The 70,211-nt window shown below is 35.6% G+C and overlaps 6 protein-coding genes and 1 long non-coding RNA gene across 10 annotated transcripts in view; 5 read left to right on the top strand and 2 right to left on the bottom strand.

The window, feature by feature from the left end:
- The first annotated feature begins 248 nt into the window (after positions 1-248).
- LOC149394753 (uncharacterized) lies at positions 249-1,846 on the top strand. The gene is made up of 3 exons (XR_016297130.1): positions 249-442; positions 531-601; positions 1,484-1,846. It is a non-coding gene; the product is annotated as an uncharacterized LOC149394753 (long non-coding RNA).
- A 192-nt stretch (positions 1,847-2,038) lies between these two features.
- NMNAT (nicotinate/nicotinamide mononucleotide adenyltransferase) lies at positions 2,039-6,439 on the top strand. Of its 3 annotated transcripts, XM_089615547.1 has the most exons (11): positions 2,039-2,109; positions 3,652-3,713; positions 3,903-3,967; positions 4,228-4,301; positions 4,500-4,585; positions 4,667-4,750; positions 4,857-4,944; positions 5,076-5,155; positions 5,671-5,772; positions 5,986-6,044; positions 6,118-6,439. In XM_089615547.1, the coding sequence occupies exons 2-11, from the start codon at positions 3,672-3,674 to the stop codon at positions 6,215-6,217; spliced, it is 780 nt and encodes a 259-aa protein (XP_089471673.1). In that variant the 5' UTR covers positions 2,039-2,109; positions 3,652-3,671; the 3' UTR covers positions 6,218-6,439. The 3 variants fall into 3 exon arrangements, with proteins under 3 accessions (XP_089471673.1, XP_089471674.1, XP_089471672.1); XM_089615548.1 differs by lacking the exon at positions 2,039-2,109 and having other exon boundaries at positions 3,310-3,713; positions 4,234-4,301; XM_089615546.1 differs by lacking the exon at positions 2,039-2,109 and having other exon boundaries at positions 3,311-3,713.
- A 2,455-nt stretch (positions 6,440-8,894) lies between these two features.
- PLA2-ALPHA (Phospholipase A2 family protein) lies at positions 8,895-11,716 on the top strand. The gene is made up of 4 exons (XM_089615387.1): positions 8,895-9,203; positions 9,337-9,379; positions 9,513-9,638; positions 11,245-11,716. Exons 1-4 carry the CDS (start codon positions 9,060-9,062, stop codon positions 11,418-11,420), a joined length of 489 nt encoding a protein of 162 aa, XP_089471513.1. The 5' UTR covers positions 8,895-9,059; the 3' UTR covers positions 11,421-11,716.
- Positions 11,717-13,245: 1,529 nt separating this feature from the next.
- Positions 13,246-15,597, top strand: LOC149394756 (Glutaredoxin family protein). Its single transcript, XM_089615916.1, has 4 exons — positions 13,246-13,494; positions 13,932-14,005; positions 15,083-15,181; positions 15,276-15,597. The coding sequence occupies exons 1-4, from the start codon at positions 13,340-13,342 to the stop codon at positions 15,347-15,349; spliced, it is 402 nt and encodes a 133-aa protein (XP_089472042.1). The 5' UTR covers positions 13,246-13,339; the 3' UTR covers positions 15,350-15,597.
- A 2,843-nt stretch (positions 15,598-18,440) lies between these two features.
- Positions 18,441-25,362, top strand: GFA2 (gametophytic factor 2). 2 transcript variants are annotated; one of them, XR_016297229.1, is made up of 19 exons: positions 18,441-18,615; positions 18,699-18,807; positions 18,908-18,982; positions 19,259-19,344; positions 19,770-19,853; positions 19,945-19,983; positions 20,747-20,830; positions 21,136-21,180; positions 21,273-21,360; positions 21,994-22,058; positions 22,150-22,224; positions 22,383-22,455; positions 23,289-23,380; positions 23,520-23,591; positions 24,088-24,144; positions 24,516-24,564; positions 24,789-24,855; positions 24,938-25,150; positions 25,197-25,362. XR_016297229.1 is itself a non-coding variant. In XM_089615828.1 (18 exons), exons 1-18 carry the CDS (start codon positions 18,565-18,567, stop codon positions 25,035-25,037), a joined length of 1,311 nt encoding a protein of 436 aa, XP_089471954.1. In that variant the 5' UTR covers positions 18,441-18,564; the 3' UTR covers positions 25,038-25,362. The 2 variants fall into 2 exon arrangements, 1 of the variants encoding a protein (XP_089471954.1); XM_089615828.1 differs by having other exon boundaries at positions 24,938-25,362.
- Positions 25,363-33,564: 8,202 nt separating this feature from the next.
- On the bottom strand, positions 33,565-46,006 carry NOXY38 (tetratricopeptide repeat (TPR)-containing protein). Its single transcript, XM_089614751.1, has 29 exons — positions 45,840-46,006; positions 44,967-45,288; positions 44,472-44,533; positions 44,142-44,331; positions 43,862-43,999; positions 43,604-43,766; positions 43,325-43,518; positions 43,132-43,233; positions 42,714-42,849; positions 42,490-42,618; positions 41,739-42,033; positions 41,359-41,463; positions 41,123-41,241; positions 40,803-40,911; positions 40,648-40,728; positions 40,000-40,134; positions 39,741-39,911; positions 39,530-39,616; positions 38,815-38,943; positions 38,157-38,300; positions 37,992-38,060; positions 37,518-37,676; positions 37,323-37,379; positions 37,002-37,042; positions 36,783-36,902; positions 35,910-36,219; positions 35,394-35,501; positions 35,202-35,273; positions 33,565-34,351 (listed from the first exon to the last, which is right to left on the bottom strand). Exons 2-29 carry the CDS (start codon positions 45,271-45,273, stop codon positions 33,923-33,925), a joined length of 4,161 nt encoding a protein of 1,386 aa, XP_089470877.1. The 5' UTR covers positions 45,274-45,288; positions 45,840-46,006; the 3' UTR covers positions 33,565-33,922.
- A 21,974-nt stretch (positions 46,007-67,980) lies between these two features.
- Positions 67,981-70,211, bottom strand: part of CHX15 (cation/hydrogen exchanger 15) — a 4,820-nt gene continuing 2,589 nt past the window's right edge. Inside the window, exons 4-5 of the mRNA XM_089615012.1 lie at positions 69,674-70,029; positions 67,981-68,731 (exon numbers count right to left, since the gene is read on the bottom strand). Of these exons, the coding sequence (XP_089471138.1) occupies positions 68,177-68,731; positions 69,674-70,029 (911 nt within the window). The 3' untranslated portion in view covers positions 67,981-68,176. The remainder of the gene's footprint in view (positions 68,732-69,673; positions 70,030-70,211) is intronic.

The raw sequence follows: 70,211 nt of genomic DNA on the forward strand, positions 1-70,211 counted from the left end.
AAAACACCTTGAATATATTTTAATTAATCTAAAACGAATGAGAAAATTCTCGGTTTAAATCATATAATTATAATCCATTCGAGTATGGATTTAAATAAGTAATTATATGAGTAGGACCTATTTGCAACAGTTTTTAAGGACCTATTTGAAAGAGAAAAAATATTTAAGCCAGACATGAGAACCCTTCTAAAATTGGAGGACTTGAATGAGAAATAAGACAAGTCTTGCTCGGAGCTCATATAAAACCTCACGCCTCTTCTTCCTCGTCATTTTTGTTCTCTCTACCGATTGGACCTACGAACAGAGCAAGCCAAAATCACGAACCAGAGAGAAGAAAAGACGCGAGAAAGGAAAAGGAAAGAGAGAAGAAAGAAGAGAGAGAGTGAGGCCGAGAGTCGTCGCCGGAAAAGAGAAGAGCAAGGCGGAGGATTTCATCGCGGAGGTAAGTTTGATTTTTCTCTCCGACCCGCCTTCTTCTTCGCGAATCTCCGACTAAGACCAAGATGGCTTCGATTTTTTGTGAGTTTCAGTTCGTCACCGTGAATCCGTGGAGGGAGAAAGAAAGAAATTTTGGCGTTCGGGTTCGTCGATTCACAGCCAGGTAGAGGAACCTTAAAATCCCAAAATTTGTTTACCGAAATTAGAGATTTAATTTCTGGATTTGGGGCTTTTTGTGTTCTTTGGATTATTTCGTGATCTCTATGTGTGTTTGCCTAGGATTTATCTTGAATTTCTGGAATTAATGATGGATTTGTGTCGAGTTCTTGAGATTTTTGGTTTTGGTTTTGGTTTTAAAAACTGATCTGGACAGTTTGGTAAAACGGACGTGGACAGTCCAATGTGTTCTGAGATTATTTTGGTTAGTATTTTTCCTGGATTGTATACTGAATGAGCTTTCTAAAACGTCCAAGAACATGTAAATCCGTTAAGAATTCAGTGAGTTATGATTTTTCGAAAATGGTGTTTCAGAGCAGTAAAAACTGGAATTCCGAATCTGTGTGCCTGTATTACGAGCTGTTTTTTAGATAGTTTTTCTGGTTCAAATTAAGCCTGTAATATCTCGTTAGAAAGGTATGGAAGTTAGCTTTGTTATGAAACTGGAATCGATGTGTTTCGATTTGTGTAGCTAAAGTTATGATGTGTTCTTTAGCTAGTGTCGGATCTGAGAAAATTGAAATCAAATCTAAAATAAATGTTTTGCTGCTTGGTTTGATATTGATTATTAGCTGAGATTTTTGTGATCTTGTGTGGCTGAATTTCGCTTGTGACTTTAACGGGTAGCTCGTGTGACTCTCGGGATTTTGTTTGGCCGAGTCTTTGCCGTTTGTTTGGCTAAGAATAAACTTTGAATTGTTGTTTGTGTTGGTTTTGTTTGGCTGATTATCGTTCGAGTCTCGACGAGAGACCGAGTAGTTGGATTTTAAATTCGGGACTAAGTTTGGTACTGGTGAGTTGACTTGGTATTTATGTTTGAAACTCGCAGCGTTTACAGACGAGCCGAAACTTAACGACGAGAATCGACGCGTTCGAACTCGACGAAGCCGGTGATAGAAGAAAAAGAAGAAATCGACGTTAGACCGTGAGTTACATTCGCTCGTCAGCGTCTAGTTACTCTCGAGATTTTCGTAGATATCTTGATTGTTTCGGATTAATTAATATGAAATGTGGTTCAATTACGCTCGGGAATTTAGTTTTCGATAAAAGGTTATCTGGAAATCTTGTATTGTAGAATTTCTAGATTTAATTATTAAAGACCTGTATTTAAATGGATAATTGGAGTTTACAAATCGTTAAGTATTCGATTCGAGTCTATTATGAAGTAAAATGCGAGAATCTGTTGGGTACCGTGGTTGGTACGGATAATTCAGGTCTTAAATAAGAACTAAATTCCCAAGGTTCGAGAAGTTAGCGACTTAGATTCTCGAACACAATCCGAAACTCGTTGTCCCCGGCAGTTAACATTAGTCTCTTCGATTCTTCTGAGTTGGTGATTAGCGTGATTCCGATTAGGAGTCCTAATTCACTCGATGTGCTATAGGGTCTATCAAGAATCTTAGGAATCACGCAAGGCCAAGCGTCGAAATCAGAGGCTATAAGCGAGGATTCCGAGTAAGTGTAGAGACATGTCAATTACTTACTAAGGAAATAATCCTATTTTACGTGCATCTTATGTGCTAGTAAACAAGACTAGGTGAAAGCCTTAAAACCAACACACTAATAAGATTAAGGCTTCGGCCATCTTTCTCGAAAATGTAGATTCGCGTCTTGCCCGTTAGGTTCAAACGCTAACTTGAACCAGCCACGATGTTACTTTGTTCTAGCTAGACCCCTCTGCTAATTGTAGTGGATAAGTTAGATAAGGGGTAACGGGAGAGCATAATCAACTCTTGGACTCGAACCAAGAGTAGAAGCACCGGGAGTCACGTCCCGAGTCTTCTTCCTAAAATACTTAATGAGCATGAAAGAGAAACATTGATTCTTTTGGGATTTATCGCGAGACGCTCTCATGTAGTAGTATATGTGTGTATTCTGCGTGTCACAGAGTACACAAACCCTATTTCTAAATTTTATACAATCGTCGATGGATGATTACTGACCAAAAACTTCTGAAACGGTGACTATTTCTAAATTTTATACTTTTAATTGGGCTACTAAACTACATTGGCAAATATTAAATATAAAATTTTATGATACAAAAAAATTCAAAAGCAAAAAAAGCTTTCTCCTCGTTAGTATATAAAATACATTAATTTTTTTTTCTTATAAGTATATAAAATACATTATATTATTTTATAATTCAAAAGAAATTATAAGAAAAAAAATCTCTCCTCATTGATAAAAAAAAATTATTATAATTAATGTTTAGTTATCTTTAAGACAAATTAGTTATAAATTTTTTTGTTTTATATAAGGATGTATAGTTAATGTTTAATTCTTTTTTTTTAATTACTATTTAATTTGTTCGTATTATAAAATGATATAGTTAAATGTTTAATTAGTTTTAAGAAAATTACTAAAAAATTGTATTATAAAATGATATAATGAATATTTAAGAAAAAAATTAATAACTTTTGTATATTAATGACGAGAGATATTTTTTTTTGTTTGAATTTTTTTGTATTATAAAATTATATAATTAATACTTAATTAATTTTAAAAATAATATTAGTTTTTCGTTAAATATGAAGTTATCACGTGTCTTTTACATTTGGTTTAACGGTTAGGTATCTATGATGCGACTAAAACGTAATATTAGATATTTGTGTAGCAAAAAAAAAAAAAAAAAAAAAGGTATATAAGTATGATTTTTGAAAAATATTATGTATTTTTACCGCTTTAACTTTTTTCGAATTTACATTCATGCCAATGATTAAATTACAGAAATGCCACTAATTGTAAAACAAAAGTGCCATCGAGATAGGAAGAGACGAGACTCTTGAGAATTTTGAGGATAGACCATTCAACTGTGACTTTTGATATGTCAATTCAATTGTAATTAGCGGAAAAGACCCAAACTTTGAAAAGGAAAAAAAAATCTTGAACTTTCCCAGATTTCTCAATCTTGAAAGAGCTTCGCACGAAGCAAATTCTCGCCGGTTCTCTTGTCGCTAATTAATTAAATATATCTATTCTTTCTATCTATATATATAGCTAGGATTAGCGAACGAGCCATGGCCGCGGCGGCGTCGGACAATCATCTGATCGACAAACTCGTGAGTCCTCTTTCTACTTCGCAATCGATTTCTCTGTTTTGAAGTTTTTGGCTTTGTTTGATTGTGAGCGTGAATGAAGTGGAAACCAATCATGGAATTGGAAAGATATCAAAACGCGCTTCGTATTGAAAAGCTTACCGGTTTTTATATATTCGCTCACAGTCGAATCTCCATGGTTGTCTATTGCAGGACTTCACGGAGATTCCATTAACGACTAATAAACTGGCTTTAAATTTGATTGATTCCGATGCCAAGTAAGTAAGGTGTTTTTTATTTTTTTATTTTTATCAGTAATCTACAGCGAGTTTTGGACGTTGGATAAAGATTTTTATTTTGACATTGAATATGGTGTGAAGTCTAGTATTAAGAAATTTTCATTCGATTAGTGATGAGTTATGGGATTTTTCTTTGATGTTCAATTCATTTCTAAGTTAAGTTTCAAGATTTTTTTTTTTTTTTTTTTTTTTTTTTTTTTGGGAAATAAGATTCTAAATTTTAGTGACAATTTTTTTAGTGACAGAGTGTATGTGGTTCTAGTCTCGACCGGAAGTTTCAATCCTCCAACATTCATGCATTTACGCTTGTTTGGTAAGCTTTATACGTAATGTGGTTCTTTATATTCTTAGTTCTTTGTTGGTTTGTATTTTTAAGCTTTCTAGGTTCTGTTTATTCTTTTGCGTAATTGTATCAGAAAAACAAGACCAGTTTGGGTTTAATTACATGAACAAGACTTTGATACGTGATCATATGACATTAGTACAATTTTAATTTTGATCTTATTTATAGAATTGGCAAGAGATACGCTGAATTCGGAAGGTTTTTGCGTTATAGGAGGTTATATGTCACCCGTTAATGATGCTTACAAAAAACAAGTACGTGTTTTAATATTTTAAATATTTGTTCGAATTTTCATAGATGTTTACATGGTCTAACAAAATCCTCTCTCGGAATAGGGTCTTATATCTGCAGATCATCGTATAGAAATGTGTAGACTTGCCTGTGAAAGTTCTGATTTTGTTATGGTAGATCCGTGGGAGGTATTGCTTAAATAATTTGTATAAATATCTCATTTTTGTCATCTTAATAACGTGTTTTAAATTGGTTAAGCGTGTATTGATATAGAGCTTTTAATCTTCTATACAGGCAAGACAAAGTTCATACCAACGAACTTTAACAGTATTATCGAGAGTCAAAACTTCCTTGTGCGAAGGAGGGCTGAAAGTACCAAGAGGTTCGAAATTTTTATATATATATTTTTTTTTAATTTATGCAAGTCTGACTGTTATTTTGTATTACTTTTGCTGTTTCAAATACAATAATTTTTCCATGGTGACATTTTCTTTTTGTTTTACATCTGTTTAGAATCTTTGAAGGTCATGATTGTTTGTGGTTCTGATTTACTCCAATCTTTTTCAACTCCTGGAGTTTGGATACCCGAACAGGTTCTTATCTTAATAGCTATATATTTTAAATGGCTAAAAGTCATTCTTACACATTACACAGTAATAGGATTTTTTTTTGTCAGTTTAGCTTTACAATGTTTTAGGGAGGAAAAAGATAAAAATAAAAATAAAAATAAAAAATCGAACCAACTCACCCTTGAATCCTAATGCGAAGTTGGTAAAATATTTTTGGGTTATTAAGCTATATAGCCACACGGATATAGTGGATTGAGATATAGCCCACCTTTAGTTAATTTCTTGTAAATAGCCAATTAAACTTATTAAGAGATTAATAAAAGACTTATTTAACACAGTCAAACATATATTTTAGGTAGTTAATAGGCTGCCACATATGCAAGTTGGCTATTTACAAAGTATTTACGAAAGGTTGGCTAATTTACAATTCCTATAGTTTAAGTGGCTTATGTAGCCAATTTTTTTAATATTTTTTCTATATAATACGTAAAATATTAGCCGGTAGTTATATGTATTGGACATCGTTGTTTCTCTATCAGGTCAACGAGATATGCAGCGAGTATGGTGTCGTTTGCATTCGTAGGGAAGGACAAGATATCGAGAAAATTATCTCAAACGACCCCATTTTATCCGAGAACAAGGTAACAAGATAAGCTCTCTCTCTCTCTCTCTCTCTCTCTCTCTCTCTCTCTCTTTTCTTTTTCTATATTTATTTTTAGTAATGACGTATGGGTTTTGATATCTAACCAAAACTCTTTTCTCTGTATTTGAATAATTATAATGTTGGTAAATTTTTAAGTAAGGTCAAACTCTTTTCCTGGTTTTTCTCTGCTCAATCTTGCATTTGTTTGCAGGGAAATATACGAATTGTGGACGAACTCATACCGAACCAAATTAGCTCAACAAGAGTAAGGTAAGGAGTAAATAAATGCATTTGTAAACTGAAATATCAAGATTTACCAGAGTCAATTAACTTGTATTTTCAGGGATTGCATTTCGAGAGGGCTGTCGATAAAATACTTGACAGAAGATAAAGTGATTGATTACATCAAAGAAAATCGGCTCCACCTGAACTTGGACAAGTGACCGTTTTTGTCCCTAGCAATGTAAAATGTAAATCTAATATTTGTTTTAGGAAGATATGAATTTTAATATCAATAGTTCAAGAGCTTTACATGGTAATCACAGGAAGAAAGTAGCTTGTAACCATGTTTATAGGCAGAATTCTAGGCACCTTATAATTCATCTTAATTGTGCATTCAATTTTTCTTGAAAGAAAAATAAACATTTAAAATAAATGGCAATGTAGCAAAATAGTCAAAATGAAACTATGAAATTTGTTTTTAGCTTACTTTTCACAACTTTTAATCAAATAGTCAACAAGTTTATATGTCAATAACTAAGGTCTGATTTTCCATTATTTATTAACAAATTCGTTATTTTCTCTCTTTTATTTTTTTCCTACATTTTTTTTACATAAAAGCTTCAAAAAAACCATATCTATCTCATATGAACTCGAAATTGAGTAATTTCAAATTCTACGGATTCGTGACGCCGAGATCTTCGAAAATAGATCCATTGTGTTTGATGAAAAAGAGATATATGAACTTGAAATTGAATAATTTCAAATCCTACAGATTCGTGACGTCGAGATCTTTAAAAATAGATCAATTGTGTTTGATGAAAAATCATGTTTAATGGATCTATTTTTGAAGATCTCGACGTCACGAATTTGTACGATTTGAAATCACTCAATTTCGAGTTCGTATGAGAAAGATACGAATTTTTGAAGTTTTGATGCAAAAAAAATTATTTGAAAAAAAATAAGAGAGATAAAGTGACGAATTTGTTAATAAATAAGGGTAAATCAGATCTTAATTATTGCCACATAAGTCATTTGGCTATATCTCTAAAAATTGTCAAACATAGGCTAGATCCAAAATCACATGTTTAAAGTGACATAATTAGTTACAAATCTCTTTTTTAAATATATAAATAATAAAACTTAAGTGAGATTCATTAAGTGAAACCCGATAGAAGTACACATTGCTTAAATTGGCAACTCAAAATCAAACCTAAAAGGACCTGCCTAAATCTTATTTATTGGGCTATCAAAGTTGTCTTCCAAGCTTAAGCACCTCAAATTTATCAATTTAATCTAGTAAGTTAAACGACATGTGTCTAATCTATGTACAATTGTTGATCAATGAACATACATATTTAGTTGAAAAAATCACTCGATCATCTATACCTATTACTAGCCATTTTTAAATCATGAAAAATTTCGCGAAGGATAAGTAAAATAGAAGATTAGAAAAATAGTCAACTTAAATGTTTGACATTACTAAACAGTCAGTGTTTGACAAATCTTAGGTAAATAGTCACTTTCAAACGTAAATCTTAAATAAATAGCCAACTTTTAGTATATGAAAGTGGCTATTTACCTAAGATATACGTCTGAAATTGACTATTTACTTAATATTTATTAAACGTTGTCTATCTAGGAATGTCAAACGTTTAAATTTGCTATTTTACTAATAGACCCTAAGTAAAAAGGAAATAGAGGCATAAACATCAAATATTTTAGTGTTTATACACTCATGTAACTATTCCTTTTTTTTTGGCAGCATAACCACCTTTTAATTTCACCTTTAATATTAAGGTGCTAAAGGGAAACATGCATGGATGGCTCCCATTCTTCACGAACATGAAAATTTTACAATTTTCATTAGTATCTTTGAATATCTCCAAATAAGACGTTCATATTTACTTAATGAGCTCAATGAACATGCCATTTTTTATTGGAATTTGATTTTATATTTGCCCGCGAGCAATATATAAGGGTTCTTCTTCTCTCCGACTATATCTTCTACGAGGTTAGCCTTCTCCTCACTTTTTTTTTTTTTGGGAATCTACACTCGAATTCCTAATGACTTGATGTGTGATTTTGGAAATAATGAGAAATGAGGTATTATAAAACAATATTATTGAAAACGAAGTCACCCAAATAATTTCCATGAAAAAAAAAACAAAACAACTGCTGTAGGAAAAAAAGGGCCTAGCCTACGTATTCATAGTTATTACAAAACTAAAATATACGAAATTTCTCAAAATTCAAATTATATTCAGCAATAGATATTTTTTAAATTATTTCAATTTACTAAAAAATATCCTTAGATTTTATTAAAAAAGAAAAAGAAAAAGAAAATGGTTGGGCACTTTGGCCATGGCCCATATATTAATATCTTACACAAGTAGTGACGGAGCCAGGATTTCAATCAAGGGGGGCAAATTTGAGAAATATTTTTTAGGAGGGGCATTATTGAAAAAAAACTTACAAATTTGAGTCAAAAACATAATTATTAGTAAAATTTAGGGGTAAAATTATAAAAAAGTATAAAAATTTGGGGTTAAAAAAATAATTTTAAAAAATTGAGGGGAGGCATTGGCCCACCCTGGCCCCCACCTAGATCCGTCACTGTACACAAGTACGTATCAAAGATCCAAAAGTCTCATTCATGAGTTCACGAGATGAAAATAGACAAATTACCAACACAACTAGAATGCCATTTTCTTTACCCCCCCATAGTTAACATAAAAAAAAAAAAAAAAAAAACCCCATATATATATATATAGAGAGAGAGAGAGAGAGAGAGAGAGAGAGAGAGAGAGAGAGAGAGAGAGAGAGAGAGAGAGAGAGAGAGAGAGAGAGAGAGAGAGAGAGCAAGTGTGAAGAACGCAACAAAAAACAAAGTCACGAGGCATTACAAGACAACCCAAAAACAATTATACCTCCTTTTGCCATATTATATATATTTCATATTTTTATTCTCTCTCTCTCGCCATATAATTTAGAGCCCAGCTATACAAAAGATCTCTCTCATTCAACCCTCGGAGTTGTTCTTCTAACCTCCTCCAAAACAAGAAAATGGTTCATCAACAACACTCCCTGAAGTTGTTCCAAAACTACCTTTCTTTTATATTCATTCCCTTATTTTGCTTCTTCTTCTTCTTCTCTTCTTGTTATGCCCTAAACATTGGAGTCCAAGCCACTGGTACCGCCGTCACTGTGGTATATATATCATCCCAATCCATAATTTTTTTTTAATAATTATATTATATATTTATTCAACAAACCCTAGTGACGATGATAATATATGTACGTTTTTTTTTTTTTTTTTTTTTTTTTATATGTCCAAATATAGAGTAAAACTTGCAGCAGAAAATGTGAATCGGATTTCTGTTCAGGTATATATATATTTATTAATTAATTAATTTTTTTCTTAATTTGTGCTATGTGTGTTTCCGTGGTGAGAGTGAATGAGTGAATTAATTCAATTTTTTTTTTTTTTTTTTTTTTTTTGTATTTTTGTAAAAATAGTGCCACCATTTCTGAGGTATGGGAAGTACTGTGGGCTGTTATACAGTGGATGCCCAGGAGAGAGACCTTGTGATGGTCTTGATGCTTGTTGTATGAGACATGACAACTGTGTTCAATCCAAGAACAGTGAGTTTTACCTAATTTAATTCATTAATTATTATTTACTTTATTTTTTAGAGATATTTGAATTAGTATTCAGAGGTTTCTGCCTGTAAAATAGTATGTACTGTGGACCAAAGTAACGTTTCAACGATTTCACTCCCTATTTATTTGAATAATCTCACTCCCTATAATTAGGTACCATACTAGTGTTTTCTTTTTCTTTTTCTTTTTCTAGTAGGGTAGTTGCATTTTTTTTTTAAGAGAAGAGATATTACAAATGTAATTAACTAATATGCGAAAATTCTTGATTACATTTAGAAAACTTGCCCACTCTTATGAGCTGATTGGGTTTTTTATCACACGTGTTTGAAAGTTCGAGAAACAAAGTTTCAGGAGAAATTTTTAATCAATTAATTTTAGTTAATACAAGTAATCTCAAGATTGTATACACAGAAACATAATACTTGAAATTAATTATCATCGAAATATTTATTTTACAGCATTTAAACATTCTTATAAAGTCACAATTTTTTATTAAGATATTGAACGTTTAATAGCATTCTTACGCCTACAATCCAAAGTTTCTTCTTTTGTTCACTGCTTTTAGAATTATTAGATAACAGAATTAATTCGTGTTCCATTATATAAATTACTAAGTTTTTTTAGTAGGAAATGTGTTTTAAATTCCTTTAGGTGACGATCAGATTTCATTAAAAAGTTAATTTTTTTTAAGTGGGGTAGAGTACCAAAAGTTTAATAATAATTTTTTCCAACAAAAAAAAAAATAATAATCATCAATATTATCGTTTACTTAATAGTTAATGGATTATTAACGCTAAAAAAATGTTAAAAGAGTTAAGTCATACAGCTAGATTTGGACCACATTGCATATAATTTGAGAGGGGATAAGATACAAGAATTTTAGACCCCGTGACGCTTTGAAAGATGTAGCCAAAAAGGTTAAATAAAAATATCGCGATAATATGATACATACGTATATATATATATATACATACATATATATATATACATACATATATATATATACATACATATATATATATATATATATATATATATATATATATATATATATATATAACACGTATACATGATCATGACTGATAGTGTAAAAGACTTGAATTAGTAACAAGATATTTGGAACCCTACTAATTGGTCCTTCGTTGTCATTGTCACTATATATTTTGGTCCGAGCATTATTAGCTAGTAAGAAAATAAATTAAAATAACAACATTATATTATCATGACATTTTTGTTAGTTTTGCTTTTCGGCTTCATATGCATGTCTCGCCACTTCCGTATATGATTTTGGTATAATCTACGTTGAAATTACGTGCAAATAATCGTTGTTGTCAATTTTTTCGTGTATATAGCAAATTCATGGATAACAAACTACCATCATTTTGTATATGTATTTTGTTGAAAGATAAGGAGTATTTTTAGAAAGACTTGTAACCAAACTAACGATGATAACGGTTTTTTTTTCTTGTTTTAGTGTATTCCAATTTCTTCACGTAATTTTTTCTTTCAAATGAAAATCACTTTTTTTTTTTATAAAAAATATATACAGTAATATTTTTCTTTTTACCAATTTATAATCTTGGTGCAGATGACTATCTGAGTCAAGAGTGTAGCCAGAAGTTAATAAATTGCATGACAAATTTCAAGAAGTCAGGTGCCACGTCATTCAAAGGCAACACATGCGACACGGACGAGGTCATCGACGTCATTACACTCGTAATGGAGGCCGCTTTGCTCGCCGGCCGAGTTTTTCACAAGCCTTGACATCTTCGATCATCATCGTGACTACAAACCCTAATCTATGTTTATGCGGTGTTGGTAATTAAAACGTTAGAAATCATGTTTTATTTTCTTTTCTTTTCATGAATTTGGTATTTGCAGTTTCGTTTTTTTTTTTTTATGTATTATTTTAGAACCTGGCTTTAAATACTTTAAATGAAAAAAAAAATGTGTATGTATGACATTTAAAAAAGCAGTCGGCTCAAAAAATAAAATAAAAAATTGACCTATATCGCAATTATAGCGGTGATAACAAGTATTATTTTGGCATTTGGACAAAATTGTTTTTTTTAGCGATAGGCATCTATATCCAATTTCAAGTTTGCGTACACTATCATTATAAAAGTATGGACACAAATACACTTTTACCATTACTATTTTTGTGCACATGTGTGTTGTTCATAATTCTCATTAGCTAACTTGTAAGTGTGAAAACTTACATATCAAGTTAATTAATAGCCTTTATCTAATCTTGCTGGCGTGTAATACAGATAGACTACAACTAAGTAAAATACATACAAACCTACATAGCTTACAATATGCAACCATAGAAATCCAGCTTAAGGTGGACAATAGATATCTTTAACGGTCATCTTGGACACAAACCCCTAAAGGCTTAGTTTGGGTGGCAAAACCTCCTGCCTGTGAGGAGAGTCATGAGACTTCTATGTAATATTGACGTTTAAAGATATATTTTGTGCTTAAATTTTTAATGTAATTGATGATATGATGTATTATGTGAAAATTGAATTATAAAAAAAAAAAACGGTCATCATGGACATGTCAAAAACTAAGCCTTGCATTGTTACTGAATTAACATACTTAATTATAGAACAAGTACATGTCATGAAAGATGCAACATTGATTTCACATGTGGTGACGAATTTGTAGAGGTTGTTAGATGACTTAACTTGCTGCTTATACTATCGATTTTATCCCAAACACACTATCACTTAAAGTGCGGTAAAAAAAAAGATAACATATCTAACATTAATCTAACAAAACAACCTAGAATTCAAGTTCGTAGAGTCTTCGCGAAATCCAGATCCCGAAGTTAATACTGTACATCATATGAGCTGTTACAATCGATATGATATTGAAAGCTAGAAACGAAGCTCTCGTTTGAGTGAGACGCAAAATCTTTTGAAGATGGATATGAACATGCTTAGCATGAAATTGCAAATGGAAAAACAATGGTACGAAAGTTCTGAAGAAGAGCTTGGATTTCGAGTTGGGATGAGTATTTTAGATTCAAGGACGGAAATTTCAACGAGGAATTGCTTGTCTTAGTTTTGGACGAAAACAAGTACTTCTACGATGACTTTGTCCGATTAAATGAGTCTGTTCATTTTTTTCCTTAGATTTGTTCGTTCATAGTCATTTATTTTTATATTTGTATTAATTTCTTTTATAAAATGAAAAATAATGGATGAAATTTTTAAGGGTATTATGGGCATTTCAGATGTTTAAGATACAAAAAATTAACAAAAATTTAGATTAAGAGATAAATTTGATACATCGATAAGTTTTTAGGTAGACTTAAATAATAAGTATTGCAACAAAGATTTCAATATAACCTATGAGATACGTACCATATTTTCTTGTAATCTAATATATATTAGCACATATCAATGTTAAATCAGGTGAATATGTATTTTGTAGATAGAAAATGAATCTTGAATGCAATTAAAAAAAAATAGTGTCATTTTGAAGCTAAATAAATAACAACTAAAAAGAGTGTTAGTTTACCGGAGAAAGATAATGCTCTTTCAATGTTGACCATACTTTAAAATAAAATAAGAAAACGATTTTGAGTATAACTTTACAAATCTCTGTCGAAATTGCAAGCTAGAGAAATAAGAGAGAGAGAGAGAGAGAGAGTTGAGCGAAGAGCTTCAATTTCAATGGCAGCGATGAGAAGGGCGATATTTTCACTCTCGGCACTCGCCGCCATGGTTGCTATGACAGCCTCTCTCAGCTCGGCTTCATCGCAGACTGATTTCATCGAAAAGACCATTAAGTCCCACGACATTGTTATCTTCTCCAAGTCATATTGCCCGTACTCTCTCTCTCTCCGATAACCTATGTCCGAAATTTAGGGCTTTTTTTATACAGATGTTGTAGATGTTGCATATGAGATCTAGCGATTGCTTTGTTGGTGTTTCATGACGAAATTCTTCAACAGATCTGAAGAATCACTTGATTTGTTTTTCGATTTTTGATATATATAATGTTTATCTCGTATTAAGCTATATTAATTGATTGTCTGAGACAATTGGGAGATCTTGCTTGTCTGCTTTTAAAAAAAAATAATGAAAACTTAGTATCTGGATTGAGAATTCGCTGAGATATAACCTGCGATGCTTTATCTGTAGAGAAGCTTAGGAAAAAAAAAAAAATCAAAGTTCATATAGGGGAGATATTCATAATTCATAACTTAAAAATAGCAGTATCAATCAAAGTTCTGATCTTTTTATTATTGGTTGTAATTTGCAGGTATTGTAGAAGGGCAAAAACAGTTTTTAAGGAGCTAAAGCAAGTACCGTTTGTCATCGAGCTCGACGAAAGAGGTTCGTTGTGTTCTATCTCAAAGTTTTTATTTTAGGACCTAAAATTATTGTTTCATGTATCAGATTTGTTTGTACAGTGTCTGTATATTGTCACTCTTGTTTCGTTGTTTTCGTAGTAGTTTGCTTCCTATAGTTGATTCATGAAGAGATATCTTTGAATCTGAAATTATAACTTTGTGCATTGCCAAAAAAAAGAGAAAAAAAGAAAGAAAAAGGGAAATGATATAACAATTTGTAAATCCCATTTCAATACTCGAATGATGATTATTGGATACAATTTGTAAATCCCTCAATATAGTTGGCTCTTATTATATCATCTTATTATCTTTAGACTTGTGTTGGTTTGAAGTTTGTGGGCTCTGATACCATACTAAGTATCACGAGGTGCTGAAAAACCAATTAACAATTATGAGTGGTAACTCATACTCTCATAGTCTTATAAAGTTGTTAAGTTCCTTTATTTTTATGTGTAATTTTTAACAAACTCAATCTGAGTTCACTTAGACTGACATTGGTAACAAAACTTCCTTTGATTGATTACAATACTGTATGTATTTTACAGCCTCACCTTATCATAGCCCAGCAGACCCTTCTTTATTCTGTACCTTTTTTTTTTTTTGGTATAGAAATGAGTAGGGTGTGCAAAAAAATCGGAAAACCGTGAATCGGACCGAACCACCGGTTTTTCAAACCCCTGGTCTGGTTTTTTAGTCCCGTCTAAACTGGTCCGGTCCAGTTTCAAAAATTGAAATGGAAACCGCGATTTAGACAAGTCATAAAGTCTTATATTTTATTTTTTATAATTCTAAGACATTTAAACCTATTTGGATTTAAAATCTTAATTAATATAATGTTTATGTTATCTCTTATTAAATTTGTAAAAATAATAAATTATTTTTTTCAAAATGGTTCAACCGGTCTAAAACGGTTTGTTCCGGTTTGGCGTATTTTCTTAAATAGTATGGTCGGGTCTCAATATTTTCAAACCGTTTAAAACAGTCCAGTCAGTTTGGAGACTGGTTTTCGACCGGACCGTGCAGCTAATAACCCTTGAAATTTGGTGGTTTGTTTGAACAGAGGACGGTCAAGAGATTCAAGATGCCTTAAGCAAGACTACTGGAAGACGAACTGTACCCCAAGTGTTTATACACACAAAGTTTATCGGAGGATCGGACGGTACGTAAATCCCCTGTAAGAAATTCTTTATTGACGATATCGTTTTCAATGGGATTTTATTGCCGAGCGTGATGTCATTGTGTTCTTATCACAGACACGGTCGAAGCATATGAAAGTGGAGAGCTGGCTAAGCTCTTTGGACTTACCGAGGACCATGATGATCTCTAAACTATGTATTTTATATTTCAGCTATTTCAAAGTTTTGAGAATAATCTTGTTGTAGTTTTGAGCTATTTCAAAGTTTTTTTGTGTCTAAGATTTTCATTTGAGCCGTTCCTCAGTACCAAGTTAGTACTAACATGTGAAGAGAACAGAAAATTAGTTGTGATATGAATTACTAAGGGAAAACAGAGTAAATTTCAGTGGTAAAGATTTGGTTCTGAATCTAAATAAGATAAGATAAAGTATTTGCTTTATGGGAAGGATTTCTTACTTTTATTCTGGCATTGAAGGTAGGTTATATAAGCGAAAAGGAAGGTAGGTTTATTTAAACTTCACCTACACGCCTCTTCATATTTTGTAAGCTCAACCTATCCCGTGAGAATTTTATTTTGTAGCTTTTTGCGAATAATTTTAGGTTTAAGAAAAGGATTTAAATATGGTTTTTCATGCTGTTTCGAGGCTGCAATTTTTATAAAACAATAGACAGGCGGATGAAAAATTGAATGGAAAAAGTGTAAAAAATTACCAAAAAAAAAAGTTCATGCAGATGATTTTCTCCGATTTTCGTTGGCATTTAGAACTTTAAGTTTAATATAAAGAGCTTGTTTTTTTAGCATTAATTTTCTGTTCAGCTTAGTTTTTGACAAATCAGTGACTGGTTTATACTTCACGCAAAAACAAAAAAAAAAAGACAAAAAAAAAGGTTTATACATCTAGTGACCCTTAATAAAAAAAATATAATTCAATTAGACCCCATTGTTTCAACACGACGTCGCACTTAAACTTTTTGACAAATTTGTAATAGATGAATGTTATGATAACAAATGATATGAAATGCTTTTTTGTATGTGTGAAAGAACATAGCATATTTTTCAAGCTCCTTAGTTTCATTCCTGTGAGGGTATAAAAAATCATTTTTATGTTATTTATTGGGTCTGGTCGACCAGAGGCCCAATAAATGATTCTGTTCGGCATAAAGAGAAAACTCAAGCCTAGTCCGCAAAGAAGTGATCCAACTTGCCTATTTTGACCCATTCAAGGAGCGAAGTCGTGGTCAACTGCAATGTCGCCGAGAAGACCGGATCTGAGACTTGACCAATCCGCGACGTGGCAAGGACGAGCTGATCAACACATGTCTTAGAGACGATCCTTTCTTCGCCTATAAATAATAACCGTTGTAAATATTTTTCGCACACAAGCTTTCATATTAACATTCTACATTATTCAAATTCTCTCATTCTGTTGTTGAGCTCGCCTACTTGAGTTCGGCACCTCGTCCTTTTGTATCATCTGACATCAATAAAGATTATTTTTTTCACATTTCATATTATATTTCTTTCAATTAAATATTGTTTGTTTCTTATACGAAGTCATTTTTTAGACCTACTATATAATAAAATAAATACCTCCTAAATAAGTATTTGTGATTGTTGAGATCCCGAAATCGACATCAACAATTTGGCGTCATCTACGGAAAAATTCTGAAAGACAAACACCGAAATAAGTAAGCTTTCTAAAAAATAAAGAAATACCATGTCTTCCACTCCGACTCATTACGAATCAGGAAAGGAAATCTCTGCGAGGATCAGGGCAATCTTGGATATGCTTAACAAAAAATTCGAAAAACAAGAGGAGACCAATCAGGCTCTCAATGCTCGGCTGGACTCTCTCACGACCCTTTGAACACCCCGGATCCACAGGCTGGGTCCGGCGAAATGGCCAACTCTAAGTCGGCTCGGAATGTGGCGTCAACCGCACAGACGAGCCGAGCTCTTCTACAGGTACCCGGCTGGACTTTACCGAGATTTAGGTCTCCCAGGGAGCAGACCAAGGCCCCTACCTGAACTTTCAGTTCGATAGAACCTCCGCCGAGCCTGCCCATGAAGCTTGAAATGATCCTGTTGGGTTACCCCCACCTCCGCCGGCGGGAGTTCCCTTTGGATCCTTTCCAGCAAACTCTGGACCTTGCCCCCCGTTGACCTCGCCAGCATTCATCGCCCAGATTCCACGGGAACTGAATCAGACCGCTACAGAACTGGTCGAAGTCACGACCATCACGCCAGTGCGCATAGGATACCACTATTTCCAGAATCGACATCGACAATTCTTACATCACATCGACATATATGTGTGTATGCAAATGATTACGTTATAAATTTAAACACAAATTCTAAAGTAAATCTTTTGAACTTTACTATCGAAGACATTTCAAAAAAGCCGAGGAGGGATTACTCTTAAGGGTGAGGTCATCTTGGGCATCGGAACTGGAAGTTATAGGAAGTTCCAGTTTCGATGCATTAATTTAGTCTAGCGAAAGTATTGCTTTTGTGGCTAACAGTAACGGAAGAAACTCTTCCAATAATATTTTGGAAGTGAAAGAAGGCTAACAGAAGGCATGTATTCCGCTAATTTCCATTAGTCATCGGTATTGTTATTTTTTTAATAAAGAAAATTATGAACCATTCATCTAAGGGCGGATATTATTTTCATCTAAGGGCGGATATTATTTTCATTTTTTTAAATTATATGATTGGAAGCACGGAATCCCAATAACCTTAGCGAAAATACCACTTCTGTTAACCTCTAGAAGACAAATAATTGCTTAACGGAATTGCGACTTTCATTAAACAATAGAAGACATTCTAACGGAAGTGATATTTCCACTTCCTTCCAATGCCCAGGAACCATCGTTCGGAGGGTTCAATAAAAATCTTCCATACTCGAAGGTTATTAATTTTTATTTTTATTTTTACTTAAATGTTCAATGCAATCGGCTCATATTAGAAAAGAGAAAAAAGCTCAAAAAATAACATCTTGGAAATGTTCTAATTTTCGATGTAGTTATGACTAGTGTATAATCTAAGATTGGAATTTTTTAAAAATTTATAAAATTCTCAAATAACATAGTATAATTTTTCTATTTTAATTACCGTCTTTATAGTTAATATTATATGGTCATATTTTCTTATAAAAAAAAAAAGAAAAAGAAAAAGAAAAAGAAAAAAAGCAAATAAAAAAAAGTGAAGTTTATGCTGTAACTCAGCAAGGTATTTATCTGCTTTGTCAAATGTCAACGAGAAGTAACTAGAACTTTCTTTCTTTTTCTAACTTAATTAGGGTTTTAGGATTAGGGTTTATTACATTATTCATTCATTCTCCACCATTCCCAATTCGATACCTCAAATCCCTAAAACCCCAAATCACCGGTTCGGACGACGATAATGGTTCGCTCCAATGGCGTCAAGCTCCTTCGATGCCTCGCTCATCGCACCGTGCGTACCTTTCCACGACACAAAGTCTTCGCTCTTTTCATTTCATTTCAGTTGTTTGATTTTCTCAATCGAATCAATTGTAGATTTACGATTCGACGACGGTGTCTCGAGACTGTTCTAGAAGATTCCACTCTGGCTTTCGCAACGACCCGTGCAGAGTTTCGTCGAAGGATTCAAACACTTCCGATCATGGTTCGGCTTAATCTCTTGTGAAATTATACATCTTTTTCTGTTATCTATACTATCATTTCATTATCTTATCAATTTGAAGTCGCTGAATTGTCTTTTGCAGTGCATAGAAAGAATTTGTTTTCTCTGGGAGCTCTCAATTCCAAATTGGGAACATTGAGGTCGATTCATGGCACTGGTACTTTCTTATTTGATATAAATATTTTTTTTATCCCTCCATAAGCTGATAAAGTTTAAGCATGAAAAATAACAGAGATTACTATGAGAGAAGCTTATTTGTGGTTGTTGTTGAATTAAATAATTTCAACTCAATTCAATCGAGGACGTTTTTCCATGGAGATTCTGTTATTCCTGTTCATTACATGAAGTGGAAAAAATATAGATGGAAATAATGCTTACAATGCTCATGCTTGATTTTTTTTTTCTTCTTTGTTTTCCATTTTGCTCTTGGTAGCTTCATTGGCTTCAAAAGATTTTTATGAAGTACTTGGAGTTGGCAGGAACGCAAATGCATCAGAGATAAAGAAAGCTTATTATGGGGTATGTTATTAGCTAATTTTTGCTTATCAAGTCTGTGTGTTGCATTCTGGTTTTGGGTACTGAAAATGTAATATCTGATTTGGTTGGTTTCCAATGGACAAAGAGATGTTCACAAGGTTTTCTTTTAAACATTCTTTAGTTGATTTATTTCTATTTTTTTATAAAGAGAAACGCAAATTTATTTTAAAAAAAAGAGTAAGAAAGCTTCATCTAGAACAAAGCAAAGTACAAGCTAAATCGCACTAGGCCAATCTTGGGAAAGATCGGAACGGCTAAAACTGGAAAAATCCTAATTAAGGGTTGAGATCCAATAGCCAATGCTCCTAAATATATTGTCCTAGAGATCCTCAAGCGAGAAGGCTTTGTTGTCGAAAATACATCTATTTATTTTATTTTAATATATTATATTTAAATTGACGATACAGCTTGCAAAGAAACTCCACCCCGACACGAACAAAGATGATCCTGAGGCTGAAAAGAAGTTTCAAGAAGTTCAAAAGGCTTACGAGGTTATAATGGCTTTTCCGTGTCACGAATTTGGTATTTTCCTTCTGTTCATTTGCTGAGATTTGACCGTTTGAAATGACCTGATTTTTCTAGGTTTTGAAAGACGAGGAGAAGCGCCGGCAATACGATGAGGTATCACATATAATTCATTCTCTTCTCCACCCTCTTGTTATATCTGACAGTTTTGTGTTTATTTTTTTTTCTGAATTACTTTTTTTTTTTGCCGTTGAACTTAGTGGCAGATATAGATTCATATTTCTTTCTTCCAAGGCAGGTGTCTACTAGCCTTAAATTTTGTATTTCTCGCATGAAAATATCAACTGTTTTTTTTCCTCATGACATATTGTAATTGGTTGAAACTTTGATGTACTGAAAAAGTCGGGTTGAAGATGAATATTCCATTTGTACCCAGTGTAGAACTCCCTTTATATTATCCATCACCCTTGTGGAGCACCAAATATAGGATATAGCTATATATAGTATTTACAAACATGAGCTAGCTTTTTCTCAAGTTTTTTGTGAAAATGAATTTTTGGCTGCAGTTATGAACTGATTCTTTGCAACTCATTTTCTTTTCGTTGATCGTTTTTTTATTGTTTTTGTTTGGTCTGTTTGAATACTTACCTCTAAACCGTATTTAGGCTATGCGACCGTTTTACTCTATGTTGTCATGCACTTGAATACTTTGTTTACGTGATAGAATTTGCTAGTTGTAATTGATGATCGAAGATAAAACATATATGATGGGTGATTTTCTTGGGAAGGAGAATCATTACCATCGTAAAAAATTTAGCATTGTTGACGTGCTATTCTTTCCTTATATCTATTTTGTCTTCTTCCATGCTAACTTGGTTTATGGTTACAACTAATATTGCTGACGTGCTAAATGCTTCAGATTGGCCATGCTGCATTTGAGGAACACGCTTCGGGCTTCTCCAATGATTTCAAGAATCCTTTTACTGATATCTTCAACAATGATGTAATGACCACTTCATGTTGTATGTTGTATTTTTTTTTTTTTTTTTGAGACTTGCTCTCTAGTCTAGATTGTGGCTTCTGAGGTTAAGAATAGGGAATTATAAAAGTTAAAGTAGAAATTAATTACATATCACTACCTTTTTTCCTTCTTCTTTTTGTTTTTTGTTTTTTGTTTTTTTTGTTTTTTGTTTTTTTTTACCGAAAACAAATTCCATCTAATTTGTTGTGGATGTGATTATTGAAATATGGTATTTTATTCTCAAAATATTAGCCATTTAATTTGGTCTATTCTGCATGATGTGGCAGATTTTCAGCATGTTCCGTCAGAATTTTGGAGGTCAAGATGTCAAGGTTTGTACAAATCTATCAAAGCTTTTGGAGTTTGGTGTGCCTTGTCATGCTCTATAATCAGCTGTTTGATGTCACTTTCAATGCTCTTACAGGTTGCTCTTGAAATATCATTTATGGAAGCTGTACAGGGTTGCACTAAAACTGTGTCATTTCAAGCTGCTAAGCCCTGTGAAGCTTGTGGTACGCAAATTAACTTCATTAGCTTATTGTGGTTCTATGCGAATGTGTTGACCTGTTACTGAACCTTTCATCTGTTAACCATACCAAAGAAAGAAAGAATCCTAACAGCGGGCCGAGAGACGGGTTGCTTGTGTAGAATGGCCTAGGAAGGGGCATTAGTTTATTTAAATACATTAGGATATATTTCTATTGCAACATAATTAGGATTCATAGTAGGACTAGAATTTTGTGTTTGAGGCCCTATTAAGAAAAGCTCGGTTGCAAGTGGAAACCTACATATGAATTGGTCTTTCTAGTTAACGAAGATCATCTTTCAGTCAAATTAATATAATCTCTCTCAGACAAGTGGGTTTAGTGAAAGAAACAAGCTTTTGAATTCTAGTTCCATCGTAGAGGCTCTGGTAATGAGATCTAAATCCTGGGCCGTATCTGTCTCTAAAATCTTATTGCATACTTTTTGGGTGGTACTCCGGATTTAGAATAATAATAAAATATATCTTATCTTTATGTCTTTGGTTCTGAATTTTTTTTCTGACTCACCATGGGCTCTTCACTCACATATTTTCTGCTTCAGCGTATTTTTTTTAGTAAATTAATGCCTTAATTTATATGTTTTATTAACCCCCAATTTAGGTGGTAGCGGTGTGCCTCCTGGAACAAGACCAGAAACTTGCAAGCGCTGTAGAGGCTCTGGCACGGTTAGTTTTTGAGTTTTGAATTTCACCCTCTTGATTACAGTTCAAAGATCAATTCTGAATTAATTCTCTGCTTATGCTATTTCATATCCAGACTTTCATGCAAACTGGCCCGTTTCGGATGCAATCGACTTGTACGAGTTGCAGTGGGACCGGGAAGATGTTTGCGGTATGATTCACTTCCTTATCATGTTAATTGATTATAACTTATAGGGATAGAGTTGATTAGGCATTTGGTGCTTTACCTTTTTTTTTCTCTTGGGGTTTGTTTAGATGTGTAAATTGCACCAACGAGATAGATATGTTTATGATTTTTTATTCCTCCAGAACCTTTGCAAGTCGTGCAGCGGAGCTCGGGTGGTCAGTGGAAGTAAAACAGTTAAATTGAATATTGTGCCAGGTATGTTGTTTTAAGTTTTGATATTATAGCCTGCACAAACTAATCCGTGCTAGTCCGTATAGCTGTCATATTTTTAAACTAAAATGTTACTGTTGATTGAAATGTTTTAGCATCCGTCCTGATTTTCTTTTAGCTTTCTTTTATGTTTTCTTTATTATATTTACCTTCTCCACTCACATTGACTGGAACGCCAAATTAGAATTAAAAAACTGAAAAACAAAAGACAAGCTTTTGCATCTGGATTGGATGGAATACATGCACAAATACTAGTAGCGATTAAATTCCTCTGAGTAGAAGGCTACTTCCTGGATAATGTTGATTATTTCGAATATTATAAACACTTAAATTAGACTGGTAGGGGATGCTAACTAGCTGAAGTAACAGTTAATACACAAATAATGGGTCTGTGGGAGCAAAATTTTCGAAAGGACCAATGTTAACTCAGTCATATCAGTTATTGATTTGTGCACTAAATCAATAACTGAGAATTATTTGTGCACTATATCATATGATTTTAAATCTAGGAATACACTTCGTAGCAATTTTTTGTCACGTGGTACCTCTAGCTTTTATTCTGTTAGAACTTATGAGTAATGTTTTCAGGGGAAAAAAAAATGAGCCCAGTTTTCTCATTTTGAAAAACGTATTGCCCAGGCTATACTTTGTGTGTGTCTGTGCGTAGGCCAATATGTTCTTTATACTCCAGTTGAGCTTCTTTTAATGGGAAAAACTGAGATTTAGTACATCGAAATGTTCTGTGCTTACAAGACCTAGAAATGTTTTATTTTTATTTTTCAAAATTGTGCCCTAATTTAACTGTCTTGCTGGTACAGGAGTTGATAATAGTGAAACCATTAAAGTGATTGGTAGTGGAGGGGCAGATCCCGACGGGAATCAGCCCGGAGATCTCTATGTTACGCTTCGGGTATATTACTCTTGATTATTTATTTTGCTATGTATCTTAGTGATTTCTTCCTTGGTGTTTTAAATGATGACTGCTGTTTTTCCTGAATGTTTTTCAATTTTATTATTTTTCTTCTTTCTTTCCAATTTGGAATTTGCAGGTTAGAGAAGATCCTGTATTCCGTCGAGATGGTTCCGACATCCATGTTGATGCTCCTTTGAGTATTACTCAGGTAAAGCGCCTAGTGGAGTATTTTAGTGGGTGAAGCTATTGCCATTTTATCTTCTATATAAATCTTTTTTTTTTTTTTAGAAGTTCTTTATAAATCTAATTATAGCTAACTTTTTTGTTTTTCTTCTCTTTTTATTTTTTTATTTTTTTTTTGGTTGGCAAAATAGTGCCATTTGAAACCAAGTGATCAGCAAAATAGCAACAATTTCAAATTTTTTAAAAAGTAGCCAAAGTTATGTTTTCAAAAAAAATTTTGACACCAAGATTAAAATTTTTGACGATTATTATAAACAGTTTTTCACTTACAAAAAAATTAATCTTAGGTTCAATTTTTTTTTTTTTTTTTTTTTTTGAAACCTGATTATTGCACATTTTGCCTACTTCAATAACTTTAGACAAACCTTGGCCATTTTGCAAATCCATTATTTAAAATTGGCTATTAAGCTAAATCACCCCTTTTCAGGGTTTCTGAGCTTTTTATGATTTATATTTTGCAGGCAATCTTAGGGGGAACAATTCAAGTCCCAACCCTAACTGGAGACGTCGTTCTGAAGGTACGTCAACAAATCCAATATTATCCAGTTCATATATATATATTAAAGAGAAGAAACTGCTGTATTATCGAGAAAAACAAAACTAGGAGGTGATTACAATGGCTGTTCTCTGACAATCACAAAAAATTAGTAGGATGAAATTACTATATCTAGAGTGATTGGAAATTTCGCTTTGAAAATGTTTGATTCCCTTCCAACTTAATAGCTAGAATGACAATTAATAGTTTTACACATTAAACAAAAGCTGCGTCCCAAAGGCTCTTTGAGTTTGCATCAAAATGAGTTCACATCAGGTTTTTTTTTTTTTTGGTCATAATGATCCGTCCCATTGCAATCTCATTTTGTTTGTGTTTTTTTTTTTGTAACTGCAGGTTCGTGCTGGAACGCAGCCCGGTCAGAAAGTAGTTCTTAAGAAGAAAGGTGAGAAACTACATTCTCATTCTGATCATGTAAAAATGCAGAACTTTTCACTTGTCAGCAGTGTCTGATTTCTCGCTATTCTATCCCCTGATTCCGAGATTGCCTTCTTACTTTTTTCATCTGGAACTGATCCGCAACGATAGTGTTTTAGAAAGTAATCTAATACTGTTTATATAATCCTTGAATAACTCTAATTGGAATTCCTGGTCTATTTGTTTTGTTAGGGATCAAAACGAGGAGTTCATATACATTCGGCGACCAATTTGTACACTTCAATGTATCCATACCCACGTAAGCGTTGCTTGTCTTTGCTGAAAAAAGATTATATTTATTTGTTAGAGATTTAATTTATTCACTTTTTCGCTATATGCAGTAACCTCACGCAGAGACAGCGTGAACTAATCGAAGAATTTTCCAAAGAAGAGCAAGGAGAGAAGTCCGATAAACGCGCCGCTGCCGAAGCCTCGGGATAAAAACCCTAATCTTGACGATATCATGTATTTTCCTTCGCATAAAAGACGAAGGGAAGGAGGTTAGAATATTTTTTTCAGAAATTACGCTTCTGGCTCTATAAATTTTGTAGGGAGTTATTATGGGTTTTTTTTTTTCTTTTTTTTTTCCCAAGTATTATTGTTCTAAAAAAAATGACAATAATATTTATGTCACGTTTGTTGGATGGCATTGTACATAAAGCTCTCTTTGCTATGCAAATATTTGTGGCCTTATATTCCCATAAAAATCATGAAACCGCTCTCCTATCTGAGGTTTTGGTTGAAGAATGATGATTTTACCTTAGAACATTACGAAGCGCTTATACTTGTGAATCTAAGTTAGATATATTAATTGAGAATGAAACAGTAATTTCGCAATTTACCGCATTCAGATTTGTGGTAGAAAAATATTGTAACATACTGGAACATTGTATAAATCTAAATTTGCTATGGATATTCAATAATAGTCTGAGGAGTAGTCAATTTTTAAGGAAGAAAAATATTGTAATCATACTCGAACATCATCAAATGTTAACTCTTTAAATATTGCATGATTATTTTATCAAGTTTATATTGTATAATTTTATATCAATTAAAAGTTTATAGTTTGTGAAGTGCTTTTTTAAAAGTCAAATATATATATATATACACACATATATAAGTAGAATTATAAATGAAATTTTATAATGTAGACCTAAAATCTAGTAAATATAGTGATTAGACTTGCTTTCTGAAAAATATTTAAAACTAGAAATTTGTCTTATTTTTGTTCAACAATAACTTAAAAAAAATTCACCTCTCTCTCGCTAATTAAAACTTTTTGACATTACGATCGCACAAATTGAAGAATAGCGACTCTTTTTTCAACGACTACAAAAAAATAGTTTTTGCTATTAATTTCAATGAATTTCCGATTCTTAGTGATTACTTACAGTGGTTTGATAGTTTGCGATTACTTGCGATGAATATCACGGGTTTAAATGCTTTCATAGGCTTTTTTGTTTAAAAATATGGACAAAATTCCAATATAATATATTATTGGAACGAGTCCAATCATATGATATGTTACGAAGACGAAATGTACAGGCGCAACATAATCACACTCATTGTTGGGTGATGAAGATAACGCGTACAAAGGTGACAAAGACAAAGTGTACATGCGTGATTGGGATGATTACCACAAGTGACAACAATGATTAAGTATGCAGTAACGGATGTGATGAACACAACAGCGACGGAGATGATAGACACATCAGTGACAAAGGGGATAGACACAATTGTGACATAGGTGAAGAATTTGAAGAACGTGAACTCCAAAGAATATGAAGATTTTGTGGATAATTTTATAGTACCCTCGGGACACTGGCAACCGTCTCGCGAGCCTTCTACAATAGGAGTGCGTGCCTTATTCATGGAAAGCGCCTGAGTTCACAATTGATGATGTTGTCAAGGAAGAACCAAGTCAATATCCAAATTCCTCCACAATTAATATAAATCATATGTACTTAAATTCGCAAATGAAATATGTTATGTTATTAAAATTTTAACCATTGAATGTAACATATAGCTCAGAAGATATATATCTTGGGAAAGGGTTTGAGAGCAAGAAACAATTGAAGAAAGAGATCACCTATACGCTCTAAAAAATAATTTTGAATTTAGAGTGAAATCTTCTTCGAAAAGGAGATGGTACATCATATGCAAAAATGATATGTGCACGTGGAAGCTGAGGGGTATTGAGCAGTAGTCTGATATATGACAGATTACGTCTTACGAGAGTAAACACTCTTGTTCGTGTGTCGTAAAACAGAAAGCCATCGAGGAGCTCCATCATGGGTAATTGGAAATTCCCTCTAGATAAGTGTGATTTTGTAAGGAGAAGAGACATTGGAATGCTCAGTGTCCACTCTTGTTGAGCAGAGGCAAACCGCAGCAGCAACAACCACTTTAGCAACAACGTCCACCCCAGCCTCAGCAACAACGACCATCCCAGTCGTGGGCACCTCGTCCGACGGCTCCGTGGGCACCTCAGTTCACCAACGATGTTACTTCCCCATCTGTGGATCTGTACATGTTTGACAGTTACAGCAATCAGTGACAAATTTAGAACTTTAATCGAGCGGGGGCACCAAAAAAAAATTATAATGGGTTGATAAACAAAACTAGAAAAATGCAATAAAAAAGCTTCATTAAATAATAAAATATCAAAAACTACAATTGTATACGCCAACTTTTCATGTCTTGAAATCGTCGTATAATTGTCTCATTGTCAATCCTATCAAAAACATCTTTTTTCGATGTACACAATTAAATTATCACTCATCAGTTGATCTCCCATTCCATTGCGTAGCCGATTCTTAACAATATTTATGCTTGAAAATACTCTTTCGGCCGAAGCGGTAGCAACTGGAAGAACCAATGCCAGTGTGATGAGCAAATATATATTAGTGGATATACCTTATCTTTCTTTGTCTCGACCATCTTTTTTGCAAGATCCCTAAACCCATTAAGGTTAGCAAACTCCATATTAGAACGCATGTTAAAGATATAAGTTTCGAGTTGGTTATCGAGCTTTAAGCAATTTGCAATAGAAAAGACAACTTTATCAATATCACTATTATGATTCGCCAAAAACTTCAAAAGTTCAAGAAAATTACCTTGATTCTTTGAGTTTTCTGTTTCATCATCACCACAAAAAGCAAGACCTTGTCGTAGAAGAAATCGAACGCAATCAATTGTGGCAGTCAACCGTGATGCATAAGTGTTTTGCATTTGATTAGTTTGCCTGATGAAAGCATGTTAAATATGTTTCTTTTGTTTTCGTAGAGCTTCAAGCTTATTCCATGCCTGATTGTGAGCACTGTCATGGCCTCCTACATCTATATCCAATCTCTCCTTATTTTCCAGTTTCTGAAGCCTTCGCCAACAAAATAAACTCCACCTCCTTGATCCCCATTATTTTGGTTGAACAAATAACAACAAAGATAATAAGTTGCATTTTTGGCCACGCTATACTCCAACCAATTAGCATATTGGTGATATCCATCATGATTAAAGTGCATTTCTCTGTCACTAAATTTTGTAGCAGGAAACTTAACTAGCTTAAGCTGACAATGACCTTTCAACATAATTTGATATGGGTATTCTCTTTCCCGAATCGGTCTCGAGAGTGTTCGGATTAAATTATTCTTTGTTTGATTTTGTAATATCATAATTTTTTTCCTGTTTGAAACAGAGAGTCTAATCCTCTTTTTAAATATTTATCCATACCTATTTAACAAAAGAAAGAAAATCAATAAAATATTTTAACTAAATAATCAAAGAAGGAAGCAAAAGAAAAGAAAAGAAAACTAAAAAATCAAAGGACTTTGTAATTTATATACGGCAGTGATAATACCAAAATCTTCATCTAACATTCATGATATATAATATAAACAATACAATTAATAATAATAATAATAATAATAAAACAAACTACAAAAGATTTCTTAGTGGCCGACAAGCTACAATATGTAGCCAACAAATCAAATAAAGTGTGTTTATATATTTTGAATATAAAAATATGATATAAATTGCTTTCGAGTTTTTTTTCCAATGGCCATACCCATATAATGACGCACAATCTTCTTTAAAAAAAAAAAGCATATCCTTATCAACAAAGTACAAAGTACAAATCAGTAGAGATAATAAATAAAACATAAAGTTATCACCTTTTTGGAATTTGCGAATTCAAGTCTGTAAAAGAGAAAAAAAATCTCTTGGATAATGAAATTGGAGGAGTAGCCAGCGACACACGACAAAATAAAAATAACAAAAATATAAATATCATTAATGACTTAGGCTTTTTATATTGGGTGTGGGCCACAAAATAAACCTAATTTTATATTGATATGGATTCCAATTTATTCAATTTCAACTGATTCCGATTTCTGGCTAAATGTAAGTACAATTTTTTTTTTCTTTCCAAAATTCCAGTAGAGGCCGTTGCCCCCACTGGCCCCCACGTGAATCTGTTCCTGACAACATTTCCTTGTCTCGCAACCGCATGCCATGTCTGCCTCTTCCTCTAAAGGTTTATCATCATCGTCAGTCCCATGTATACTATCCTCTTTGTGAATACTTGATTCAGATGCCTCCAACCATATGTCCCCTCACTTTCCGTACTTTATGTCATTGTCTTGTCATTCATCTATTCCCATTATGACCGCCGATGACACCCTAATGTCATCAGATGGTCTTGGTTCTGTTGTCACATCTCATATTTTGCTTCCCGATGTCTATATATCCCTAGTCTTGCTTCAAATTATTTCTATCAATCAATTTTGTAATTCTGGTTTGTTAGTCACCTTTTCTTCGTCTACTTGTTGTGTTCAACACCGCGGTTTCAGATGTGATTGGGACAAACTGTAAGCAAAAAGGACTCTATGTTTTGGATGAACTCGAAGTATCGTATGTTGCTGCCTCTAGTGTGGATTTATCTTCCTTTCGTTTGAGTCATTTGTTGTTTGACTTTTTTTGTGGCATTCTCGTTTGTGTCATGTTCCAGTGTCTATTCTGCATTTTTTTGGTTTCTAGGGGAGCTTTAAGGCATTTGAACTCCCATGATATTTCTGATTATAGAGGTTGTAAACTTGCGAAATATTCAGCCTTATCATTTCAAAACATTGTTTTTTCATCTTTTGCTCCATATGATATTGTGCATTATGATGTATGGTTCTACTTGTTTGGTTCATATTTTTTCATCTTTCCGTGTGCTTGGTTCCACTAGTTTCGTGCTTCGGCCTCACGCCGAGCGCGATAACTTGTCTCCTAAGTCTGCTTTGTGTGTCTTTTTGGGATATGGTATTGGTGAAAAGGGATATCGTTGTTTTGATCCGGTCAGTCATAGATTGTATGTCTCTTGTTGATGAGTGTGTTTTATACGTACAGATCGTTCGTTCTCGGACCTGAATCGAAGCGAATCCTTAGGTGTTTTTGATATTATTTTTATTTTTTCTAAGTACTTGAAGGTATTTAATGAGTTAAAAGTGTTTTGAGGGTAATACAACAATTTCGGGATGATTTGAAGACTTTTCGGACAAGTTAAAGCGAAACAAGAAACACGACACGGTCTTCAGCAGCATTCTGAGATTTTAATTTGATGGATTTGAATGTTCCAATTCCAGAATTGGATAGATCTTTCTCCTAGCTTACCAACTCATATTTATTTTATGAAATTGGACATCAGAGCAAGAAGTTATGGCACATACAAAATCACCGCGCAGCTGTTCAGTTTCTCGGCGGCTCAACAACGCTGTTTTTATTAACTACCCAATTTTAAGCGTTTTTTGAGGCCCATATTGCTCCGAAAATCAACAGCGAAGCCTATATATACTACTCATGTAACCTCAAAACACATCATTCATTCATCTTTCCCTTTCTTTTAGTTTCCCATATAATATTTGGTAGTTTTTTAGAGCTTTTGAAGAGATAAAAAATGTTCTTCACTGGAATCGATGCCTCCGACGAGTCTCTTGAACTCAAGTTTATCTTCTTCCTTCTTCTTTTCTTTTTATTATTAGTTGTTGAATTATTGTTGAACATCAAGTTTATTTAATATGAATTCTCTTTTGCTTTCAATCTTTGTTTTGTTGCATTTAATTATTCTGTTGTGTTTAGCGTTGATTATGAACATCATTAGAGGCCATGTTTCTGATAGGGTTGCAATGTAGTCGGGGTTGATAATGGAAGGGGATTTCGTTAGGGTTAGAATATACTTTAATTTTTTCAATATTATATCTGCTTGATTGAGATTGTTCTTAATGCTTTCTTTTGCATGATCTATTAGAATTGCCTGTTAGGAGTGTTTAGCTACTCAAAAGAGAGAGAAAAAAAACTCGTGCTTTTATTCTCTCCATAATTGATTCTAGGTTAGTGGAAAACTTAGGCAGTTCATATAATCGTTAGAATTCTTGTGTTTATCGCATGTGATTGCTTTAATAGGTATAGACACCGAAAGGATAACAATCCAACAATTACATAGGTTTGTTAGATCACTCGAGAGAGGCTTGTGAACATTGTTGATAGAGTGAGATTAGCTTGCATAGAAGTAGTTCTTGTTGTTCGTACTCGAAACCCACAATCCTGTGTTTTCCGACGAAATCGTGACCCCTAATTTCTTGTATTTGAAAACTCGTGTTTATTTACCGTTTTTAGTTTATTCGATTTAGTAATCTCTTAATCACAACCTCTTACTTCACTTTAAATCAATTCTCTATAAGTTAGATAAAAATCGCTAAAATTGCTAGTCTCTGAGGGTTCGATATCCGTTTTTTATACGATATTACTTTTGTGATACGTACGCTTGCATGTGTAATTATTTCGCAACATTCTTCATGTTGTGTTTTTAGAGCATATTCTTTTCTATTTTGTCCCCGCTAGTTCTCATCACTTGACTCAGGGCGACCTTATTCGTATTGACCCTTTTGATATTAACACAAAGAGACTATACCCACTGATACTTTGGTTCTCGAGACATACGCCTCCGACCTCTCCTATTATAACAGCTCAGTCATCGCTCGAGATTGCGGATTATCCTCCTCTGCGTCCGTCCACTCGTCCTCGTAAGTCCACTAAAGTTTCCGACTTTGCCTATTCTTCACTCTACCCCTTTTGTTTCCTTTCGCGTGTCTCATCACTCAAGGTCTAAGCCTTTGTCCTATAGAGAAGTTGTTGTTGACCCTCTTTGGTAGATTGCAATGGTTGAAGAACTTACTACTCTACTTCAAAATCATATTTGGGACTTCGTACCGTTGCTGTCGGGGAAGTGAGCTATTCGCTCACGTTGGGTCTATAAGATCAAGACCAAATTTGATTGGTCCGTGGAGCGGTACAAGGCTTGTATTGTCGCAAAAGGCTATTTACAGGAGTATGGCTTGTATTATGAAGAGACTTTTACGCCGGTTGCGAAAATGACAACGATCTGCGCTCTGATCGTTGTGGCTTCCGTTCATCGGTGGAAGATATCTCAGATGGATGTGAATAATGCATTCTTGTATTGTGATCTCCATCAGGATGTCTATATGACACCCCATCCGAGTGTTGCGCACCAGTCCGGTCATGTGTGCAAGCTGTGCAAGGCTCTCTATGGTCTCAAACAAGCTCCCCGAGCCTGATTTGAGAAGTTCTCCGCCGTGATTACCTCTATTGGCTTTCTCGCTAATCAGCATGACACCGCCTTGTTTGTCAAGCATACAAAGACATATCATATCCTTCTGTCCTTGTATGTTGATGACATGATTATTACCGACTATGATTATGATACGATTGAATCGTTGAAGTCTGACTTGGCTCGGTGCTTTGCTATGAAAGATCTGGGTTTGTAGCGTTACTTTTAGGTATCGAGGTGACTTTCTCCCTGAAAGGCTATCTTCTATCTCAGTCAAAGTATATATCAGTCTATTTTAGCGCGCTCGCCACACTGACAACATGACTGTTAATACTCCACTTGAAATCAATGCTCGCTACTCTCCATCTGACGGGTCTCCTCTGGCCGATCCTAGTCTATACCGCATGGCAATAGGGAGCTTGGTTTATCTCACGGTTACTCGTCCGGATATTGCGCATGTTGTCAATCAGTTTGTCCACTGCTCCTACCACGGTTCATTGGGATGCCATTCTTCGCATTCTCAGGTATCTTCGTGGTACTCAATTTCATAGTCTCCTATTTCTTTCCTCGTCTTTGTTAGAGCTGCATACCTACTCTGACACCGATTGGATTATGATCCTACGGATCGCAAGTCCACCACTGGATTCTGCGTTTTCCTTGAAGATTCACTCATCTCTTGGAAGAACAAGAAACATGATGTCATTTCTCGCTCTTCCACTAAAGATGAGTATCTCGCTATGGCCACGACTACATGTGAGATTGTTTGGTTACGCTGGTTACTTGCTGGTCTGGGTGTCACTCTTCATTATCCTACGTCGTTATATTGTGATAATCAGAGTGCCATCCAGATTGCTCGTAACTTGATCTTTCATGACCGAACCAAGCATATTGAGATTGATTGTCATTTTACTTGCCATCATTTACAGCTTGGTACGATCACATAGCCCTATGATCTTTCATCGCTTCAAATTACTGATTTGTTCACAAAAGCTCATTCCATTTCACACTTCCGTTTCTTAGTTGACAAACTCTCAATGGTCATTGCTGAAGCATCGTGAGTTTGAGGAAAGATATTAGCATATAACATATTTGTCATTCTATTTATGTAAGATTATTTTAGTTTTTACTTATTTGGTTATATTAGAGTTATATACCTAGATTATTATATTTTTCTCTATTACGCATTATTATTCGGACTCTTCCTTTTCCACCTAAATCCCTAAATCATCCAAAAGAATGAAGACAACTCTTTAAACAAAAAAACAAAAAAAAAACCTCATGGACATAATTTTTTGCATTAGTTTCTCAGAGAACTTACTTGCAAATAATTGAAATACAAATACCAAGCAACCAAAAAAAAAAAAAAAAATTCAAAATTTGGATTGTTAAATTTCCAATAATTATCCAAGCACCAATACAGGAGACATGTGCCTAAACGTTCTAATGAGAAATAAAAATCACAGAAATAAACCCTTTAAAAAAAGGGTATCAAATAAGCCATTTCATTTTAAGCAACATTGAAAAAAAAAATAAAGAGCTCACCCTTGCATAGATAAAACAAAACAAAAATTAAATTATTTAAATATGGCAAGGGAAGTCATTTTCAACATCACGGGCTTGCTGCGAAATCCCAATTGATCGTTCGTCTTCGAGCCCGTCAAAAAACTTGCAGCTTTTTTTAATAGAAGACAGAAGGGAACGAAAAAAAACACAAAACCTCTCACTCTGCTGATTTGGGTTTGGACTTGTGTTTCTTGGCATCCAAGGAACCCAAGCCTTTTCCCAGCCCGGCCGGCGCAGAGGCTTGACCTTCTTCGACTTGGTCGGTCTTGGCATCACCGTTTGAGGTCTGTTGTAGTTGTTGTAGTTGGGTTTCGGAGTTGATGATGTTGATGAGCTGAGTGAGTGGAGGCAATGCTTGGACGGGGACTCCGTGGGGTCGGATCGAAAGCCCTCTCGCCGCCGCTTTTTTTCTCACTTCCGCCGCTGCCCGAGCCGCCCTTTCGTCCACGCCTCGACCCACTCGCGGCAGAGCAGCCTCTCCGCCGCCGCCGCTCATCAGAGCAGCGTTCAGCGATTTGTTGCTTCCCGATCCCGCTCCTCCCGCCACCGCAGCTGCTTGGAACGCTTGCATCAAGTCCGGGTGTGCCTATTCGTGAAAAAAAATAAAAAAAACAAATCGATTCTCGGGTTTATATTTTATATGAATAGAGAAACAATCAAACCAAGCCATCTTTCTGGGTCTTTGTAGCAAGTGACCATGTAATTGTGGATGTGCTCTGTTTTACAAGGTGGAAGTTATCTCCAATACCTTCTTTATACTTCTTTTTAGTTTTTACTTTCATTTAGAATAAGGAGAAAATTGGCTGAAAATATAAAAATAGGGTATTTTTGGATGTTTTGAAATGGGAGATATTCCAGGAATTACTATCTTTAAATAAGCCATCTGTGGAATTTTCCTGTTTACGAGTCTGTGCCTATTCATGAAAAAAAAAAAAAAAAATCAATTCTCGGGTATATTATATGATTAAACAAACGATCAAACCAAGCTACATTTTCCTACTTTCATTTAGAACAAGGACAAAATTGGATGAAAATAATATGAAAAATAACCAAAGAATTTATGGAAGTTTTGAAAATGAGAGATATTCTAGGAGTTACTATTTTTAAATAGGTTATCTGTGGGGTATCCCCGTTTTGTAATTTGGCCTGGCTCTTTGTTCCCGACAAAGTGCGGTGTTAGTGTATCTTTGTGTATTGGCTTTTGCCAGGCTCGTTTCATTTGTTGGCTAGCTCTTTCTACTTAAAATTGAAAATGAACATTAGATTACGAAGTAGTTCCTAATCAAGAGTCTTAACATATACATATTAAAGAGTGTGGATTAAAATCTCGTTCTCAATTACGGAGGGCAACTAGGAAGCAAAAACGAGTAGAGAATGGTTTTTGCATCGATTTTTTCGAGCATAAAATAGAAGAACAAAGTATTAGTCGTGTTTACCTTTAAAATATCGATAGCTTTCTGAGTAGAGGTGGCAGTTAGAGCTTGACCCTTTTGCTTTTGTGCATTGAACTGCGACAACAAAGAAAATGCTTAAGATTCTGAGAGGCCCAACAAAACCAACTCTTTTTTTTTTTTTTTTTTTTATTCATGTTTTAATTATCAATCATTTTGAAACAACATCTGATTCACCTGTAGCTCACGCATCTTAAATGTTTTCATCCAGTTTTCGGAATCCCGTGTCCTTGAATCCTCTTCACCAAGTTGCTTTACAAGGATATCGTACGTTTTCTTCTCGTGCTGTGCAAACAAAATAATTTTAGGCTTTTTCTAGAATAACGAATGACATCGCAAAAGTATTAAAGGAGAAATCATTTTGCTAAATTTAAAAAGAGAATATTCGGTCCATATGCTCTCGCCAAATATGAAAAAACACAAATTCAACGAATCAGCAGTTTTATTTTACGTTTTTTAACCTAAGCATACGCTCTTACAGTACAAATACGACAGAAACGAGAAGTTTGAATAATAAAAAATTAGAATTGCATAGGGACATGTCAGTTTCTATTCGACATGTTGCAGGTGCAAATTATTCTTGTTTATGAAGTAGGTCTAATATTGTTTTGTTAATAATAAAACCCATGAAATCCTATATTCTATTTGAGATCCAACACGACACACATTTTATATATATATATATGAACATACCTGGTGTGAAAGCTTGAAAGCACCCATGCAATTGAAAGCGATTGCAAGGGCGTGATAGCACACTGCGGTTTGAATATGTTCCTCGCCCAAGAGCCTCTCATTCTTCTTCAAAGCTTCTTGCAAATAACGAAGCGCGGTGTTCATTTTCCCGATATCCTGATACATCATTGCCACGTTTATAAAAGTCGCGGCAACGTCGGGATGATCGGGCCCGGACGACAAGCTTAGCAGGAGCAATGCCCGAGACATGTGCCTTAGTGCGAGTTCGGTCTGATTTAGGCCGTGGTAGAAAAGAGCCATATTTCCGTAACTGCGTTACATACAGAAGATTATTTATATTAAAGCAACAAACATAACTACAGAAAAAGAGAAACTAGAACTCGGCGATTCCAAGATTCAAAAGAGGTGAACAATTTCTAAAGCAATGTTGCCGATATAACTATTTTGGTAAGACTGAGCACAACTCTTGGACATCTATTATTTTCAGCAAAAAAGAATCTCACTCTTGGACATAATATTATTATCCATTTCCATGTACAAATTGAATAGCACGAGGATGGGTACTTTCGGAATTGGAGAAAAAGCCATACCTTGGCTTGATTTTACCTACGTTGATTTTAGACAATATACACTAACTATTCACATTAGTTTCTCGAGAAATTAATTGCATACAATTAAAATACAATATTACACAGCTGAAAAAGAAAATTTCAAATATAATTGTAGAAAACTAGAACTCGGTCTTTCCAAGATTCAAAAGAAATAAACAATCTTAAAGCAAGGAAACTACTGTTGCTGATGAAATGCCAATAAACTACTACCAATAATAGACATAAGCTGCTGAGAAAGAGAATAGAGAAGTTTAAGCATTACCTGTGAGCAGTGTCGGGATGGTCAAGGCCTAGGCACCGTTCATTGATGATGAGTTCTTTATGCTGTTGGATTATTGCTCCGGCCATATCTCCAGCGTGATATAAAACCATAGCAAGATACCTGAAACAAAAAAAAACAAAAAAAAAATGAATCACAAAAAAGGGTAAAATATAATTATAAAAAAAATGAGTTGGAAGTGAATAAGGTTGTTGTATCTACCGGCAGCAGTTTGCAACCTCGCGATGCATTGGACCAGTGACCTGAACCCAACGACACAACAATTATACCAATTAAGTAGACATTCATATACTAAAAAAAATTACAGTATGGCATATGTATCTATGTTATTACGTTAACAAATAAACATCTACAGTAGCCATTGCCAAGCTTATTTTCTCAATTTATATAATGTTTCTCATAAAAAGGAAAAAAAAAATAACAAACAAAATTACAAAGACTTGCTATTTCCTAAGTCGGCTATTTGGATGATTTCGACATTATTTTGAAGTCCAAATGACCAAACAGCAATAAAATATCTACCTGCTGAAGAATCGAAAATGCCTCGGTGAATAAGGTGTAAGCTTCACTAAGCATTCCCTGAAGAAGAAAAAGAAAAAAATGTTGGGCGTGACTTTCCGTAAATTAACATTGCATGGGCTATATTATTTTATTCACCATAAAGAGCAAGATTTTGAGTACGTAATGATTCACAAAACACGAACCGAATGTACACACCTCAGCCAATTGGAGCTTCCCAGTTTCAATGAGATCCTTAGCTTCTGTACACACCGGAACCGAGTGCTTAAGCACAGGCTGAAGATTCATGACATCCGCAGCCTGAAACGGCGTTGCAGCATTGAGGTCATATCTTCGTGCTGCAATGGTAACTCCAACCTGCAAACAGAATATTCATAATATAAAATAAAAATTAAAAAGAAAAAAAAACCAAAACTAGAATTTAAATAACAAATTATGCTTGTAACAAGCTGATAGAACAATCCATATATGGCTCAACAGCAGAGTCATCTACTGTGCGAGATCATTAGATAATTATTTCATGATAAATAAAAGGCATTAATTGAGTGTAAAATAGTTTGATAACAATACTGTTATTAGAAAGAAAGAAAAAATAGTAAGACGACATTTGACATCCCATCCATCGGAGCAGAAATTAATTGAGTGTCAAAAGAGCAGCGGCTTCGTACTTACCTTCAAGCAGAAATTACGGATCACAGAAACCTTCTTTATCCGAGCTCTAGCGTCCTCTGGTATCTCAAACTGCAAGAGAGTTAAATAAACATTTTTTTTAATTGACCTTGAATGAAATTTTCATATGGTTGAACGCATCATATTACAACTCAAGGCAACGCATACCTGATATTTAAACTTCGCAAACTGTTGAATATCTGACCACAAGGTTTCAGAATTAACGCTTGAATATAAAGCTGGATTTTTTCTCGATGCTCCGCTTCTTATCCTTTGTCCCTTGGAAAACTTTCCAGCATGAGATGTTTGGTCCTGTAGATAACAGAAAATGAGCAACAAAGTCCAGCTTAAGGTATCAACCATTACTACTAAAAAAAAAGCCTAAAACATTTTTTGTTGGGAAATAAAAGAACTACTTCATAGATTGATATTCAGAAGACTTAAAAAAAAAAAAATTGTAGTACGAAATAAACAGAAATAACATATTCTACTGATGACATTGGAACTACAATAGTAAAAGACATAATCAGATAACTGTGAGCAAATCCATTACTATTAATGCGAAATTATTTTTTTTTCTGGGAAACAATGAAGTAATCATTGGGTGTTCAATATGGGCATATTGTGAGCTGTAGAGAGAAAACTTTTATTAGAGCACTTGCAATAATGAGTTATTAATTAAAAGGCTATAATAATTAGTAACATTTTAGTTTATTAAATCATTAATAAATAAGATTAGAGTGGATGAAGGTATGCAAATCCATATTTGAGTAATTTCATCCTATTTTTATTAATAAATTCGGGAAACTATGATCGCTGAGCATACTTTTTTTGGAGTTTTAGATTGTGAGTTACTTCCGGCACCTCTTGCTCCTTGACAATTTCCGAAAAGACAATTGAAGAAGTGAGAAATTGCTGGCCCAAGATCATGATCTTCTGTTTCTCTTAAAACATCCTGCACGCAAATGAAAAAAAAAATGTTTAAAGCTGAACAAATTCACAACATATTTTAATAATTGTTTTGAGCACCAAGTACGTGGTCAAACATTGGCTACAGTTCACATTGGCTACAGTTCACTGACTTCCATGATAATAGACACATGCCTGAACACCGTATAAGTACTCGAAACAAAAAAATTATGAGGTACAAGATCAGGAAATTCAATTCTTAAATATCGAGGTCACACAGTTTTTGTCCAACTTCAAATTTCAAAAGATTTTAGTGTTTGGCTAATATTAATTCCGTGGGCATACATTTCACCACGATGGATACTTTTAACATTATTTCCAAAGTTTGTAACAGAAATGTTCGGCTAATATTTAAGCAGAACTTCACACTTCATTCTATGTTCCTCGCTGTCAATACTTGGCAAAGATACCCAAAGATGCCAATTTGAAATCATGTTACTAATTGACTAAAATAACTAAGAATCGAATAGAGAGCCCTAGTTAGTTAGGTAGCAATGATGAGAAATCTAAGAGAATCAACGGAACCCAAAACAAAAAACAAAAAATCATAATAAATAAATGAATAAATTCACCTTAAAAATATGTTTGGCAGATCTAACCACAATTTCATTAGAACAGATATCCCACAAGTGAGGTAAATGTCTGGTCCCTTCAGTCACCTGTCATAAACATCGAATTAAACCCCCATCATAACACTTATATACCACTGTTTCTCTTAAGGAAATAATGTCTAGAAATCTTTAGAAAAAAAAAAAGGGGGGGATTAGGAAGAAGAATGCATACTTTTCCAATGTACCGAACATTAATTCCGTGGGCATGAAGGGCTTCGGTCAGTGTTTGGCCATCCATGGGAGACACTTCGAGTGTGCAGAGATCTTGTACAAACTTTGGAAGCACGACTTCTACTAGGTACGAACTAACTTCTCTCACTTCTTCTTCATCGGCTTTTATTTCCTGAAATATCCGAAAAAGAAAAGAAAAATGGTTAAGATTATTTCAACTTGATTGGGACGAAATATAGAAATTAATATCCATGACTAACCTTTGGATTTCCAGCCAACTTAAAGTCGGTGAAGACATTTGGGTTGAAAAAGATTTCACCCTCTGATTCGCATGTTTTAATGGTGGCAGAAGCACACTCTTGAACATCCTTGCGATTTTCTTCTTTGGTCTTATCCTATAAGATCAATAACATTGCAACATATAAAATATGCCTTAATTATTACTTGGGGCATGAAAATACTGTTTAGCGTATTTACAAAATCAAATCTAAATTCTGGTCCACCGATTTCGATTTTTTTTTTTTTTTGGCTCCATTGTTTAACCATCTTCAAATAAATAAGAAAAAGAAAAACACCCGCATAATTATTTATCTTGTACTTATACATTACTGTTCCATGAGATATCTGTCATGCATTTTAAAATTATCTCGGTGTTGGACAATTGAGGTTGGGTAAAAGATGGGCAAGACAAAAGTTAAGTTGAAAACGAATAATATTTTTTTAAGTACCACCGAGTAATCAACATAACATAGGTGGAGGAATAACAAAACAAAACCTGGCAGAGAGAAGCAACAATTGTGCGTTGTTAAAATATAGTAATTTTATCCTGAAAAGGTCATTAACTGTAACGAAGCAATAATAAACCAACCAAAACACTGAAATTATAGGTAACTCGACTTAAACCTCACCTGTTTGTCATCACAGGCTCCATGGCCATTTTCTTCACAGTGAGACGCACATTTTGATTCTGCTAAAACGTTTTTCTTCATCTGCGGAGAAATGTGAATCAGAATGTAAACAAGAAAAATATTTGTAACCGAACAAAGATTATTAAATCATATACCTGGCAATAGGCTGTGATTAGCTCAGGTCTCAAAATACAGAATCTGGAGCCGGGTCCAGTGTAGTTTGCATCGCGAGGTGTTACTCTCATCAAGTCGAGAAGATAATGCCTGTATAAAAAAATGTATAAGTATTTGAAGTCAAAATTAACTATTCATTTGATCATAATAACCCTCATCGTTGGCCAGACCAAAAAAAAAATCTACAGGGGGACAGAAACAAAATAGATGCTGAAGAAGGGAGTTATAGCCCGAGGCAAATATGGATAGGTGTGGTTAGTTTGAGAAGAAATACTGTTATAAGATTCACAGAATAAAATACCTCTCATCACTACCAATAATACCCTTGCATTCCACCGGTGCAGCTAATCTGAAAACATTTTCGGATCCATCAACAACCATGTGCTCCTTCAGATGAAGTCGTTTTGCAGCCTCTACCACCTGAAAAAATAAGTAAAGCAAATAAGAATACTTAATATTTAGGCTGAAAGTTCATGAAATAAAAAATGCATGTAAATCTTGATAGAATGAAGAAGTATGAACGATGTTCAACTTCACCTTGGAATGAAACTCTTCACTCCATGATATTTTCTTGCCATTGTCAACAGAACCATACAAAAGAGCCTTTGATTTATCCCCTTGAAGAATACCTGGCAAAACACTCTGCAGCAGGAACGCAAGCCAAAAACTTAAATGTTCGAGATAAAAGAGCAATTGGATCCCAAAAAGACCAATAAAATGAATGCAACAAAATTATGCCGACAATCAAAAGAAAAATGTTTAAAAACAGCAGAAGATGGGACCGAGAATACAACTTTTGTGTACAAATAATTTGAGATTTTCTTTCTATATAGAACATGGCACCCTCATCATATGTCAGGGCCAAATAAAATGAGACAAAAGAAAAATTAAATTAAAAAGTTAAGCTTTTGGTTTACCTGGGCGACAACTCTATGACCCCTGTAATCAACTATTGCCATAGCAAGATTATAGATTCCTGGGACATCAGCTTCCTGGTATGCTTTGGTGCCCTTCAAATCATTATTTGCAGAAGCGTACGTGGCTTGCTCAGTCTCAGCGGACTCTTCTTCGGACTCTGGAGCCAATCCATCACACTTTGGCCCGTTGGAGAGTTCCGTTTTGGACGCCGATTTTTCTGACACACCTTTGTTGGTAGCTTGTTCAAGATCCGCATCAATTGCGAAACTGAAGAATATATTATTATGAACATACCTGAAGCAAGAGAAATCAAATGCAAACACAGTTAATCCTGTTGAGATGGCACAATCTTTGAAGGATTTATATATGACGAGTGTTAGAATTTATGAACACAACCAAATTAGAATGAAAAACATAAAAGCATAGGATGCCATATATCTTTACAATTATAAAAACACCAACAAACAAAAAAATAAGTTATATTCTGAGGAACAATTTACTTGTGTGAAAAAAAATGCAATTACTAGTTTAATAAACATATTCTGTAAAAATTGATAGAAACTGACAAATAAAAGATCTACACAAGGAAAAAAATACAATTTAATTATTTGAATTTTGAAACCCCACGAGCCCCAGAATCAGGTTCCATGAGATAACAATGACTATTCAAGTCTGCTATTTAAACCTAGGCAGGAATAAAATGCAATTCGACAGGGAAAAAAAATGCTTGTATATTGTGATCACACTAACATGTGAAAGCACTCCGGATCAGTTGGATTTATCGGAGGTATGCATTTGTTGATTACACCAATAGCTCCATTTATCGCAGCATCAACAAAGTCCGAAGTTACTTTGTATAGTGCCCTGTCCCGCAAGATTCTATCGAAATAATAAACAGAGGAAATCTTAGATTGAGACGAGTCGATCATAAACCAAAAAAAGTACATAAATCACTAACGCTTATATTTACAAACCTTTCTTGAGGAGAGCTATGAGGAAATTCCCGGCATGATTGCAACTCTTCATTCCAATCACGCTGCATGCCAATCAGCTCACTACCATATGAAAGTACGAGAGCGTCCTCGGCTCTAGTTGCATCACGTTTGTGATCTAACAATAGCATTTCAAGGGATATTACTTACTTACATACTACTGCATAGAGTAATCCTGGTCTCAATTTTATATTTGAAAAAATAAAATTGCTCTTTTGATAGAGGAATCAGTTTAAGCCTGAGGACATGTTGTTCCACGATATATATAGCACCAATTGCGATGCGAAAGGATCGAGATTTCCATTTGCATAGAAGCATTCTGATTTTACACGATCCGATCTCAGAAGCTAAATAAAATTCTAAATGGAAGAAGATAGAGATAAGTTATAATTATACTTACCAGGAATAGGATATGATCCAAGCCATAAATTGGGTGGCAACATGGATTGGACACTCTCAAAGGGATGTGCAATAGATTTCCGCTCCATAATTTCACGAAAAGCTTCAGACACGAGAAAACAAAGGAAATAACCAATTAGCATATTTGTTCATATTCTATTGAAATCCAATGCGGTGCAACAAAGTTAAATTACCCTTTTTGAACTTAGGGCTGATCTTTTGCAAGAGTCCAATAAGCGTTGTCGCTTCATAATTAGCTTTACTTGGCCGGGGGTCAAGGCTGTTCCCAGTACTTGAATTGACATAGAACATTTTCGTGGTCCCAGTAATGCAATGTTTATTCCCCTCCAAAGTCACCACATCTAAATACAATAGATCCCCAACAAGCCTGCAAACACAAAAAAGAATATATTGTTTATATCCATATGCATAAAAGAATTGACATCCAAAAAAACATTCAAATTAGTTTGCACCTTCGATAGCTAGGAGGTGGGTTGAATGTCGAAAACACTATACTTTCCACACACTTTACGTCTTTCACTCCATTAAATACCAAACTGCTCAACGAGCCAGGAACGTCGTCCATAAAACCTAGACCATCAAGCTCCGGAACCTCCACATTCGGGGTGTTTGAACCTGTCATTTCAGAACAGAAACAACAAGAAAATAAATCCTCGCTTCTCCATATCAAAAGACGAGATCGTCCATTAAGGAACAAGGTTTGACTTCACCTCCTGAACTTATTTTATTCTGCGCCGTCTCTGATTGCAATGCCAGCGATGTTGAAAGGGAGGCATGAATCGAGGAGAGCGTAAGTAAATCCCGGGTACGATAAACATGAGCCCTCGAAGATCTATCATCATATAGAGCTGTCAAAAGAAGAAACCCGTTAAGAGCTGTAAAGATATTTACACTTTACAGGATATATATATACATATATATAGAGAGATATATATATATATATATATATATATATATATAGAGAGAGAGAGAGAGAGTATCAGAACATACCAGGAACCATCTCTAAGGTGCATCCACCAGTGGTGATATCAGCTACCTCGGATATTTCATTAAAATCTTCAAGCAGATGACAAGACCCGTCTTTTGTGTGGAGCAACAAGTCATAGCAAGTGAAAAAACACGACTCCGGTGCATCAAGAAGAAACTGTCTAATATCCATAACTGAATCCCCTGGGTTCAGCTTAGAGAAATAAGAAAAATAACGAATAAATAAATATATCAGTAGCTTCCAATTTGTCTAAACAGCAATATATATACAAAATAACTGACAAATTCAGATTAGGTAATTATATGGTTAGAAAATATCAGGAAAACACTAACCTGAAGCTCAAGCTTTTCCCCACTTTGTGTTTTCACGGAAACACCAAAAAGATGAAGCTCACCTGGAAAATAAATAATGGGTTGTAAAATGATTTACACACTACAAACCTCACTTCTACTCAGAAATCCAACAAGCGATAAGTATCCCATCACAGAACGAAAACCACTAAAATTACTCGTTTCTTACACTTACACTTATTTGCATTCCCGGTAACGGTATATTTTTTATATTTATAGCGCTATATATAGATATTTGTGCCACGTCAGAGGAAAATTAATTATTAAAAAAAATCTCATACACAATGTGTAAAGCTGGATCTTTTTAAGTGAGGAAAGTCAATGTTAATAGCAGCCAATTAAAAAAAAAACAAAAAATCATAACTTGCCACACTTGAATACGCTGAAATTTTAATCCCCAATACTCCTTAGATATTTAAAAATCTAATATACAATAATGCGTTAAGAAAATGACACTTAGTCGGTCGAAATACTAACCTTGCTTTGATTGAGCATCGGAATTGTCAGCTTCTGAGCCTTGCGTCTCACCAGGCTTGGTATCATTTTGCGGCTCAACCGTCACTGGGACGCCATTAGCCTCATTCGCCAACTCTATCGAGCCCGAATCGCCTTTACTAGGAACATCATTCGGAACAGACTCGGACGGAACAACCGACTCCACAGGCTTTGAGACCGTGGCGGGGTCCACGGGCTTCGAGACTGTGGCAGGGTCCACAGGCTTCGAGGCCGCGGCGGTGTTATTCGACCCCTTCCGGTTCTTCCCTCTCCCCGACTTTCCAGCCATATCGCCTCCTTTATTCTGCAAATGAGCGGTCAAATTAGAACGTGTATGCGTGTGTGTGTGTATGTATATATATACATATATATATACACAATTTCATATCCGATTGATGAGTATTGCAAAAAAATACTCAACTTAACTCAAACCTAGAGCCACTCTCAAAGATTCAAAATGAAATATAAAATAAAACGGATAGCAAGGAAAGAAAAAGAAAAAAAAAACTATTAAATGTTTTATCAAATCACATTCAATAAAAATCATGATAAGAAATGAGCAAGTAAACATCTAACAATAAGTACATATATAAAAAAAAAAAAAAAAAATTGCAGCTCTAAAACCCTTCCTATGGAAGCCAAGAACTCTTACTGTATCACAAAGGTCAAACATAATAATTAGTCATTTCCTCACAGAATCGGACACAGAGACGAGCATAATCGATAACCGTTGGTTTTTTTCTCCTCTTTCGCGCGAAATTATTATTCGCACCGTTTTTTTCCTCGGGAAACAAACAGCGATACAGTGTACAACAAAGAGAAAACGGAACAGATATTGAGTTTTCAGAAGAGTACCGATGATAAAGCGAGCGCGAATAGAGCTCCGAAGCGTCGACGATGAAATACAGGGGTTTTAGATAGAGAAAGTCGCGGGTTTTAGGCTGTGAGAGGGAAAAGAAATGAAGTGGCTGAGAGGCGGCGAGAGAGAGACAGAGAGAGAGAGAGAGAGAGAGAGTCAGACGAGTCACATAAGCAAAACAACCCAACCATCCATTATTGGGCTTTTTTTAGGGCCTTTTTATTGTTACACACTCGAGTCTAGTCTACTACTACACTACACACCCTCAAATCTTCATCGGTGAAATATTTGAAATATTTTATCATTATTTATAATTATTATTACCCCTTCAAAGCTCTAACATAGTTTGCATAGATAGGCACTTCTGTTTTTTTTTTTTTTTTTTTTTTTTTTTGAGAGAAGGAAATGGGCAAAATACTCAAATACACTGATAAAACCACTTGAAACAAGGTTCAACAACAATGGTCGAGATCTGATAAGTTCGGACACTAAATTTGATAATAATGTAGACCGTACACACTTCCGTAAATAGGAAGAACAAGAGGTGCACTAATATTTGAGCGTAATCCGAGCTCTTTCAAAAAAATATCTATAGTGGAGGGTGAAAAGGTTTAACCAACCTCGATCATGCGTAAATGTGTAGAATTGCCATTTTTTTCATTCACATTAGTTTTTTATGAACTTCCAAAAACAATACTTTAATATGAGCAACTATTGTAATTGTCCAATTGATCCCACTTCACAATTTATTTTGGGTTTGTTTATATATTTTTTAGTGTTTTTTATAATATTATTTCATTTTACAATAAATAAATAAAATAAATAAAAAAAGATGTGGCTACCGGTAACCTTACATGACGATGCCAAATATTTTGGTAAGTATATTTTTCTATTGAAATTTAAGAAGATATTATAATTATTTTTTAAAAATGAAAATTAGAATTGCTATAGTTAAATAAATAGAATAATAAATAAGTGGCTTAGGTCAAAGGAATCCATGAAACCCTAATAATAATGTTCTTTTACGCCATTATCCATAAACATTCGATTAATAAGGTTCCATTAAAATCTTTGAGAAACTTGTATAGATTTTCATTTTGAATCCCTAGACATGTAAACCCTCAACGGAATTTTTGTTCCGTTTTCTGGTTATTTTTCTAGTGGTCGATGCAAACAACTTAGCGGTTACAAATACAAAATGAAAAATTTACATAATACCATTATTTTTCAAAATTTCACTTAGCTCCATCTACAATATGTTATGTGTTACACATATTTTCAAGTGTTTATATGTTTGTCGATATAAGTATCGGTTATGTATCACTTATTTGTCGAGTTCAATTCTTAGCACGATATGGAAATTCACAAAGCATAAGAAATATAAGGTAAGTAAAATAAAATGTATAGGATGACATCATTAAAACATCTTAATTGAAAACAAATATATGCTCGAATAAGAAGAGTGAGGTTATAGACATGTTATGAGTGAATTGAATTTACAAATTTTTGTATATAAGGGAAAAGAAAAAAAAATAGTTAATTAATTCATTCATTTATTATGCACAAGCTCGACATCCCCTCTTACTATTCTTTCCCATTGCTCGGCTTGGCATTATCTTATTTAAAGTGCTCAAAAAATTGATTTCAAGTCGCTCTGTTCACTTTAGTCTTCCTTATAATTAAATCGTAAAGTTCTAGTATTGATTTTCACTCGTGGTTGTTTGGTGTTCTTCACTATTCCATAGAAAATATATTAGAATTGTGCTTACGAGATTCCTATATACACATAAGGTTTAAATATGGGCAAGTAAAATTGGTTTTGATCGGAATGGATCCTAGATGTTTGCTTGCTCATTTCTTATTATGATTTTGATAAGAGTGTGTTGTTACGTTGTTTTGTTGGCTTTATTTTTTAGTGCAAGTGGTATGGAAAGATGTCGGATGTTATGTTTCATCTTCTGGATTGACATCTTTCCTCGTGTGTGCAGACAGTATTTCAGGCAAGTTTTCCAGTTTCGACAGATTGCTTCGCTGGTGTTTTTATTGCTGAGTTATTGCCTCGCTGCTGTCTTCATTACAAGATATCTGCCTCGCTGGAGCCTTCATTGCAAGATATCCTCCGCTGCCATCTTCATTGCACGAATATTCTCTTTGATGGAGTCTTTACTTTGAAATATTCGCATGAGGCCGGGTAAGGAAACCCGAGATATCTTCCAGGATTGTCCAGCTGCTATAAAAGCCGTGTGCTCTCCCTTAGCAGCTTCGACACTTTTTGATAAAACACTCAGAGCTCTTAGACGTGCAAGATCGGCGGACTGGGAGGCTGTGTGTTTTGGTTTTAAGTGGTGTACTCTCTCAAACACTATTCTACAGATTGAGTGTATGTGAGATTTGGGTTCTTGTGCTTTTCGTGATTGAAGGTTCACGTGCTTCTGAAGACTGAAGGTCAACCGAGCCAGGAGGTTGCTCGAAGGGTGGAATTGAGACGGAGCTCAAATTCAGGGGGAGTCCCTGTCTAGGTGATCACTGGTAGTAATAGTCTCTAGGTTTTATTGATTTGTTGATTGTAATCAGATATAACCTTGTGTGTACTATTGACTACAAGATAGTGAAAATCCTTTCCACTGGCAGCGTGCCCCCAGATGTAGGTGTGTTTCACCGAACTGGGTAACCATATCCTGTGTACTTTGTTTACTGCACTTTTGTTGTTTATCCATATCTGTGTTCAAGCAAGTTGTCGGACACATTGTCAACACATTGTGTGCGACATCTTGCCATTGCAACTAATCAGAATTTCAATTGGTATCAGAGCGGGCACCTTGATCTCTTAGGTGGTTTCCTGTATTTTCTTTCTGATTGCCTATTATGGATAGTTCCCGAGAAGGAGGTTCTGTCAATCGCCCTCCAGTACTCGACGGAACCAACTATGGATATTGGAAGGCACGCATGACCGCCTTCTTGAGATCCCTGGATAGTCGAACATGGAAAGCTGTGATACATGGGTGGGAAGCTCCTGTGACTACTGATGACAAAGGAGCCCGTACTGGAACCAAGCCGGAAAAAGACTGGACCCCCACTGAGGATGAGGCGGCCCTTGGTAACTCCCGTGCTCTCAATGCTATATTTAATGGTGTTGATAAAGATGTTTTCAGGTTGATAAATACTTGCACTACTGCCAAAGAGGCCTGGGAAATTCTCGCTGTTGCCTATGAGGGAACTACAAAGGTCCGGGAACAAAAACTTCAGTACCTCACAACCAATTTCGAAGCTCTCATGATGCTCGAGGACGAAACTGTCGCTGAGTTCAACGTTCGCATTCGTGATCTCGCCAATGAATCATATTCTCTTGGAAAACCCATGACAGATGAAGATCTTGTTCGAAAAACCCTGAGAGCTTTGAGCTCCAGATTCAAGATGAAAATCACGGCCATTGAGGAAGTTCATGACCTAAAGACGTTGAAATTCGACGAACTAATGGGATCTCTCATGACATTTGAACTCTCTCTTCCTAAGGTGGAAAAGAAACAAAGAGGGATGGCCCTCAAAAGTTCTGTTCATGAACCGAGGGATCAGGTATATTCAGACTCTGACAATGATATTGATGATACTATTGCTATGCTTGCAAAAAACTATGGCAGGGTCATGAAAAGACTCAATCAGATGAATGGGAAAAATGTCTCACAAGATGTCAAGGACAACTTCCAACAACGTTTCCAGAAAAATACTTATCCTCACAGGAATAGTAAAAGTGGTGAACGATCTGGGAAAGGCAAAGGCATTCAGTGTCACGAGTGTGAAGGATTTGGACATATTCAGAAGGAGTGTCCCAACTTCCTCAAGAGACAGAAAAAGGGATACAACGCTACTCTTTCGGATGAAGAAGATGAAGAGAGCGACTCAGATCAGATAAGTAATTTTGTAGCCTTTACTGCTTCTGTTCATACTCATGAGTCTACTAATGAATTTGGTGAGTGCTCTCAGAAATATGTTCTTGATGATGAACTATCTGACGATGCTATGAATGAAGCCTACAATACCCTTCATACCAAATGGGTTGAGGAATCTCAGATTCTAGACAAACAGGGTGCTCTCATCCTTACCCTGCCTGAAGATAAAGCTAGACTTCTGGAGACTATTGTGGATCTAAAGAAGGAAGTCAGTCGTCTGAATGGCGAACTCGAGCACATGACTAAAACTGTTAGGATGCTGAATTCTGGGACTGACAGTCTTGACAAAATCCTCACCATCGGCAAACCCGCGAAGAACATGAAGGGACTTGGATATACCCATGGCGCTTCATCATCCCAGACTACGTTCGTTCCCCAAAAGCAGACTAGCCAGATGTCACGAAACTTGCCTCAACCATCTGGTAACAACAAATTTCATGACATTTCTCGATATCATCAATCTGGACCAAACAGGTCTCCTGTCAACAGACCTCGCTGGGTATGCCATTATTGTGGAAGAAATGGACATATCCGTCCTTTCTGCTATCGTTTGTATGGGAGAAATATCCGTCAACACAGGTCTATCCACAGAAATGTCTCTTCTCATCAACAACCTGCTACTCGGATGGAATGGAGAGTGAAGAATACCTCCTATCGTGCCAATATTGCCTACACCTCTCTGAGCGCTTCCACCGGGAATGACTGGTACTTCGACAGTGGCTGTTCTCGTCATATGACTGGGGATCACACCTTTCTGACCAACGTAAAACCTTACTCGAACTGCCATGTTACCTTTGGAGATGGAGTCAAAGCCAAAATTGTGGGTAAAGGTCAATTAAACTATCCTGGTATGTCTTGTTTGACTGAGGCTTTGTTGGTAGAAGGACTCACTGCTAATCTCATTAGTATTAGTCAACTTTGTGATCTGAATTTGCATGTCAACTTTACTCGTGATAAGTGTGTGGTGATTAATGAAGATCAGGATGAACTTATGCGAGGAAACAGATCACGTGACAACTGCTATATGTGGAACCCCGCACCAACCAGCAAGTGTCTCTTGACCAAAGCTGATGAAACCAAGCTGTGGCATCAAAAGCTCGGTCATCTAAATCTCAGAAGTATGCAGAAAATTGTCTCTGAGAATGCTATCATCGGTGTCCCAAACCTGAAGATTGTCGAAGGTAAAATTTGTGGTGAGTGCCAGATTGGGAAACAGGTCAAGAAGTCCCACAAGATGGTGCAACATCTTACCACATCTCGGGTTCTGGAACTTCTCCACATGGACCTGATGGGACCGATGCAGGTCGAGAGCCTTGGAGGGAAGAGATATGTGTTCGTCTGTGTGGATGACTACTCCAGGTACACTTGGGTTGATTTTATTCGTGAAAAGTCTGACACTTTTGCTGTTTTTGAAGCTCTTTGTAAGAAGGTTCAGAGAGAAAAAGGAGAGAGCATAGGCAAAGTGATCAGAATTCGGAGTGATCATGGGAGGGAATTTGAGAACATAAGCTTTGCTAAGTTTTGTACTGAAGAAGGGATAGCACATGAGTTCTCAGCTCCTATCACACCTCAACAAAATGGAATTGTTGAAAGAAAAAATCGAACCCTTCAGGAGATGGCTAGAGTAATGATGTTGGCCAAGAATATTCCACCACATTTCTGGGCTGAAGCTTTAAATACTGCCTGCCATATTCACAATCGAGTCACTATTCGTCCAGGTACTTCCAGCACTCATTATGAAATATGGAGGGGGAGAAAGCCAAATGTGAAATACTTCCATGTTTTTGGTTCGGTGTGTTATATTCTTGCTGACAGGGATCCACGGCGTAAATTTGACCCGAAAAGTGATGAAGGTATATTCCTTGGATACTCTAGAAATAGTCGTGCATACCGTGTTTTTAACAAACGCACTAAGACTATAATGGAATCAATAAATGTGGTGATAAATGATGATGATCATGATGCTACTAACAGTCCTAATGATGAGGATGAAGTTTTTCCCAGTAACCCAGATGTCAGGACAGATGCTGATAACTCCTTGGACGACATCTCCACTGGAAATCCAAATGTCAGGACTGATGCTGATGACAAAGTTAGCGACATTGTTCCAGATGAAGGCTCCCCTCCTGAGACTGAACAGAGAGTCCCCTCTCGAAGAATTCAGAAAAATCATCCTGCTCATGAGGTGATTGGCGAAATCAGTGAAGGAATAAAGACTCGTCCAAAACCTCCTGTTAACTACCGGGAAATGATTGGTAATCTCTGCTTCGTCTCTAAGATTGAACCAAAAAATGTTAACGAGGCTATTGATGATGAATATTGGGTTAATGCTATGCAAGAAGAACTGGTTCAGTTTGAAAGAAACCAAGTCTGGGAGCTGGTCCCCAAGCCTAACAATGTAAATGTCATTGGGACTAAATGGATTTTTAAGAATAAATCTGATGAACATGGTAATATAACTCGCAACAAAGCTAGACTTGTGGCGCAGGGCTATTCACAGGTGGAAGGCGTTGATTTTGATGAAACCTTTGCCCCTGTTGCGAGACTTGAAGCTATCAGACTTTTGCTTGGCATCTCGTGTCACCTGCAATTCAAGCTTTATCAGATGGACGTTAAGAGTGCTTTCCTCAATGGGTACCTGAATGAGGAAGTTTATGTAGCTCAACCGAAAGGGTTTACAGATCCCAGCTCTCCACAACATGTCTACAAACTCAGAAAAGCTCTCTACGGCCTTAAACAGGCCCCTCGTGCTTGGTATGAAAGACTTACCCAATTTCTTGTGCAGAATGGGTATACTCGAGGTGGCGTTGACAAGACTTTGTTCGTGAAAAAGGAGAATGGCAATCTCATGATAGCTCAGATTTATGTTGACGACATCGTCTTTGGAGGAATGTCAAGCAAGATGGTGGATCTTTTTGTTCGACAAATGCAGTCAGAATTTGAGATGAGTATGGTCGGCGAATTAAACTACTTTCTGGGTTTTCAGATCAAACAAATGAATGATGGTATCTTCCTTTCCCAAAGTAAGTATGCCAAAAACTTGGTGAAAAAGTTTGGCCTGGAGAAATCCTCTCACAAGCGGACCCCGGCCGCTACTCACATCAAACTCACTAAGGATGAGCATGGAGAATCTGTTGATCAAAGTCTCTACAGGAGCATCATTGGCAGTCTTCTTTATCTCACTGCCAGCCGACCTGACATAGCCTACTCTGTAGGTGTTTGTGCGCGCTATCAAGCCAATCCCAAAGCTAGCCATCTGGCTCAAGCTAAGCGAATCATAAGGTACATCTCAGGTACTGCTGATTTCGGTTTACTATATACCTATGATACTTCTTCTACGCTTGTGGGATACTGTGATGCTGACTGGGCAGGTAGCACGATTGATAGAAAGAGTACTTCTGGTGGATGCTTCTATCTTGGAAACAATCTCATCTCTTGGTTCAGCAAGAAGCAAAACTGTGTTTCCTTGTCCACAGCTGAGGCTGAATACATCGCTGCTGGGAGCAGTTGCACTCAGCTTCTCTGGATGAAGCAGATGCTCGCCGAGTATGATGTTGGACAAGATGTCATGACATTATTCTGCGACAACATTAGCGCTATCAACATCTCAAAGAATCCTGTTCAACACAGTAAGACCAAGCATATTGAGATCAGACATCATTTTATTCGAGATCTCGTGGAAGAAAAGAAGATCAAACTCGAATACATTCACACCGAGAAACAGCTTGCAGACATTTTCACCAAGGCTTTGGATGCTAACCGGTTTGAAAATCTCAGATCCTCTCTTGGGGTATGTGTTATTGATCAATAGCAATTATTGTTTATCGAAGGATTTTTTGGTCTTAACTTTTGCGCTAATCCTTCGCTGACTCTTGTTCGTGTTACTGGTGTGTTGTTTCTCTCATGGGCCCATGTTTCTGGTTGGCCCATTCGACTGATTTGCCGGGCTATATTGCCAAGTGTTGTCTCTCAGGGCCCAGGAACGTTCAAGGCCCACTTGAAGTTGCGACGTCGTTTTTCTTGCCATGATCTCACCCATGCAGACGGTTGCTCTTCCGAGAAAGAAGGGGAAGTTATTTCCTGTTTGAATTTCGAAATTTCCTATTCTTCTTCAGTGCTCCTAAGATTTGTTTCCCGATTTTGCTTTCTTACCCATTTTGACAGTTACCCTTGTGGCAGTTTCCCTAAATTTTTATTCAAAATGGTTGGAACGAGAAGTGGAATCAGTACTACCACTCCTTCTGAGAAAGCCACGATGAAGAAGAAACATGTCGCCTCAAAGAAACCTGGGGCTGAGAGTAACATGCATGGTGTCCGGGTTCGAGGTCTAAACCCCAGCATACGCGCCGATGGTCAGGCCGGAGGTGCGAACGCTGGGTTGACGGTCCCTCCTAAAAACCCATCTCTCTCTGCCGCCAGAAGTGCTATTTTGAAGAAAGCTGCTCTTTCCATCGCCGACATCACAGGAGAAGCAAGCTCCAGCAGTTCCTCCTCGGAAAAGGGACAAGACATTGCTGATCGCGAAGAAGAAGTCAGGTCTGGAGAGTCTCCTATCGAGAGCCCTCATAAGATTGTTCGAGGTAACCCCAAAGCTCCTACTGTTCCTGATGTTAGTTCTAGAAATAAGATTTCGCGCCCTGATGATCATGAGCCTACACCTGAGGATGTCATTGGTGGCATGATGGGCTTGAACAAAGATGTCACGAAAGATGTGCCCACATCTTCCCAAAGGGAAAAGAGGAAGGGTGATCAGGTTCAGGAGGCTGCAGAAGACATCCTCGCTTCTCTGAAGAAGAAGACTCAGAGAGATGATGATGTGTGCTTGGCTACTCTTCTGTCTGAAAAGAGGAAGAAGATGAAGTCTTCAGAAGAAAGCTCTCCAGTTGTCCCCATCCCGGCTCAGAAAAAGAAAAGGGAAAAGATGGGCATGATCAAGAAACGTGTGAAGAAACCGGCTCAGACTCCCTTGTCCCCAGTTGTTGAGGACCAAGTGATTGAAGAAGAAGACTCTGTTATTCCTCTCGGTTTGGGAAACAAAAGGTCCGTAGGAGGACAAAAGCTGCCGAAGAATATTCCTGCTGCTCCCATGGATAATGTCTCCTTCCACAAAGAAGACGGTGTTCTCAAGTGGAGATATGTCTATCATCGCGCCATTTTTCCTGAAAAGGAACTGTCCACTGAGGCGCTGAAAATTGATGCCATTATGGAGCTTCTTCACGACGCCGAGATGCTGAGGACTGTCACTGGCATTGGAGTGTTCTATCCGGCGCTGGTCAAAGAGTTCATTGTTAATCTCTCCTCTTCCTTTGATTCTCCTGAAGACCCAGAGTTCAGGAAGGTCTTTGTCAGAGGTCACAGTTTTGAGATCTCTCCTGATGTGATCAACAAGTTTTTGGGCCGGGGGAAGATCATCACAGCTGATCGTGTTCCCTCTCTAGACGTCATCGTGCAAGAAATTACTGGTAATGATACCAAGGTCTGGCCCTCTAAGGGAACTTTGCCCTCTGCCGAGCTCACCGTCAAGTACTCTGTCCTGTATCGCATTGGCATCGCCAACTGGGCTCCCTCCTCTCATGGGTCCAGCATCACAGCAGATCTCGCTCGGCTCATTTTTCAGATAGGTACTCGCTCCTCTTTCGACTTTGGTGATTTTGTTTTTGATCACTTGGCAAAACATGCCAAAGTCTTTTGCAGTAAAGCTTCCCATCGGCTTTCCCTCTCTTATCACTGGGATTCTGCTTGATCAAAACAAGAACATCTTGAGGAGCTCAGATGTGGTGGGTAAGCGTCCTGGTGCCCTTTCCTTCAGTCCCAAATTATTTGAAGGGAAACATGTTCAGGATCTTGTCAGACCTTCTGGCGAGACATCTGACGCACCTGCAAGCAATCTTCACTTGAGTTCCATGACTGAAGGTGTTCAGAGAAAAGTGGTGAAGGAACTCATTGAAGAAGTTGAGATTCTGAAAAAGACCATCGAGACTCTCTCATCCAGAAAAGCCATGTGTGAAGCTCTTCTCAAAGATCTTATTGCCCCGAGCTCTGCCACCTCGTCTCAACCAGGTCCTGCCACTGGGTCTCATATCTCTGAAGCCACTGAAGACTCTGATTCTGAAGATGATGTGTATGTCTCTGAGAATGATCAGGATACTATTGGTTGATTCGGTTCTGGTCTGTAATATTCTCTGTTCTAGACATCTTTTGCTACTTTTCCCTTTGTGCTTCAGACTGATATGTTTCGTTTTGGATGTTTGTAAGACAGCTCTATCGTACTTTTTCTGCTGAATGATATGCTGTTTTCCTAGTTCTCATTCCCTTTTCAGGCTTTTGTTCCTCCCTCTGTGTTGGTCGATCCTTGCCTTTGGTATCTTTTTGAGGCAATCAGGGGGAGATGCGTCATGAGGTCATTTATTTTGACTCTCTTTCTGGTTTTGACGCTTGTATGAGAACTGGTCCTGGAAGTGCTTGCCTAAAAAATAGCCAAAGGGGGAGATTGTTGTTACGTTGTTTTGTTGGCTTTATTTTTTAGTGCAAGTGGTATGGAAAGATGTCGGATGTTATGTTTCATCTTCTGGATTGACATCTTTCCTCGTGTGTGCAGACAGTATTTCAGGCAAGTTTTCCAGTTTCGACAGATTGCTTCGCTGGTGTTTTTATTGCTGAGTTATTGCCTCGCTGCTGTCTTCATTACAAGATATCTGCCTCGCTGGAGCCTTCATTGCAAGATATCCTCCGCTGCCATCTTCATTGCACGAATATTCTCTTTGATGGAGTCTTTACTTTGAAATATTCGCATGAGGCCGGGTAAGGAAACCCGAGATATCTTCCAGGATTGTCCAGCTGCTATAAAAGCCGTGTGCTCTCCCTTAGCAGCTTCGACACTTTTTGATAAAACACTCAGAGCTCTTAGACGTGCAAGATCGGCGGACTGGGAGGCTGTGTGTTTTGGTTTTAAGTGGTGTACTCTCTCAAACACTATTCTACAGATTGAGTGTATGTGAGATTTGGGTTCTTGTGCTTTTCGTGATTGAAGGTTCACGTGCTTCTGAAGACTGAAGGTCAACCGAGCCAGGAGGTTGCTCGAAGGGTGGAATTGAGACGGAGCTCAAATTCAGGGGGAGTCCCTGTCTAGGTGATCACTGGTAGTAATAGTCTCTAGGTTTTATTGATTTGTTGATTGTAATCAGATATAACCTTGTGTGTACTATTGACTACAAGATAGTGAAAATCCTTTCCACTGGCAGCGTGCCCCCAGATGTAGGTGTGTTTCACCGAACTGGGTAACCATATCCTGTGTACTTTGTTTACTGCACTTTTGTTGTTTATCCATATCTGTGTTCAAGCAAGTTGTCGGACACATTGTCAACACATTGTGTGCGACATCTTGCCATTGCAACTAATCAGAATTTCAGAGTGTTTAAACACTACTCTCGGCTTGAATCTCGCACGTTTTCAAGTTAGTTTTATTGGGTATGATGTGTTTTAGGATGGGTTTCAGGTTTTAGAGCGTGTGTGCGTGTTAGAGAGGTGATTATGGTGTTTTGTGAAGTTCCGGAGCGAGAGGAGTATAACGGCCATTCATTAAAGGGACTTCAAGAGAAGAGATGAAGATTTCTGGAGCTGGGCGTCACGCTCCGAACCCCTTCGCCACGCGGAAGGTCGAAGCCTCGAAAGAATATGTGCGCTTTCACGCACTGACCAACACAAGCCAGGGTGTCGCGCCGATGACAAAAACTGCCTCTAAAAGTTTGCGTTTTTTTATAAAAATATTGGCCGTTCTATGGAATCCAGTGGTCTCTACAGTTCCGGAAATATACCAAAATATTATATGCATATTAGAACTCTCAAAATCAGAAGTTAAGTTTTCTTTTATGTTTTAGATTCTTGTTTGACTGGTTGGGAGAAAATAAAAAATCGGATAAGAAGACCACCGTTTGTCGCCGTTGACAACTGATATTCAGTGTTTTCCTTTTAATCTTATTCCTTGGAACTATCTTTTATTCATGATTTGCTTGAGTTTATTTATTATGGATTGTTTTGTTTAATTTCTTTATTTGTTTGTGTCGCCGCCATGAACTGAACCTCCTATGAGTGATGGCTTAGCTTTTCTCAATTATGGTTGTGGATTCATGACTATTTGAATGGAGTATTTTCCGTTCATCTTCTCTATCGCTTTGTTCAATTATGTGCTTAATGCTTGCATGAGGTTCGCGACCTCATTCATGAATTATATGATTGTTTAGTTGCTCGAGGGGGATTAGACAATCGTGCATAAGAATAGATAATTGTAGTACATTTCTAAGACTAGAGATAGCTAGGCTGTTATGTAGTCATGTGTATACTCTTGTTTGTAATGTTTGTCGTATTTTTAGGGTTTGAGATCGAGAGATAAAACACGGTATTGACATAGGTCGCTAGATGCTCGAGAGAGATTTAGGGATATATTACGTTAATGTGATTAGTGAAGAGAGAGAACCAAAAAATCATGCTTAGTCTTAAGAATCGTGGCCATGTGAGAGTTTGCTACGCCACTACCCTTGCCTTCTGCATATCCGTTCACCCGTGTTATTTTGTGTTTCATATCATTTGTTGCTTTTAGTTGATAATCACCACTTTCATTTACTTGAGTTCAATTCCTTATTAGCTCGTTTGATTTTCAGTTAAGCATAGTCTTCGTGGGATTGACTCGTACTGATGAATTTTATTACTTGGAGCGACTACTTGCACTCGCGTACGAAAATATCGCAAAAGATCTTTATTAAATGTGATTTAATGAATATAGGAGATTTGTGATATTCCATCATGCCAACCATATTGTTAAGAAAAGCAAGAGATTGTTATCACGTTTTGTCAATAAATATAAGTAATTATTAAATGTAAAATAAAGTCAACAACATATAAACGTAAGCAACTAAAAATTTACGACCAACACTCTAAAACCAACTGAAAAAATAGCAACCTAATTAGTTGTGCCTCTTGCAATGCGACCATCTTATTGCTAACACACATGACGAAAATTCACAGTCGCACTATTTGTACCCTTATTGTCATCACTACTCTCAACATATCATTTCGTTTATGGAATGATCAGATAAATAAATTGGTTTTGAGTGTTTTATTTGAATAATTGGGTTATGGTTTGGGTTTAAGGTTTACATGAAAAGATATGTTCTCTAATAGTTTAAAAGTCAAATAGCTTCAATCTCATTGTTATCATCTAGGGAATCTCAAGTTAAACATAAACTTCAATTCCATTACTTATGTGTTATTTGTCTCATGATAGCAGACACGTGGACTATTAGAACCGATTAACCTTTTCTTCATTGGAGTTACGATCATTGTAAGTTCATACACTCTCTCCGAATTCATTGTCTAGGTCCGGATCTCAAAGATTAGCAGTTCCTCGGACTCTTTAGAATTTTGATAGGACGTGAGAGATAGGTTTCATCTAAAAATTAATTGACAACAAGGGAGTAACTCGTGATCCATAAATCTTAGTAATATCTCAGTTGCTATTCACTTTAATGTGGGATTACTAGCCATATTCTTTAGTAACCTCTTATCCATAAATCCTATTAACTAGAAAAAGAAAAATAATTAATGAAAATTACCTCTCAACAACATATATGTAGTGACTCCATAATACCCCACACAGATTTCATTTGAACAAGCACAAAATAAGCTAACGTCTTATTTGTGCATTTTCACGCCAATTTACAAAAACTGGTTTCCTTCATAATGTTCGATAAGAGTCTAAAAAACACGAGACCACTTCCATGCTAAAAAAAGTTAAATGATAATACGATTCAAACAAAAATATTATATATAATTCTTTTTTTGTGTATCTTAATTATCAAATTATTGACCCTGATTAGATCCGCATATCAATAAACGTAATAATAAATCAGAAACAAATATACATTATAATTTTTTTTATGATATCGACATACCGCACCAACATGATGATGATGTGTCAACGCAAGATCGAGTCATGAGTGGATTTGAGGATCTAAGGCTGTGTATGTGGAATAATGGAGTTCTGATAGAAAAAAAAATGTGGAGTAATGGAGTTCAACTACAATGGTCTTGCTTAGATATGGTCTCGCTTTGAGCATCTTTAATGGTGTTTGGCTTAATAACTTTAAGGACTTGCTTGCAATTAGGAGAAGTGTTAAGCTATTTGCTTAACTATTATTTGGCAATTTGACTATGTGATTGGCTAGAGAAATTAGTTCTATAGAGCTACTTGCTTAAGCAAAATACATGGGACCCAATACACCACTTGATGTATATTTTAGTAATTATTTTATTTTTTTATACTGCTTTACCAATGGCATTGTATTGACAAGTGAGATAAACTTAAGCAAGAGGAGAAATTAGCTTACCATTGTGGATGATTTAACTCAAGTAAGTTGTATTTTGATACGACTTATGTGACATGGTAAGCTAATTTGACATTAGCTTACCATTAAAGATGCTCTAATTAGATCCTATAAATTAAGAGCACATGACACCCTTAATAATTTCAAAATTGTTTGAATTTTTGTATATTAGGGAAAAAGAAAAAAAAAAAAAAAAAAAAAAAAAAAGTAAATTGATTACTTTCTTTTGCACAAGCTGGAAATCCCCTCTTACTATTCTCTCCCATTGCTTGGCTTGGCATTACCTTGTTTTGAATGCTCGAAAATTTGATTTCAAGTCACTCTGTTCACTTAAGCCACCCTTTAAGCCCTTATATTTGAATCTTAAAATTCTAGTATCGGTTTTTTCGTTCGTGGTTGTTTGGTGTTCTTAAGTGTTCGATAAAATTATATTAGAAGATCATGCTTATGACGCCCATATACATATGATTGACATATGGATAATTACAATTGGTTTTTATCCGAATGGATCCTAAATGTTTACTTGCTCATTTTTATTATGATTTGTATTGAATGTGATTAAATGAATATAGAAGACTTGTGATATTCCACCGCAGGGGCGGAAGTACGTTGTGATAATTTACTAATGTAAAATATATAAAAATCGAGTCCATTAAAAAATTCAAATATTCATTATTGTGATCTACAAAGCTTTCAAGTCTCAAACCTTAGTTTAAAAAGCATTAAAAAGCACCAAAAACCGTCCAAAACCTTTTAAACAATCAGTACCCAGCAACAAAGTCTAGTAGTAACAAAAGATTATTCCTTATTTTTTCAATATATATATATATATATATATATTTTTTTTTTTTTTTATCAAAATCCAATAAGTCCATTTTAATTTAAAAATATGTGTACCCATTTTGTGTATTTATGTTTTTAACCTCTCTCTCTATCTCTCTCTCTCTCTCTCTCTCTCTCTCTCTCTGTGTCTCGTGCGTGGCTGATTTTTTTGTTTTGTTTTTGAGTGAATCTTCGTGGTGTTTACTTTCGTTCTCATAGAACCGTTTGAATATTTCTTTTGTCTTTTCATTTGAAAAATTAGGGAATTCGTTTGAATATTTATTGACATTTTGTCAATTTATTGACATGGATGTTAATAAATCTTAAAAGATTTCGGGAATTTCTTTGAAAATTATGGGTCTATTGAAGTTTTATTGACAAAGATTATTTACAAACATGTTAATAAATCGTCAAACGAATTAAGTCATCGCTAATCATCATAAACCATCGAAAAATTTCTTTAAGGCTTTGTTTGGTACGAATGTAGAAATATGGGTGGATGAATTGTTTAGGATGGAAAAGAAAGGAGTGGATTGTAACTTTTTTAAAAGTTGATTGGTACGATGAGAGGAAAGATTAATATATCAATCCGCCTTGTTGTTTGGTATGAATAGAGTGATTAATTTTTAGTATGGTAAAGTACAATAATACCCTTATATATTATCAAATTGATATTTAATTTGCACATATTTTATTTATATTATAAAAGCCATATGCATGCAATTACGTAGCTGAATAATTATATTATATATAATGTTATTAAATGCAAAATTGCATATATTATAAAGTATTTAAACAAAAGTAATTGTCCTACAAAAATTATAAATATTACAACCTCTTGTACTTTTTTTACATTCAAAAGATTAATATTTTAACTATTAATATCCCGTCTTAACAAGCAAAATAAATTTATGGACTAGAGCAAAATAGGCAATTACTAATAATTTTTTTTACGAAAAAGTGTTATATGATGTTCTAGAATCACATAAGCACAAAGTTTCACTCCTTGTTGCTTGAAGGCATCATCTTTTGAAGAAGTTCAAGACGACGCTCGCTTGGGACGACAAACACTACAACAAATAGGACATTTACCGACGATTTTTTTCGTCGCTAATGACCCCATAATCGTCGCTAAATCTCTTTAGCGACGATTTTAGCGACGATTTTTATCGTCGCTAAATGCCCGTGCCTAAATATATTTAGCGACGAATTAATCGTCGCTAAATATTTACCGACGATATTAGCGACGATTTTTTCGTCCCTAAATGTTTAAACTAGGAGTTTTTTTTAATTATTTAGCGACGACTTCATCGTCGCTAATTCCCACGGGTGAATTTCGCGCGCGAATTAGCGACGATTAAGTCGTCGCTAATACGTTAATTTTTTAATAATTAGCGACGACTTTGTCGTCGCTAATTATTAATTTTTTTTTCAATTTTTTAAATTATTCATTTTTTATGATCGTTAGTTATTATTTATTTTTTTTTCGTGTATGAAATTCTAAAATGAAAAATCAAATAAAAATCAAATTATATTATCGAAATGAACTTATATATAAAATACTTGAAATTGAATCGTGGTTATTAATTAAATTCTCGAACGTTATTAAATAAATAATCATAAATTATTTATTTAAATAAATGAAATACATTTCAATAACCAAATGAGAGTATTTAAACGCTATAAGCGATTTAAAAAACTCATGAGTTAATCGAGCTTTAATTTGGATAACTCTTTCTTGAAAACTTCAAAAATCCGGCTTCGTCACCTTTGACTCGTCCGGTTCCCTCTCGTCCGCCCAAATCTGTCATCAAACCGCGAAAATCCGACATCGAGTTAATTTCTTAAATCCAAACTCTTATCAATATCCAAAATTCCAAATCCGACATCTCGACTCAAAAACCCGAGCCCAACCAAGTCAACAACCAAACACGAATCCAAACTAACTTGTCACAAAATTCGTAACCTTGTCATTAAATCCACATTTTAAATTCAAACCAAAAACCCGTAACGTACAATCTCATCTCAAATCACAAATCATAACTTTCAACTCCAAACTTCAAAAATTCCCGAGGCTCAGACTTTCATCATCACAAAACAGTCTCAATGCCACAAATATCACAATATGGCTCACGGCCAAAAATCACAGGGTCAAATAAAAATTTCAAGACCAAAACAACTCACGGCCATAACCATTTCCAAACCAAATTACATAACATTCCAAAAATCCTCATAGCCTCCTAATTCAACCAGAAATTCCTTCACAAATATGAGCATCAACTTAACCATAACAAATCACAATCAACCCCTTAGAACACACGGCAGAAGAACAAGACACACGGCCAAATGAATCTCACGGCCAAAGAAAAACACAATCCAACCCAAGAAATTTCATAAATCCAAGAGATCATCATCATAGCCTCAAACAAAATCGATACATCACAAACCCAAAATCTCAACTCACACCACACAGCTGAGCAAACAAACACACGGCCAAAACACGTTCCACACATAAAACCCGTCCAAACCACAATCAAAACAAGAATTCAGTCCAAAATCAACACTCCCATAAGTAATCAATATAAACCGAGCACAAATCACATCACAAAGCATCAACCACGTTCAGATGTAAAACCCCCAAATCAATTTCATCAAAACCCTAATTTTCGGATCTTTCACTTTAGCCCAAGAAATCCATACCTCACTTGAAGAGTCGGACCATTTGGACCGTCTTCACCCTTTTTTTCCCTCGCCGGAGGTGCTCGCCGGAGCTCCTAGGACACGCGGCGACCTTCTCCTCTCGGCTGGTGGTGTGCACGCGGCTCGAAGATGGGCGGCTGGCCGAGCTCAAGCACGGAGAAGAAGAGATGAGGAGAGGGTGGTGTTGTGGGGGGTTTAGCTGCCGAGAGAGAGAGCTCGGTTGATGATGGCCGATTAAATTTTTTTTTAGGGTTTGGGAGCTCACGAGGGAACTGATTCGCGACCTGGTATTTAAAGACATTTACCGACGATTATCGTCGCTAAATGTTTAAAATTCGTCGCTAAATCATTTCGTTGTAATTAAATGTGAGGGATTTTTCCCTCTTTAAAATTCGTCAAAATTCAAAAACATTTAGCAACGATTAAATCGTCGCTAAATGTTCAAAATTCGTCGCTAAATCATTTCGTTGTAATTAAATGTGAGGGATTTTTCCCTCTTTAAAATTCGTCAAAATTCAAAAACATTTAGCGACGATTTTATCGTCGCTAATTGTATAGCGACGACAAAAAAACATTTAGCGACGATATTATCGTCGCTAATTATTTTCCCGGGAACTTAGCGACGACAAAAAAGAATTAGCGACGATAAATTCGTCGCTAATTATCTTTGCCGCCAAACTTTAATATTTTTGGCACAAAAAAATTAGCGACGATAAAATCGTCGCTAAAAGGGTGATTAGCGACGATTTATTAGCGACAATTAAGTCGTCGCTAATAGTTTCGTCGCTAAATGTGGTATTTCTTGTAGTGCTTTAAAGCTCGGACTTTAGAGGAGTCCTTGATTAAAAATAGAAAAGCATCAAGTTGAATATGATTCGGAACATCAATCTTCAATAGTTCGGCATAAACTTCCTCCTCCGAATAAACTTTTGGCCTTCCTCTCTCAATTGCATCAATTCCTTTTTCGGCTATGATGTTGCTCTCCCGAATGACGAGATTACCTTCTTTCATTACATCAACAACGCCTCCTATGCTTGATTGCATAGCTTCCATATGTTTATCAAACAAATCCATCATAGTTAATTTTCTTTTTGTACCTCTAGATGAGTTTGGAGTTTGGGAGGCTTGTTGTGAAGTCTTTTGTTGGGAGATGTTAGTTTGGGTAGTCTCGTCAACCTCAAGATCAATAAATTCATTTTCTTCAACATCATCTTGCCATTTCTTAGCCTTCTCTTTTGCACTTATTGTATGTTCCACGGTCGCTCTATCTTTGGCAAATAACTCAAATAATTTATCATAATTTTGAGTTGCACTATATCTCCACTTGTTTGCTTTAGGATTTTTCTACACATATTCACAACAACATGACAATAAAAAAAAAGAAGATAATAACAATAATAATAGTGATAAAAATGCAAGACCATTTGAAAATATTAATAATCTACGATTACCTCTATAAGAGCGTTCCAAACTTCGGGTTCGGCTTCAAATAACTTTGTCGTTGGGTTCCAAGCAAAGCCACTTAATCCTTTGAAAAGATCATGAATTCCATTGAAATTACTTTTCAATGTTTTGATTCTATTTTTGAGGTGGTCTTTATCAAATGGATATTTCAACTCCTCTTGACAGATTTTGAGAACATTATTATATACATTTGTTGTAAAATTTCCATCAACCCTATTTCCATTAACATGTTGCTCCAATAAAGCATCGATAAGTACAACATCCATTTGTTCTGTCCATTTCACTGTCTCTCTCTTTGTTTGTTCAACCTCAAGTGCACTCTTTCCTTTTTTCGTCATATTGATTATATATTCGAATACCTGCATGAATATAAATTATAAAGATGATATTATAACACAAATAATCATAAGTCTCATTATATATCATAAGAGTATCATAGTAGTCACTACCACAAAAGTACAAACATACAAGTAGGAAAATAATTCACATAGCATAAAACAAAATAAAAATTATTCCCTATTCATTAAGTAGTCATGCCACATGACTTGTGCTATATTATCCCTCAAGACGGCTCCTTTTCTAGCATCTTCTCCATCATTTGATATGTTATTAAACTCTTCTACTTCCGGTTCTCGGTCCATAAGTTCTCGATCTACTTGTCTACTTAATTCATCATCCAGATCCACGCCCATTAGATAGTTATGCAAAATAAAACAAGCTAATACAATTTTCGTGAGTGTCTTGATAGGATATTGAGGCTCGGTACCACTCGATATGATTGTAAACCGTTTTTTTAACACACCAAAGGCTCTCTCTATGACATTGCGTAATGACGCGTGTCGAAGATTAAATAACTCTTCTAGATTTTCCGGACCACGTTGTGAGTACTCTTTCAAATGATAGCGCACTCCTCTATATGGGGTGATAAGCCCGCTTCGTAACATATAGCCCGCATCAACTAAATAATATTTTCCTATACAAAAGAATTTTGTGTTTAGTTAGTTATGTTAGCATGAAATTATATTTATATATATGAAAATAGTCTACTTGTCTACCTTTAGGAATCATTAGTTTATCTTCCCTTACTAAAGTATCTTTGATAATCCTTGAATCCGAAGCCGTTCCTTCCCATCCGGGCAAAACATAAGTAAATTTCATATCAAATCCACATGCGACCATTATATTTTGTGTATGATATTCTTTTCTTCCTAGATATCGTGAAGCCTCATTTCGAGGCACTTTCACTCGGACGTGAGTTCCATCAATTGTTCCAACACAATCCTAAAATTAACTTATACTTCAATTTCTAACTAAATATTCCTATCAAGTCAATTATATGAATTATATTAGTGGTAATGAATACCTTAAAATAAGGGTAGAATCTGAAGTTGTTGAGTATTTCATCGGGTATTTTTTCTCCATAAGGTTGCCTCAAAAAAGTGTCTTCTAATGATATTATTGCTCTTAACACTTCGTGGAAATGTCTACTTATTGTCTCACCACTCCGACGAAAGAAAAATGATATAAGACGATTTTTAGCACAATGTGATATTACATTGAGGAACTTAGCCACTTGTTCCTCTATTATTGAGTTTTTGTTATCCTTGAGGCGACCCGATTGCCGAAGTAGATCACACAACTTAACAAATGCAAAGGGACTCATTCGTATGACATCACGACATTTCTCGTCAACACTCATACGGTTTATAAGTTGATTCCTAATTGTTTCACTATAGACACTACTATTACGTAAGCCCGGATCTACGTAATTGGAGCAATAAAACAATTCCATCATGCAAATCATCTCCACTATGTAGCACACGAGTTGGATAGTAGCTATGCGTCTTTGTCTTTCTCATTCATTCTTGAACCTTCTAATATTTTCTTGGAATGTTACAATGACATTCTCTCATAAATTCTCATCTCTTGAACTTATCTCCCAATCATTTGTTGACTTTTCTTGTTCATCCATCTAAGTAGAAAAAATAATTTTTAACCATATAGCAAATAAGTTGTATTACCAAATACACAAAATTCAAACAAAGAAAAATAAATCGATATGCAAAGTGATAAAAATATTCAAACTTTTGTTCGAGTAAACAATTATTTGATAATGACAAAAGAAAAGCTAGTCATAAATTGGTGATGAAAGAAAATAACCATACAATGAAAATGGAAATAAATGTACTTAATAAGCAACATCAAAACAAAAAAAAAAAAAAAACAAAAAAAAAAAACTAGAATGCACATAAATTTCATATATATAAAAAAGAGGAAATCAAAAGAGATAATATACATACCAATGAAGCAATATATTATGAAGAGATTAGAAGAAGCTCAAGACCTTGATTTTAGAAACATACAAGAATTTTACTAAGCATTAGATAGTTAAAATTATATTAGTGAAAATATTTAAAATAAAAAAACTTACTTGTGAACTCAAGTTGTCAATGGTGGAGAAACTTACTAAGCAAATAAGATGTAGAAGATGAAGTTATGGAAGTGAAAGAGTCATTTTTACTCTAATATATTATATAGATATTATAAGTGAAGGTTAGTTTTGTAATTTTATAAAAATTTGTTGTTCTCATTTCTTCTATCCGTGCAAAATGGGAGTGGAGCATTTTTTGTAGGTCCCATGGATATAAATCCATCACTCCATACCTCACAATATTTCCCTCTTTAATACCAAACAACAAATAAATACAATTCATCCTCCCGAATCCATTTATCCTAATCCATCCCTCCAAAATCTTTCATACCAAACGAGGTGTAAAACTCAAGGCGTAGATGCTATCAGGAGCATTTTTATCTAAAAATAGATTAAAAGTCCAGCTTTTCCGATATTTTTCAAATATACATGAGAATCCAAATTTTTTTTTATGTATAATATTTAGTCCTTTTTTTTTTTTTTTTTACATTACCCTAATAATATTTTGAATCTTTTTAAATACATCAACGAATTAAAAAAAAGAAAAGAAAAAAGAAAAATGTAATGTGTGTGTGAGAGAGAGAACTCTCTCAGGGATTGAATCCCCTATTGGCGAACTGTTGGTCCGTCGGCGGGCCCGGGCTGTCGGGCTGTGCCGGGCCCGCTCCGACGTACTGCTGGATGACAAGGACCGAGACGGTGGCGGCGAAGTCGGCTGAGGCGAGGAGGTCTCCGATGGCACCGAGCTCTGGGCACTCGCTCCAGTCCGTGAGCCCGGCGGTGAGCGGCGACACCGTCCCTTGGCCTCTCCCGACCACGAAGAGGTCGTGCTCGCTCTCCATGGCTCGGATCACCGCCACAGTCTCTTCCCCGTTTCGGACCACCCTCTCGTCGAAGAGTATCGAGTCCTCGCCGGAGGTCCGGGCCCTGAACTCGTTGACTAGGTCGTCGTCGAGTTGACGATCCATGAGGACGTCGTCGTCGTCGTCGGCTTCGAGGTTGTTGTCGTCGTCGTCGGGGGAGCCGGAGACGAATCGCACCACCGTGAGGTTCGTCCCCGGACGCTCTCCCATCCTCCAACCGTACGACAGAGCTTCTCTGTCGTCCGGTCCGCCGAAGAAGATCACCGCCACGTTGTGACTCACCTGTCGGACAGAGATATAAATCACAATTAATTGAGTAATTAAATATTCATTATGTGATGTGATATTATTTGTACGTTTTTTGCATTTCAATTATACCCTTAGAGTTTGATGATTATTTATAATTATTAACGAATATTTATAACTATTAATGTTTTTTTGGTTTTGTTAATAAAATCTCGTGGTTGTTTATTTAAAATTTACTAAAAGTTTGCTATATGTCAAAATTGAGTTTTTGTAGGACTACATGTATATATAAAAAAAGGTAAAATAATTTCTTTTTAAATAGTAAAAAATGTGTATTATTATTTTTTGAGGGGAGTGCCTCAGTTGGATAAATGGTGTTATTGTTAGAAGAAAAAAAAGTTGATATTTAACTGTTGGAAAATGATTCTAAAAATTACCACGTTTCGTGGTTTACTAATAACGAAGTAATACGTTGTTTGATCATTAGGTTTTTAATTTTTAATTTTTTAGTTTTTTACATTTTTTAATGATTAGGTGAGTTCAGAAATTTTAGTTACAAAATATATAGTTCGACTAAATTTTAAGCAGAGTACTAACAATTTAAGGACTGCCTAGATAGAATCAAACACTCAAAATATATTACGAAAAATGAAACTAATATATTTACAAAATAGTTAAAATTTGTTTAAAATGAATAAAAAAAATTAAAATTTTAAAATCACGTGTCAATAAATTTGACCCTCTCAACCATTTTTTTGACAATAGTAAATAATGCCAAAAATTTCTCAGCAGCATTTAATTTTTTTTATAAATATTTTACTAAAAAACTTAAAACCTTAACTATTGATTAACTTGCAAACTATCTATTTTGCATAGTTATTTTTTTGGTGATACCTTGTGTACAGTTGTTATGATCTTGATCAGGTATACTGAGCCAGAAAAAAAAAAAAAAAAAAAAAGAAGCATGGTAAGAGAGACCTGATTGGCGGGTGCGAGACGTGACGAGGCGTTGAGGCCTCGGTCGACGAGGATGGCGACGGAGCAGGGCGCATTCGCGAGCACGTTCTGGTTGACGAGGCGGAACGCCGGATTCGTGGCCTCCATCCCTCCGTCCACCGTCTGCTGCTTGTGGAACGGAATCACGATCAGCGCCACCCTCTTGTCCTCCGCCAGGTTGCATATGTCCTCGTGCATCGTCGAGTACGGCGATATCGCCGTCAATGGCTGCACCGCCACCGTCCCCACTTGTTGTCCTTGCTCGTAGCTTTCGAACGCCGATATTATGTGGTCCGACTGGGCTTGAGTCCGGTTCAGAGCCGGACGCCCCGTCCCGCCTGAACCAGTGGCGGAGCCAGAAATTCAAATCAAGGGGGGCAAAAATATAAAAACAAATTTATAACTAACTAAACCACCTAAATAAGAGATTTGCTAAATAGCCATAATGGGGACGTGACTCTGGTTAAATGGAGAAGATCAATATTTCATGTGGCCATATATAAAAAAGGCTAAAATTTTA

Source organism: Urtica dioica, chromosome 5 (genome assembly GCF_054948205.1).
Source record: "Urtica dioica subsp. dioica isolate 48M chromosome 5, U.dioica_male_clone48M_v1_H2, whole genome shotgun sequence".
Lineage (NCBI taxonomy): Eukaryota > Viridiplantae > Streptophyta > Magnoliopsida > Rosales > Urticaceae > Urtica > Urtica dioica.

What these genes read in the sequence shown, in the direction of transcription:
- NMNAT (XM_089615547.1), top strand. Translation starts at nt 3,672, where the DNA reads ATGGCCGCGGCGGCGTCGGACAATCATCTGATCGACAAACTC. An exon ending in TTGATTGATTCCGATGCCAA is followed by an intron (nt 3,968 to 4,227) that starts GTAAGTAAGGTG and finishes CAATTTTTTTAG; the next exon opens with TGACAGAGTGTATGTGGTTC. An exon ending in AGGGCTGAAAGTACCAAGAG is followed by an intron (nt 4,945 to 5,075) that starts GTTCGAAATTTT and finishes ACATCTGTTTAG; the next exon opens with AATCTTTGAAGGTCATGATT.
- PLA2-ALPHA (XM_089615387.1), top strand. Translation starts at nt 9,060, where the DNA reads ATGGTTCATCAACAACACTCCCTGAAGTTGTTCCAAAACTACCTTTCT. An exon ending in TGAATCGGATTTCTGTTCAG is followed by an intron (nt 9,380 to 9,512) that starts GTATATATATAT and finishes TTGTAAAAATAG; the next exon opens with TGCCACCATTTCTGAGGTAT. An exon ending in CTGTGTTCAATCCAAGAACA is followed by an intron (nt 9,639 to 11,244) that starts GTGAGTTTTACC and finishes ATCTTGGTGCAG; the next exon opens with ATGACTATCTGAGTCAAGAG.
- LOC149394756 (XM_089615916.1), top strand. Translation starts at nt 13,340, where the DNA reads ATGGCAGCGATGAGAAGGGCGATATTTTCACTCTCGGCACTCGCCGCC. An exon ending in TTCTCCAAGTCATATTGCCC is followed by an intron (nt 13,495 to 13,931) that starts GTACTCTCTCTC and finishes TGTAATTTGCAG; the next exon opens with GTATTGTAGAAGGGCAAAAA. An exon ending in GTTTATCGGAGGATCGGACG is followed by an intron (nt 15,182 to 15,275) that starts GTACGTAAATCC and finishes TTCTTATCACAG; the next exon opens with ACACGGTCGAAGCATATGAA.
- GFA2 (XM_089615828.1), top strand. Translation starts at nt 18,565, where the DNA reads ATGGTTCGCTCCAATGGCGTCAAGCTCCTTCGATGCCTCGCTCATCGC. An exon ending in CTGATATCTTCAACAATGAT is followed by an intron (nt 20,831 to 21,135) that starts GTAATGACCACT and finishes ATGATGTGGCAG; the next exon opens with ATTTTCAGCATGTTCCGTCA. An exon ending in TAAATTGAATATTGTGCCAG is followed by an intron (nt 22,456 to 23,288) that starts GTATGTTGTTTT and finishes TTGCTGGTACAG; the next exon opens with GAGTTGATAATAGTGAAACC.
- NOXY38 (XM_089614751.1), bottom strand. Translation starts at nt 45,273, where the DNA reads ATGGCTGGAAAGTCGGGGAGAGGGAAGAACCGGAAGGGGTCGAATAAC. An exon ending in CCACCTCCTAGCTATCGAAG is followed by an intron (nt 43,519 to 43,603) that starts GTGCAAACTAAT and finishes TTGTGTTTGCAG; the next exon opens with GCTTGTTGGGGATCTATTGT. An exon ending in TGGATCATATCCTATTCCTG is followed by an intron (nt 42,850 to 43,131) that starts GTAAGTATAATT and finishes TGCTATTGTTAG; the next exon opens with ATCACAAACGTGATGCAACT.